We start from the raw sequence: 55,465 nt of genomic DNA on the forward strand, positions 1-55,465 counted from the left end.
AGAAAGTGTTTTCACAAGGCAAACGTTTTACGAATCTATCAATTACATAAAACTATAGCTACTACAGTGCAAGGAAATGATAGCATTCCTAGTTATTTTTCTAAGCTACAGAATCTATGAGATGAATTTGCTAGTATTGTGCCTCCGCCTTGTCATTGCCCTACCTCAAAGGAATTTACCCTGCATATGGAGAGATAAAAATTGATGAAATTTTTTATGGGCTTGAACGAGAATTATGATGAATCAAGGAGTCAAATTCTAATGGTTAAGCCCACTCCTACTATTAACAAGGCATGTGCTATGCTTGTTGAGAGGGAGAGCCAGAGATCTATGGGTTCTTCCTCAATGAATGGTGAAGGTACAGATTTGGCTGCTCTCATGGCAAGAAAGGGAATGAACTATAGATCCATGACTAGAGACAATAATACTGCAGATTATAGTGCAAATGTAGCAGGGAAAGGAGTGCCTTATCGTTACAATAACAAAGGCACATAACACTATCATAAAGGAAAGAAAAATTGGGATAAGAAGTGTGATTACTGCAAGTTACAGGGCAATATAGTAGATAATTGTTACAGACTCCATGGTTATCCAGCTGATTGAAAATTCAAGAAGAAGGGAGCTGATAACAGTGCCTATAATGTTCAAGCTGATAATGCATCTCTACCAATGCATCTAGATCCAAAGGACAAAAACATGAATCACTTAATTCCCAGAGATCTGCCAAGAGCACCTCAGGTGACTGGTGATCAACATGGCCAAATTCTATAAATGTTTGATGGAGGTATTATGGCCAATATGGCAAGTATAACTCACACTTCCATTTCCAAAATAGAGGATCTAAAGTGGATAATTGACAGTGGTGCAACTAACCACATGCCATTTAACTTAGATGTATTACATGATGTGAAAGATGTTAAGACTGATCAAAATAGGAAGGTACATTTACCAAATGGAGATGTGACATTTGTAACTCATACCGGTCGTTATAAAATCATAGACTCAGGAGTACTACATGATGTGCTATTTGTGACAGAGTTTCATTACAATCTTTTATCTGTATCAAAGGTAACTAGAGAACTTAACACTTTTGTATCCTTTTATCCTGAATTTTGTCTATTCCAAGACTTTTTCAATGGAAGACTGAAGGGGATTGGTAAGAAGGATGATGGTCTTTACCTGTTGGTTCAAAAGAGTTCCTCTAAATCTGAAATTAGAGATACTAGCAATGTTCAAAGCTTTACTGCGTATGATGACAAGAAGGACATCATGCTATGGCATAAAAGACTGGCACATGCCTCAGTAGGATCACTAAAGAACATGCGTGACTATTTTTTTGACGATTGTAGATCAATTTTAAACAATTGTGACATATGTCCCATAGCTAGACATACCAAATTTTCTTTCCCTAGCAGTGATAATAGAAGTAATGAAATGTTTACTTTGTTGCATTTGGATGTATGGGCCTTATCATACAAAAACATTTGATGAAAATAGATTTTTTTTTACAATTGTTGATGATTTTTTCAGAATTGTATGGACTTTCTTGTTGAAACTTAAGAGTTATGTGTTGTTAACTCTCCAACAGTTCTTTAGAATGGAGCTTACTGAGTTCAAAGCCGCAGTTAAAGGTGTCAGGACTGACAATGATGGAGAATTTATTAGTAGTCATATACATGATTTGTTTAAAGATTTGGGGATCATTCACTATAGAACTTGTGCTCATACCCTTCAGCAAAATGGAGTCGCCGAAAGGAAACACGGATAATTACTTGAAGTTGCTCGAGCTCTCAGATTTCAAGGCCATATTCTACTCAAGTTCTGGGGCATTATGTTCTCACAACTGCTTACATTATTAACAGGAATCCTTCTATTTCTCTAAAGGGTAAGTCACCTTATGAAGTCTTTTTTAAAAATAAACCATGTATTAATCATCTAAGGTCCATTGGTTGCTTGTGTTTTGCAAGTACATTGCCTAAAACTAATAAGTTTAACCCCAGCGCAGTCAGATCACTCTTTATGGGCTACACCAGTATTACCAAAGGCTACATTTATTTTGATCTTCAAAATCAAAAATGTTTTGTTAATCGAGATGTGGTCTTCCAAGAAGACGAGTTCCCTTTTCAAAATATCTCTACACCCGTTGATCCTCCTTCTCATATTTTTTATTTTCCACCTGGCTCATATGATAGTGATGCCATTTCTGTTAATAATCCTTAATCCATTCCCTCTTCACCTCTTCATCCTAATCCTATTCCACCACCAATTACTCTAGCTCATCTTGATCCTTCTTCTCGAATTCAATCTATTCTACCACTAATTTCTGATCTTCAACCTGCTCCTCCTCAGCCAATTAGGAGATTTACACAACTTATTAAACCACTCTTTTGGTTGTCAGAGTTTGTTTCTAATCCTTCTACTAGTAATGTCCTATATCCTCTAACAACTACACTTTCTTGTGATCATTTATCTCCTCGTTATCAGAAATACTTGCAGGCTTTCTCTATTGCTCATGAGACCACCTCTTAGCAAGAGGCTATCTTAGATTTTACATGGTTGGAGTCTATGCAATCTGAGTTACAAGCTCTCCAAGATAATCACATGTGGGATTTGGTACCTCTTTCCAAAAGAAAAGTCCCTATTGATTGTAAGTGGGTCTACAAAGTTAAGTTGAAGGCTAATGGTGAGGTTGAGATGTTCCAAAGGTTATACTCAGAGAGAGGGTCTTGATTTTCATGAAACTTTCTTTCTAGTTGTCAAAATTGCTACTATCACGACTGTTCTTTCTTTAGCTGCTCAATATAATTGGTCTATTCATCAGCTGAATGTTTACAATGCATTTTTACAAGGATGAAGTATATATGCAGTTACCTGAGGGCTTTACCAGTTAGGGGAGTTTGGACTAGTATGCAGATTGGTTAAATCCCTCTATGGTATTGGCATCTGGCTTTATCAAGAGTAGTTTAGATCATTCATTGTTCATTAAAAGGGTAGGGTCAGACATGGTGATGATCCTTGTTTATGTAGATGATATGTTAGTCACAAGAAGCAGCTTGACCTTCATAGAGCACACAAAAAACTCTCTTCTTAAAGCCTTCAAAATCAAAGATCTTGGTGACTTGATTTTTTTTTGGCATGGAGTTTAGTAGATCTGCAAGGGAATTCAAATGAACCAAAGAAAGTATTCTTTGAAAATTATTTCAGATTTAGGCTTAGGAAGTGCTAAATCAGCTTGGACACCATTTGAAACCAATGTAAATTTGACAACTCAGGAGTTGGATTGTCTTAGAGGAGATTCAGAAGAAGAACCATTTGAGAATAGAGAACAATATCAAAGATTAATAGGAAAAATATTGTATCTAACTTTGGCAAGACCAGATATTGCCTACTCAATTCAAACACTCAGTCAATTTCCAACAGCCTAAAAGGTCAAACTGAAAAGCAGCAATAAGGGTGATGAGATACATTAAAAAAAAGTCTAGGACTTGGAATAATATTGAGCAGCAAAAAATCAAACAAGCTAAGTGTGTACTCTGACACAGATTAGGCAGCATGTCCCAATATAAGAAGATCAGTCTCAGGTTTCTTGGTTAGACATGATGAGATATTACTGTCATAGAAATCCAAGAAACAAAATGTAGTCTCCAGAAGTTTAGCTGAAGTTGAGTATAAGAGCATGGCCAATGTAGTCTCAGAGTTAGTATGGAATACTGCATTGTTGAAGGAGTTGGAAAATGAAGTCGAACAACTAACTGTGGTTTATAGTGACAGCAGAGTAGCTTTACAAATAGCAGCCAATTTGGTATTTCATGAGAGAACAAAACATATAAAAATCGATTCCACTTTATTAGACAAAAGATACAAAAAGGGATGATGAGAACAGAACACGTAAACTCCAACGATCAACTTGCATATATATTGACAAAGGGACTGCCAAGATCACAACATGAGTTTTTAGTAGGCAAGCTTGGTGTGTTGAATGTATTTGCACCCACCAGCTTGAGGGGGAGTAATGAAATGGAAATTACCTGATTGTATATGAAAATTAGTTAAAGGCAGTTAGAGAATAAAATAAATTGATTAGACTAGTTGTTAGTTAGTTACTGAACTAACAATGCATATATAACACTGTTCCATTGTAATCAGTTAGAAAATTGAGATTCTCAGAAATAAGATCTTCTTCTACCTTCTCTCCATTTCATCTGTGATTAACCATTAATGGTGAGCCTGATCAATTACTCATAATTCAACAGTAACCTCTTTGTAAATTAATTAGTGTCAAAATTCGACTTCTTCTTTCATACAAGTATTATTAATACAAAATACTTGACAACTCTATTTCTATCAAAATTTGAACTAATAGGAAGAAGCCATCTATCTTAAATCTCATAATTTTCAATCCATTGCACCATGATTGCTTAGTTGCAACATTTGAATTCCACCACCTTGTTCAATTTTCTTCTTCTTTTCCCCCTATTAAATTAATTATTACATTGATAAACTCAAATTAAATTTTACAATCAAATAAAATATTTAGAGTTAAATTTTCAAAATTTAATTAAAAAATTATGACCAAACACACCAGCAAAATTCATTTTCCTTCTTTATTTCTTCAGATGAGATTATAAACCTATCGTCGAGAGCTGGGACAAGTCATTGATGATTGAAATAGGCCCAAGTCCAAATTTTTCGCCGAGTAACAATCATCTGGTCCCAACGTTACCATAGAACTATTACTAGCATTTATTAAATTAAACACCTTATCTTTTTTACATTAAATCAATTCACATATTGCACAAAAAAATGTCACATAAAGCATTGTGCATAGAAAAGATTCTAAACAAATTTATTTGTACTCACTCAATGGTATGAATTTTTCATCTTCTAACTGACATTGCCATTCCTTACATCCCCCATTTCTTTTTCTTTTCCTTTACAAAATTCATTTTTGTTGTTTTCTGAGCACTGAAAAAACCCTACATAGTCAAAACCTCATTCACATTTCTCATTTTTCTTTAATCACTATCACCTGCAACAGAAGCAGTAAGAAAAAGCCCTACATCAACCCCACTCCATTGTCCTCTTCCTCCTACCTATCACTCTGTGTTTCTTTTTTTTTTTGGGTATAACATTACTTGTATTCAACAGCTAAAGGGATTAGCAAATACTCACATGGATCTTTCACCTTCTTCTCATTCACATTTCATTCTCAGTTTCTCTTTTGCTTTCCTCATTCTATGCAGAGGTAAAAATTTTAAAAAAAACATTCTTATGCCATATTAATACCATTTTTTTGTAATTTAGACTATATAGAAATGTAACATTGCAATTATATTTTTCTTTTTTTCAGGTGTTTTAGGGGCTACGTTTACATTTGTGAACAAATGTGAGTACACAGTATGGCCAGGGATTCTAGCTAATGCAGGTAGTCCAACTCTACAAAGCACTGGATTTGAACTTCCCCAAGACTCTTCACGTATATTCACTGCACCTACTGGTTGGTCCGGTAGGTTTTGGGGTCGAACTGGTTGCTCGTTTGACGGATCCGGGTCAGGTTCTTGCGGAACAGGGGATTGCGGCTCCGGTGAGGTTGAATGCAACGGTGCCGGAGCTGCTCCGCCAGCTACTCTTGCGGAGTTCACGCTCGGAACTGGTGGGCAGGATTTCTATGACGTGAGTTTGGTGGATGGGTACAATTTACCCATGTTGGTAGAAGCGTCGGGTGGGTCGGGTATGTGTGCGACGACGGGTTGCGTGACGGATCTGAACCAAATCTGCCCGTCGGAGCTGAGGAGTGGCAGTGGTGAGGCGTGTAGAAGCGCGTGTGAGGCGTTCAACAAGGCGGAATATTGCTGCAGCGGCGCGTATAATACACCGGCAACTTGTAAACCGTCGATGTACTCTCAAATGTTCAAAACTGCTTGTCCAAGATCATACAGCTACGCTTATGATGATCCTACCAGCACTTTCACTTGCAGTGGTGCAGATTATACCATCACATTTTGCCCTTCTACCCCAAGGTAAAAAGAACTACTACCTCCGTCCTATTTTGTATGACACTGAGAAAGCTCAACTTAAAGTATAACGGTGGATTATTTTGAACCAAAGTCCAAATTTGGCTAACTATGAATGAATTCACACAGTTCAAGTTTGCAACATTTGGCTATATAAATGTCACTAAAGTATAATAGAAGTTAAAGTTTAGATATTTTGTTCAATAAACAGTTAATCTTGCGCGAGTGGTGTTAGTAGTTAAATTCCATGTTTGATACTCCATTAATGGTTAACACATGCAATGTTTTTGGTCACGGGGGTATCTGACAAAAATGTTGCAGTGAGTGAATGATTGTATTTGACTATTTTGTAGAAGTTGTAAACAATTACTTCATTGATTTTGACATTTAGCTAATGTGCAGTCAAAAATCTACAAAAGATACAACACCTACGACAGCAACACCCAATGGTGATGGGTCTTATGGTGGTACCGGTACAGGAGCTGTGGACCCTTCAACAGGAGGAACCGGGTCTAATTCGGGTCAAACAGTAGGTGGATCAGGCTCCGGGTTTGAGTATGGGGCAGGAATAGGATACGGGTCAGGGTCAGAATATGGGACAGGAACCGAAACTCAACCCGGATCCGGGTCACAAGCTATGCTAGCAGATGGGTCATATTTAGCTGGATTAGCAATGGGAGAATCCACAAAAGCTTTTTCACCAACAGCTTTGAATTTAGCAGGCAGTGCTTTGGCTGCAACTTTGGTTTCATTAATTTTCTTGTAGCTGTAATGGGGAGTGTTTTTTTTTTTTTGGCCTTTTGTCTAGTAAAGCTGGTAGATTCCTCCAGATTGTAAGCCACCACTTTCTATAAATTAATGTTATTTTTAGCTATGAATCTTTCTTTTTCTCTTGTTGTTGTTGTACCTGGCCATATCTTTTCTTTTATAACGTGTAAATTGTAATGCAATATTCTTTATCCCCTGGTTCCTTTTCATTATCCAAGATTTTGTTGGTGAGATTTGCAATTATTAAGTAGCGTAATATACCTTGGTATTGGGGTTGGAGTTCTACTTTTACCTTAGATTTGGAGCTCTAGAGAATATTATGCTGAAAGAGTGAGTATTATAATGTGAGTGTAGAAAATCAGAGAAAATGGCTGGGCCAACATTGGGCGATAAATTTGACTTTGCGGAAATCACAAGCATGGCTTTTGTTACTTTTGTCTGCCATCCATTGCTTATATACTCCCACTTCTCAAAATTAGTATTGCCTCTAGAAATTAAGAGTATCTTTGTATTAAAAATATATTTTTGTTTTAAACTTACATGAGTGAAAATATTTAGGGAGAACTAAGTTCATGCCCATAAAATCAAAATAATTATAAATAAATACCCCTTTATAATTCATACTCCCCAAGACATGAGATTCGCTAGCAAAATACCGTCACAGTATCAATATACTAACATGATATCATTGAGGCTAATTCAGTCATTAATGATAGCACCACAGTATATCTATATATTGTCATTGTATTATTAATGTCTACTTTAATCTTTCAGCTACATTTCCATGAAATCATTATATACTGGCATTGTATCATTAAGAATCGTTTCATATAATCATTAAGGATAGTTTCATACAAATGTTGAATAATACTACCACAATATATTTATATATTATCATGATATTGAATATTCTTAATGAGACACTTTTAAAATCCTCAATGGTATCATAACAATATATTGATACCTTATCGGTATCATAAAGAATTGATCTCTTTTTTTAAGAAATAAAAATAAAACAATTAAGAGAAAATCATTAAAATCATAATTTTATTTATTAAACTAATTAATAAATATATTCTTTGTGATACTCCATCGGTATGTTGATATCATATCGGTATCATATAGGACTGAGCTTAATCCTCTGTGATACTTCATCGATATATTGATATGGATGGACGCTGACGTCAGCGCGCGAATTTAAAAATAATTAAAAGGAGTACATGGATAATTAATTTGTGTTGAATGAACGCTAGAAGAAATTATTTTAGGATGAGGTATGACTTATGAGATGATAAATAATTTATTTAAAGAGTCACTCTTTTTTATGAGGGTAGGAAGTTTGGGTTGGTGTGAAGTGTACCGCACTTTGTGTAATTTTCCGAAATATTTATCCACATGAAGTACCGATTAACACACTTCTTAAACAAAAATAGTGTGTATATTACGGCACCATCAACTACTCAACAAGGTAGTCATCACTTTCTAACGAAGAGAGCATGGGATAAAATAACCTCTCAATTTATCCTTAAATTATCTCTATGTGGGATATGGGTGGGTGGATTGTACTGTTGTGAATTTGTAAGAGGAAAAAGAAAAAAGCAAATTGGATAGGCAGAACGGCTGGTACAAAAGTAAAGATTATTAATCTACACTTTGGCGGACAAGCTTTACCTCTTTTCATGCTCTTTTTTCACTTCTTCTATTTTCTTACATAGAGCTTTGTGCCCTGCAAAACAGTGTGTGTATAGTTGAATTTGTTGAAACTTCTTTTAGTTGCTCGGCTGTTTATTGAAAATAGGTTACAAGTTGTTTTCCAAATATGAAATACAACTTCAATAGATTTGAAAATTTTTCATAGCCAAATCCTGATTAAAGTGGAAAATATTTCGGAAAAATGAATAGTTTTTATTTGAGCTCCAATATATATCAATTGGTAAGCTAGGTTAGCTTACAAGATCCATATTTTAGCTCTTAGTGGGAGAATATCCGACAATAAGGTGTCGTTTGGCTCCAAATAGTTTTTGAAAAAAACTTGGGAACTAGTGTTTGGTCATATAATTTGTTGACAAATATATTTGGCAAATATCCAAGTTCCCAAGTTCTAGAAAAAACTAGAACTTCAGAACTTAGAAAATTTTAAAAATTTAAAAATTATCCTAAACTTTTATATTTTATAAAAACATCCACCATTTATTGTCGGGAAGAGATTGTCCGTAGAATGTGGGAAAATTTTATAAAAGAATTGTTTGTTATTACCTCCACCGTAAAAGAATAGTTTGAGTGACAAGATTGGAAAAAAAGAACAATTTATTTTTAATTCGATTAATGTATTTCTCTTACCCATATTATTATTTTATTGTTGTTGATTATTATCAATTATGTACGAAAAAGGGTCAAAATTATCCTTCAACGAGCACATATACGCTTAAACTATATTCTGGCTCAAAAATACCCTTTCCTTCATACTATTGACTCAAAAATATCCTTCACGTCATACTATTGGCTCACTTCTACCCCTCCGTTTGACGGAATGAAATGTGATATTCCATGTGTATTAATTTACGCCACGTAAGATCTCCACATAAGCACCCACCCCACCCCATCAATTAAAAGATCCAAATCCATCCATTAAAAGACCCAAATCCATCCTTGAGTCTCGTAGTTATGATTTTCTTGACTCCCGTAGTTATGGTTGCTACAATTAATTTGCAGCAGTTTTTAAGCAAACTATTAATTGACTATTTAATTTGCTAAACTATAGTTTTCATCCAGTAGACATATGTAACAAAGGGTAAGAGGTTTAATTTTTCAAAATGGCAATTAAGCAAATGTGCTACCTGATCAAGCAGGTGCTTTTCTAGGAAGAAGATGGGTGCGGTCGGGCCTGGAGTGAGCTGCAGAGTAACATAATCGTACGTTCAACATGATCAATATGCTTGAAAAGTAGCTGAAGTGTTCTTCCTAAAGTCAGGCCAACAAGCAAGGGTGTCTGACTGCCGCAAATTGTTACGGGAGTTGCTTAAAAACTGCTGCAAATTAATTGTGGCAGCTATAACTACGGGAGTCAAGGAAACCATAACTACGGTAGTCAAGGATGGGTTTGGGTCTTTTAGTTGATGGGGTGTGGTGGGGTGCTTATGTGGAGATCCAATGTGGTGTAAATTAATACAATGAGATGCCACATTTCATTCCGTCAAACAGAGGGGTGTAAGTGAGTCAATGGTATGACGTAAAGGGTAGTTTTGGCCCTTTTCCCATTATGTTATAATTTTTTTTTTTAACGGAACATGTTCATTATAAAATGATAACATAAGCTTATGTGTATTTTTAATAATTTTTAAAACTTACGGGTACAAAATAATATTTTTTGAAACAGTCAAATAATCTTGAAAAAAATTGTGACAAAACGCATGATGAAACTTCATCTAAAAATTACTATTTGAGAACTTGGGGCCAAACGCTATAGCTGAATAATGGATCTAGATCCAAAAAACAACACTAATGTTTATAAGCATGAGTAATCAGAGCGTTTCGATGAGACCCCATGCCTACGGCTAACATAATATAAACCCAATTGAGATATTGTAGTAGTTATAATTAACAATAAAGCCAATCAGTAATCTATAAGATTCTTTGAAAGCTGGATCTTCAGGTAATTGAAACTCCCATTTACCAGTAGTTTGCTGGGAGAAGCGCGGTCTTTCATTTACTCAGTGAATATTTACTGTTAGTTTTAACATTTTAATATCAATATTGAGTGATATTAATTTGCATAAATGGTATATGTTATATTAATTCTCTTTTTAGTGATAAAAATGTCTTTCATTATCATCTTTAGTTAGTGTAAGATTATTCATTCCATTATGTATTTTTAACCTAATTATCTCTAATAAGTAGTGCACTAAATCATAATGGTGCACTAAATGATAATGATTGCATTCCATTATTTTTTCATCTTTGAATGATTTCCTCTCTTATAAATAGAGAGGTCTTCTTTGTTTTGGAAAAAAAGATGAGAAAATTAAGTGCATTAAGTTTGTTAAAAACAAAAAAGAGTTCTTATAAGTTGAAGGAAGGTGTTCTTTTTGTGGAGTTTTAAACTCAACTCTTGTCCAGAGTTTGTTGAGTTACATTTTGTGACAAGGCTGTTGTATCTTGGAGGGGACAGGTCAAGAGGACTACTGCTGGACCGGTGAAAAGATTTGCTGCAGTGGAGTTGAATCTCGTTAAAGAGAGCGAGATATCCGGGCCTCAGCCAAAAAATGAATTTATTTTCTTCATTTTATTTTTTTAATTATAATTTGTAATCTTGTAATATCGTCAACATTTACATTTGTTCGTATTTAGCAAATTGCATGGGAAGTCGGCCATCAATTCAGTTCCTCTTCAAAGAGGTACAACAATTGTTGCATTTGGTCTTGGAGGATGTGGAGCTTGAATTATTCCGGCTATTTGCAGCGAACATCTTCGTGAAAATGTTTTTCATAGTACACGCACATAAGATCTGTGCTACGAGCTGCAGCCTTAAGCGCCCATGGGAAGTAATGCTGGTAGAACAAGCTCCTTTGCTTGTCACTAAACCTTGTTGTTACCCCCTAGGGCCCTAGCACAGACATTAAACACATAGGGAGCAGCATCTGTTCAAAATCGATCACCTTTAGTGCTGTTTCTCCAATCAGGTTTGTTGGAAGTCCAAAAAGAGTGTGCCAAAAGTCATGCACCTAGCGAGCACGCATAGCTACTTCAGTTTCCATGAACCACACCGGTGGACGATCATCAGGTGAAAAGTTCCTAGATCCCATAAACCTTGTGTATGCAGCCCCAAAAGTGTTATCAGGTAGGTCCCATGCACGTCCCACTTTTGTAGAGATAGGTCGCTCCAACAACATTTCCTGAGGTATAAGTGTAGATGCATCCAGAACTACAATCATTAAACCAAAGTATACTTCAAACTAATTATAGAAAACACTAAAACAGATGGAATGAAAAGAGCCAAAGAGTACTCTAATAAAATGGCAAATAATTGAAAACATATATCACAACCTTCACAAAGCTTTTAGTTAGATACATGGTGCAAGTAATAGAAAGATTCCAAAAGATGCTGAAACTTTAAGGTGGGTACTGATGCAGCAAAATAACTACATTGAAGCAGCAACTGATTACAGAAGGGCACTTGTGATTGCACCATTTTGTATTTACTGTTGGAATGTTAGCCATAACTTCCATGGATGTGTGGTCCGTAATTTCCACAAATCCCATAGAAGTTTACAACTATATCCACTATCTCCACAACTCTTCAACTTCTCCACTCCCACTAACATCCCACTATTGTTTTTGATGGTAGAACAATTATAAATAGGACATGTCTGGTTAAAGATCCTTAAGCACAAATTCTCCTTCTAAACTCCATACCATCTTGAGTGAGGTTTGAGTGCTTAGAAGACTTATTGGATTGGAAAACCAACGCCGACAACTTCTACTATTTGTAACAATGGCTGGAGGTATGTCGATCTACTATTTCCGCTATGCTATTGCTTTGTATATTCTAACATTTACTTGATGAAAAAAAGGGAGCGTTGGTGAGGCAAAGGACACACTTAGAAGGTCTCTTCGTTCTTAAAAAGGTGTTTAAATCCTTGTACTTGGCTCACATAAAAGAAAACGAGAAGCACGAACTGCACAAATCAGAGGTATCTTATCACAGTAAACTGCCAGGGGGATTGGATTTGTAATGTTGTATCATAGGGATGAGGTACTAGTCATGGTGAATATGAGACAATTGTAATTGAAAACGAGTGATACATGAGACAACCTAAATTTGCTACAAAATAATTTTCGAGATTGCAGCACATAGTAAGTACAACATACTGCTGCCATTTCTCAGTCAATTTAGGCAAGTAGACCTCTCTAAATTGGCACTAGGTGATCATTCTTCTGATAATATTGGTAGATTGATTGCAAAGGCTAGGAGTAAGAAGGAACAACCTTCATATATCAGAAATCAGTTGGTTTCATCGAATATCGAATTCGTTTCTTCATTAGCTATTAGTACAGAATAAGAAAGGTGTTGAAGATCCTCAAAACTGGTAGTTTTTCGCATGTTCACTATGACTTCAATCGTTAGCAAAGTTCAGCAAAGTGAGCATCGACACGTAGTAAAACAAATTTCATCAAGGCATACTATCATTGATACCAGAGTAGCTTGACTTAAGAACCAACTATCAATGTTTAATCAGTGGCTATACACATTGTCTTGATTTTCGCATCTTTTCCATTTTCTCTTCAAGGGTGAAAACAAATAATGTTTATATTATATGCAGGACGTTTGAACCAAACAGAGTAAAAATCCTTTTTGATCCAAGTAACAAATGGACTTAATAACTAACATGACCGAGAAGAAGTAGGGTAAACTTCAGACGGTTATATATTATTTTTTAGTTATTTTATTTTATATAATTAAAATTAGATTTTTTGAAGAAATCATCCCATTATTTATTATTTTGGGCATTGATATGACTTAATTAATTTTCGGTATTTTTTTTCAAAAAACAAAATTATAAAATTTAGAACACGCTGATATGTATACTTGTGTATGCTTTGGCAATTTTTTTTTAGGTATTTTTATTGTTTGAAAGGTGATGAATCAAGAAGCATAAAAGAAATCAAGAATAGAGATTCATCCAATTATATTATGATAGTGTAAAACAATATTAAATAGAGAAAAATATATAATATGCATCGCACTAGGAGGAAGAAAACAATCAAGATGAAACTTAAGAATTGAGTATACTTAATTTAAGTATCCAATAAGAAACATTTACATCAAAAAATTATCTAATAACTAATAGCTTGTTACCCAAATTCGTTGGAATACCTTATAGTTTACTAGTTACTGTTTGAGAGTCAGAACTTATTTAGTTTGGATCGGAGTAGTAGAAGAAGCTTCAACGTTAGAACTTGAGTATTAATTATGTTGTCGCTTGTAATCGCTCATCCTCAGTCTATAACAAAATTTTGATATTTATTTTTTAAAAATTTATTATATCAAATATATTTTACACACATTATTCGGTACAGTTCAATATTTTTTTTACTATTTTTTATAAAATAAAAAACTTACCTTTTGTTTACCTAATTATTCGGTACGATTATAAATTTATATTAAAAACCATCCATTATTAAAATAAACCTAAAAATCCATTCGGTACAATTGAATTCCATCGGTCGAAGTGAGTTATTTAGAAAACCATTGACACTCCTACAGAGAAGTAGCTGCAGTTTATAGTCCTTTATCATTTCTTGCAATTTCTTGAGGTATTTGTTGCATGTTTAGGTTGTCTCATGCACCACTCATTTTCAATAACATCCAATTCACCATTTTGAAAGAACCTCTAAATTTAGAATGCAATAATGAAATTCATTTGCAGCCATTAATCAAAACATGCAACCAAATATTGCAACACCAAACATAAACTACTACTCAAACCACTGTAAGTTGAGATCGGGTTTAAGAATGTCGCTTTATTTAAGCTCATCTCAGTGCAATATTATGTAAAACCAACCATATACCATAACTGTATGAAAAAACTATTTCTATTCTAGGCAGCTCAACAATCCTAATAGTATGTACTTTCAACTAGTTCCTAAATGCTTTGAATTGTCCACCACATTATCACTACCTCAAGAAAAGAGAAACATTGCCGCACCCCCTAACACCTAAAAAAAAAACATTGAAAGGGAGGCATAAATCTGTTTGTGAATCAACTAAAATACAGTTTAAAATTTCTTTTCTGATGAGGACTCTACACTATGGACCTTTCCAAGCACCAAAAGCGACGGAGAGCAAAATATAGACTGAAAATGAAAAAATAGCAATCTTATAAGAAGCTATAAACTCCTATACACAATTATTCTCATCTGTTATCGACGAGATCTGCACACGTGATTTTACATGAAAGATAGTCGGCATTGGGTTTTGTGATAGTCCAAAGCTTCAACTTCTGTTTGTAAATAAGCCTGAAAGGTGCCCATCAAGGTCAGTCACAATGTTCTCGGTGTACAGGCAAGTGCAATATTGCAGCAATTATAGGCATGGCTGACACCATAATGTGCAGTTAAGATGGTAGGATAGATGACTAACCGCTTCAATGATGCCTTCCAATGTACATCATGGTTTTATTAACCAGTGGCAACTCAGCTGAATCTTTCCGTGCTCCTAATACTTTCTGGCTGCACAGTTTTATTCGAACAACATTAAAATGTGAGCTTCATAGTTAGTTTTTCAATCTATTTTGAAATTGCGAAACAACAAATTTTGTGATTTATCATATTGGTTTTTCAGATCAGACATAAAATCAGCAGATAACTTTTCCATTTTCCTCAGAACTATATTTAAGTATAGTCCCCTTAGGTTCTGTGTGAATCTCATGATTCTCACACATATCTTGTAACAATGAAGTGGAAAACAACCTTATTGTCATTTTTCATAGGTATAGCTTTGACTATTCTTGCCAAATATTTTTCTAAATACTTTTATCCATGAGAAGTTGTGTTATCTTTTGTGTAGTTTCTAAAACAACAACAAGAAGAACAATAACATTGCCAGTGTAATCCCCACTAGTAGGGTTTGGAGAGGGTGGTGTATATACAGCCTTACCGCTGCCTTGTGAGGGTAGAGAGTGTAGTTTCTAAAACATAGATTTTTATTTCAAAAAGTTTGGGAACTGATTTAGAAGTTAGTGCCTTGATTTTCATACTTGTACTCCGCCATTCATTCTGAGACAGTGGAAGTAAGTTTTTTCTTATAATTGAACCAAATAGTGTGTAAGACATTCACTTCACTTCAGAGGGCAGAAGAAGCTAGATTAAGATGACCTTCTCAAGGAAATAATCATAGTTGTAGTAGGGAGAGTTAGATGAAACAGACTTACTATTGTTACTATGCTACAAAACTTTTTTCTTACTTTAGTGTAGAACGGTTAGTTATATCAACAACTAAAAATGACGAGGAGTTGGCAGCTTCAAAGTTTCAACAGGTAACAAGGAAATCCTCTCTTTTTTTTCCTGTTAAGGGCATCTCATTTAAAGATGATATATGTTAAGTGTCGAAAAGAAAATGTAAGCATTACATCATAAGTAAACTCCAACACCTAACACCTTGAGGAAGAGTGTTAAAACCACGAATAAGTGAGAGTAGAGATTTCAAGAGTAAGAACTGATTTGGACCCTTTGCCATTCGCTTTAAGTATCATCCTTTTTCTTCTGCTCAGAACTATCAAGCTTAAACCTATACAACCATGAAGTAGCTCAAAATTACAGCATGCGAGGAACTTATGCCAATTTAACTACAGAAAAATTCCCAACTTCAACCAATTTTTTTTATAAGTTCAAAGTCATGCTGGGAGTCATCTTTGGAGGGAAATGCACATGCTTTGTTTCTCTTTCTCATGGTGTTAATGTGTCCACTTACTCTCTCTGCATTCTGATAATGGTTGCAGAGTGAATAGTAGTGGCAGTTGCCAAAATTCTAGGAAATTCATTTAAATCAATGGCTAAATGGTTTTATCAGATATGTGGATGGGTCAAAGATTATGAGATTCAGAGACTAGTTAGGGGGATTCTATACAGTCATTAGATTCAACTGACTCTTGTTAAATTGGCACAATGCTCTAGCTGTGCCTGATTCTGGGCTATTTTCACGGTATTGCAAAATCTCACAAGGTCATATGGTAAATCGTAAAACAAAAGGATACATGCAAATTGCAAAGTAGCAAAATGATAAGGTGCAACACACTTTTCCTTCGTTCTAAAAAGGTCAATCGTGTGGAAACATATTTTACTATTATGAGATTGCAAAAGATAAACGGCTTGAGAGATTAAAAAAGATAGTCGCCGCCTTCACGTATGCTCTTCAACAACACTAAGTTCCATTTGCAACAATAAGCATAGATTGTTAACTTTAAGACTGCAAAGGAAGCTCAGGATAGGCTCGTAAGGCTTTAATTCATACCGGTGAAGTAGAATGTTTTACCTAATCCAGCTCAACTTACTTACTAGGATGTAGGATATATGCTGCCCAACTCCAACTAATACATTCATATTTATATTACTAACCTGGGGGCCTACAAGGCTACAACATGCATGAATGGTTTTAGCATATCTCCCCACATTTTTACACTATGATTAGTTGCTAAAGTGGGGGGTCACAAAGGAAAGAGAGATGAATAGTACTCCTACACTTTTTTGTTTGAGAATGACCAATACTCCTCCACTCCTCTAACCTCTTTTATCAAGTGTTTACTCCATAAGTGCATAGCCTCCAACTTTTGAAGGACAAGTTGGCAATTCTTTTTTTTGACACTCCCACCATTTCAATTTACGTGACATATATTAAAAAGGAAAACTTTTAAATCTTGTGGACTTAAATATGTCATCGGATTTGTGTGACTATAAAAGATTCTCGTTAAGGGTAAATGAGAAGTGTAAAAATTCAACCTTTCCCCTTGGTATGTCAAAGCAAACCAAGTTTATATTATGCTCCGAACTACTTTTTATCTGTAGTGAAGAATATCATTTATTTATTCTGATGAAGCAAAAATGTAGAATTTGCAACTAAGACTAAAGAGGATTGAACACATGTTTAGGTGAAATTTCATCCAAGACTTGTCTTCATATCTAACTACTAAAGACCAGAGTTAGAACATCTGCGGAAAGGAAATCAAGTTGATCTAGACTCTAGAGGGTAAATTTCCCTTATCTGAGAAAAAAGATACTTCAGGCCTACGTTGCTCGGACTCTTCATAAATGTCAATGGGTGCGTGTCGGATTCTCCAAAATTAGTGTATTTTTGGTGAATCCGACACGGGTGCGGCATCGAAAGTGAAGAGTCCGCAACTTAGCTTCAGGCAGCATAAGATTCATCAAAGTTCAGTTGAATAAGTCAAGTGGTTCAATCAGTTGATGCGTATCTTTTCATAATTCAAGCAAGAATTTTGGCTCCAAGGATTTCAGGTGTCTCTAAATCTCTTAAGCCACAAATTCTAATATCAAGTGCTCCTTTATTATGAATATGGACCTTCTTCCCTCCCTCCCCATAGAACTAGTCCCTAGTCGATAGAAACTCATTTGAATGTCCATTATAAAGATCATGTCAATCAATCAATTTCACTCACTATGCCTTGATCTTAAATTAGTTGAAGTCGACTATATAAATTCTCTACACCTATTCCATTTTATTGAGGTCCACAAATGGAACTCATTACTCATTTAAACACTACATTGAGGCCGATTTAGCTCGTGCTTAGGTTAGGCTTCACCCGTAAAAGTATCATAATTCAACTATTATTTCCTCAATCTCATTTTATATGGCAATGTTTGACCGAACATACTTGTTGACACATACTTAAATATGTCACGAGTCCATGACATGACTACCATGGGCGAATTTATAAGTAAAATATGGGGCACATAAACTTGTCTCTCCCTAAAACTAGGTAATGTATGTATATATTTGGTGAAATCCATCGGTGGCCCCCTAAAGTTGGCACCAACTTTCACTTAGACACCTCAACTAGGCTTTGTTTATTTTAGACACCTCAATTAAGGCTCCGATGTGTCATTTTGACACTTTGTGCTGACTTGGCACATTGCGTGTGCTGCACCCATTTTAAGCGCGTAAAAAACGTTTTTTTCTTTAAAAATATTTTATTATTATTTTTTTTGTTGTTCTTCTTCTTCTTCATTTCTTCTTCTTCTTCTTCATTGCGTGTTCTTCTTTTACAAATTCCTTTTATAAAACACAATCTTTCTCCATTTTCTTCAACACCCATTTGCCCAAAACCCATAAATTCCCCTCCCCAATCTCTTCAGACGATTCATGAATCGTTGATAGACTTGTTCACATATTCACTAAGCCTCTTGATTCATCAAAAAGCCAATAACTTAATGAGTTGGGTTTAAAGATTACTACTTGTATTGTTGAAGTTGTTCTTAGAAATCTGAGAAATTGGAGAATAACCCATTTGTTTTTTAATTGGACTTCAAATTTTGTTGTGGGTTCTTTAAGGTTTGAATTCTTTAACAATTTCAAAGAAAATAATTTTAGATTTGTATTAATCTTGCCGGAAAAAATGGAGGTTCTGTCGGATTTTTTGATCCAATTTGATTTATATTTTTGTTTTCCATTATAGCTCCATTTTTTCCTCTTTAGATGATATGGATAGTGTTGGGTGGGTGTTGGAGGAGAAGAAGATTTGGTGGGGTGGGGGAGGGGTTGGGGTTAGGGTGGGTAAGATTGGACAAGATGACGGCGTGGTGGGTGGGTGGGGTTAATAGTTGTTAATTTTTATTTTTTTAAAAAATTATTATTTGGATAAAAAAAAATGTCACGTGTCATCAAATTATTGGTCATTTTTTCTATTCAAAAGTCATTATTTGATAATTATTTTTGATATATATATATATGCCACGTGTCTTTATTTAATTTGTTGTTTTTGACACATTAGGCGAGTGCATTAGACACACTTAATATATTTTGGTGATTGTCAAAAAAGTGTCAAAATGACACATCGAAGCCTTAATTGAGGTATCTAAAATGAACAAAGCCTAGTTGAGGTGTCTAAGTGAAAGATGGTGCTAACTTTAGGGGCCACCAATGGGTTTCGCCTATATATTTTCTAACATTGATATAATATTATCTGCTAGTATTCATGCTACAAGAAGGCTAAAAAGTGGACTTGGTTTAATGTTCAACTAGTTACCTATAGAATTAGGGATTATTAATTTTTTTTAATTGTGCACCATGTTCTAGAATCCTAAATTCGCCTATGGTTACTATGATCACTTGAGTTGTCAAATATAGAAAAATGTCATTGTAGAGTATTATCATGCTGAATATCAAGTATTAACCATATATCATTAAATCATATAACTAGTAAACATCTTCAAATAAATAGGAAATAAAAACAAAATTCAGTATAGAAAGGGTATAAAAGTAAATTCACCTGGTGTAAGGAGGAGGGCAAAATATGATCAAGTAATCAGCAGAGGCACAAGTGAATGTACTAGTCTTATCATCATAAGCATAGCTATAAGAGCGTGGGCACGCGTGCTTGAAGAAGAGCGAGTAGCTCGAAGGGTGACACGTGTCAGGCGTATTATACGCTTCACTACAACAGTATATCGGATCATTAAACGCCAAACACGCGCTCTTACATCCAACACTCTCACTCCCACTCGCAACCCTCAAATCTCTCGGACACGCGCCGTTCAAATCCACTAAACATCCCGTAGCACTGCATCCCCCTCTTGTACCTCCTTTAGCAACTATAAGCATCGGAAGGTTGTACCCATCCACAAGGCTGACGTCATAGAAATCCAAACCTTGATCGCCGTTGAGGGTAAACTCCGCTAAACTCGCCGGCGGTATAGCCCCAGCTCCGGCGCATTCCACTTTACCGGAGCCGCAGTCTCCGGTGACGCAGGTGAATTTCCCTGTGGATGGGTCCTTTGAGCATAGGGTCCGACCCCAAACCCGACCCGACCAAGCTCTAGGCATTTTCAGAGTCTTGGATTTACCACTTTTAAGAACGAACCCGGTTGGATTAACAGGTGCTCTGTCAGCTCCGGTTAGTATTCCGGGCCATACTGTGTGGCGGCACTTGTTTACTATTTTGAAAGTTGTTGACTGCACCTCTGCAAGTAAAAAATAAAAGTTTTAATTTTTATCATCAAGATTACAAAAACAAAATTTAAACAAATCAAGATTTTAAGAGAAATTAAGTGAAGGGGTTAATGATTGATTACCTGAGAAGAGAGAGAAAGTGATGAGAAGAAGAGAGAGAAAGATGGGGTTGATGAGAAGACGATCCATTGGTGAAGATGAGTAGTGGAATGTTAGTGGTTAAGTGTGAGTGATTGATTTTCAGGTTTCAAAGTTGTTAACTTTTTCTTTTTCATTTTTGTTTTTGTGTGGGTATTTGAGGTCCAGAGGAATAAAGAAAGAAAAAAAAAAGTTGAAAGACATAAGAAACAGCGCGAAAAAAATTAGAAGAAATAGGTGAGGGAGGGAGAAATCAGAAAAGGTTAGTGACTGTGAAGAGAAGAGGCTGTAACTTTATCGAAGGTTTTGGCATATCTCTCTTTTTTCACTTTTTTTTTTTCTTAAAGGAAAAGGATCAAAAACGTTCTTAAACTATTAAAAATAAATAAAAATATTTTTTATTTGTATTTTGATTCAAAAATATTTTTCTCGTCAGTATTTTAGTTTAGAAATGTTCTTATTATTATTTAATGGGTCAAAATGCTTTTTTCAAATAAATATATTATTTATTTTCTTTTTGAACACATTTTTTTTAATAAGATTTCTTTTATTAGCAAATGTTTATTATACTTGAATTAGAAAAAAAATAAAAATATTTCTTACTTTATTATAATTATTTTTTATCGTTATTTGAATAAAAATTAATAATGAATTTATTATGATTTTATATATATGACATATATTATTCGTTAAAACATAAAGTATATGAAATTATTCATTTTTTCATTGATAAAATGAGATTACAAAAAATTAAATAATTTTCTATATTTTTATTACTTAAAGTAGTTTAAAAAGAAAGAAAACAAGAATTGAGTTTCATAAAAGTAATATTTTTATAAGCAACGAGATTTTTTTTTTCTTAAAAAAGTATATTATTCGGAAAATGACACTTTTGACCCATTTTGTAACAATAAGGTTATTTTTTGATCAAATTATTGACAGTGAGGACATTTTTGAACCAAACTATAAACGGAAGACATTTTTGTTCATTTCAAATAGTTTAAGGGCATTTTTGACTTTTTTTCCTTTTTAAAGATATTTGATTTTGTATTTTTTTATAAATTTAATTTTTCTTAATTGAAAATTGTTCCTGTCCTTCCAAGGTAATTATAAAGTCTGCGTATACTTTATCTTTTCCAAACCCCAGTTTTATGGGATTACAGTAGATATATATATATTGTTGTTTTTATTAGAATTTTTATTTTTCATATACAAAAAATCTAAAAAATTATTTCCTTTTATTAAATTTGTAAGGACCATTTCAACTAAAAAGAAGTTGCTCCCGTTAGAACATTGAAATTGTGATTTATTATTATGGGGTGCAATGGATAGTTACAATATTTACGTATAATTTCATCTATCAAGTTATTAATTCTCACGACATATGTATTCAGCATTTCGAAGATTCAATAATTTTGACTCAAATTATCTTTTCTCAAAAGAAAAATTAATTAAATAAATTTTTTAACCGCTAATCAAACTTTAACTAGTATTTGAAAACTAATTAAATTTTAAATAATTTTTAAAACAATCATAATTAGACTAAAATATGGAAATATTTAAAATTTTGGCCCTACTTATAATACAAGAGCTCCAATTGCATGATTTTTTCATGGAGTTCGAGTTCAGATTTGTAACTTCATGATTTATACTAAATTCTGTGACAGAGTCTTAGAGTTTCAATGGCATAAGTTTGTCCTTGATTTTAAAAGAGATACGTTCGGTGAAAAAATCATTTTCACTCATGATACGTATTTTAAAATTTACAACATACTTTATTATTGATTATATCTCACAAAAATAACAATAAGATCTATATATATCCTGTATTGAGATTACACTGGATACATTGTTGACGTTTTTTCACTTGTGATTCTTGTTTTAAAACTTTATCGGTATTTCACTCATGGGTAGGAGTGTACATGGACCGGGTTGATTCGGATTTTTTACAAACCAAATCAAATCATTTGTGTCGGGTTATTAAATCTACAAACCAAACCAAACCAATAAAAGTCGGGTTTTTCGATATCAATTTTTTTTGAGTTTTTTGGATTTTTCATAGTATCTAATAAAAAACACAGAGAAGTGCTTCTTAAAAAGAGTTCTAGTACAAAATATCAACATATAAGATGGAGGCAGAACATTGTTTGGAGTTTTAACTTTATAATATAACTTTATAAAATGTTTTTTTTTGTATATTATTTAGATGGGCTTCTCAAGTCCAAATCTAAATGTAAGAAAGAAAACAAAAATTATGAAAAATTTTAAAAAAATATTTATAAATTACATTTTAATAAATATTTTTATGTATAATATAATTTAAAAGTAGTATATCTATAATCGGGTCGGTTTGAGTTCGGTTTGACTATTTTTAGTTAAAACCAAACCAACCCTATAATGGTCGGGTTTTTTTCCAAACACCAAATCAAGTCAAACCAAACCACTAGTCGGTTTTTTTTTCCGATTTGGTTCGATTTGTCGATTTGATGCGGTTTATCGGTTTACCTTGTACAACCCTACTCATGGGTGCGTATTTTAAACTCCATAAAAAAAATATTATATTTCTGAAGTTTGAATCTTTATATATTGTCCAAACTCCATGAATCGCTCCAGAAGTTTCAAACTTTAACACTTCTTTTTGGATATATTTCGTATTTTAGTTATGGACATTTTATCTAGATATTGTTTTTGGATTTTAAAATAATTACTTTTCAATTACATTTGAAACAACTGTTAAACTTTGATTAGCCTAATTTTTTCTCGGAAATTACATAAATATACAATATTAAGAAAATATTTACCATTTATAGCAATAAAAAAATAATTTCATTGAACACTTATAATACATTTATAATACAGTTTTAATACATATTGCAGAGAACTATTTATAAAACATATATAATACAAGTTTTATAAATGGATAATACATTTATCACATATTTTAATAGACTTATAATACATTATGTTAGTTTCTTACTACACAAACATAATATATATTTTAAAACACTTATAATATATTTATATTGTATGCATAATTCACTTTTAATACAAGTGTAGATTTATCATAATATTGCTATAAATGATAATAAATAAAAAATATCGCTAAAATCAGTAATTAATTTTTAAAAAGCACTCAATCAAGTAATTTTTCCTTTTTTTCTTCCATCTCCCCCAGTCGGCCCAAAGTATTGGGCCTAGCCCAACTTAAAGGAGGGTCCTTTCCAGCACAGCCCTTAGCTTCTTCCAGAGGCTAAAGTTCTGCCTGCTTCCCACAGGAGCAATGCAAAATTATTTCGTTATGTGGTGGTTTATATATTATACTATATATTCCCGAGTACTCATAATTTCCTTGCCTTTATGGCTACATAGCATAGTGTTGTTCGCAAATCACGTAAGTGTAGGCACATCATAGCGTGATTAGTGGCGAAATTAGAAATTTTGTTAAGAGTGTTTAAAATTTAATATATATGTATGGAAAAAAAAAATGATTTATATACTTCATATAATTTTTTATATATATAATATAATTTTTCGACGAAAAGTGTGCTACTAATCACCCATTACTACATATGGCTATGAAACTGATAACGTCATGGTCGTAGTAGCTATGAGAGACTCATGACAGCACAGCTCTATAGGCATTAGAATTCACAATTAGTCTGATGATCATTAACAATTTTATAAAATGCTTTAATCATTAAGTAAGTACATAGACAAATAAGATGTGTAGTATTAGTCCTAATTTTATAGATGTAATGTGCTTTTTAATCATTAATGTAGTTCATTTGGCTATTGTTCATTAGTTGTTGGGCATACTAAAAAAGTGCATGTATTCATTATTCATCAGAGGCCCATACAGCTTGGTAATTCAACAAATAAGGATAAAGATTGACCTCATTAGAAAGATATAATCATTACCAAACACTAATTAACGACATTTTAATGCACTTTTGTGCCAAATCTAAGTCCCTAGAAGTATTAATGGACCTTTTGTTGTGTATCATTTTGCTTACTAACGGGTGCTTAAAAGGCATTATTTTGAAATAACTGTTGATCATCATATACATTGGCCCTAGCGTGCATAAATACCCATTTTCTCGTCAATCATAAGTCTAATCCATTAATTGAAAATGAACAATGATATTTTTTCCCCCAAAAAAAGAGCCCACGTAGATTGATACAACTGATTTTGTCTGTCCTTATTAAAGGTTTCATCATTTTTGTCTCTCAACTTGGATCCTCTCAAGCTTTTTCAAGATACCAAATTAGAACTTAAATGAAACAAATTTACGTAACAACCGTATGATATGTATATGTTAAGACGGCATAAAAAAAATACCATCTTGAGTTGGGATTAAAGAAACATCTACACCCGTTAATCCTGAGACCAACTTATATAATTAGAGGCAGATTCTGAATTTGATATAATACATACTTTTTTAGATAAAAAATATTAAATTCTCGTGAATCCAATGCTTTTATGCTATATTTGCCTCTATATATTACCGTTAGTTATCATGTTACCTTAATGTTATGCAGGGAGAACTATTGGTGATGTTGTAATGACCTTGAGGGTCATTTTTTTTAAATTTGTGTGAAATTATCATTTTACCCCTATTATTAGTGCCCCCGAGTATTATTTGATAGATTTGTGTAGTTGAAAGTGTCAAAATCTTAATGGTTTGTAAATTGGACAAATTCTTGAGTTTTATAGAGATAAACGGTGAAAAAGTGATTTTCAGTACCAACTGGAGCTATGGGTCTCAGAACAAAATTTCTTCAATTCTAGAAGCTCCGGAATGTGGAAATTGGTCTAGGAGAGTTTACGGAATTAGTTTTGGAGTTGTAACGAAGATTTGAGGTCTTGAGTTGGGAATTTAAGGAATTTTAGGCCAAGGTTTGACTTTGGTCAACTTTTGGAGTTTCGATACTCAGAATGAAATTTCGAAGACTTCTTTGGATTCAGGGGATGATTTTTGGTCTATAAGAAGTGTTGGATGAATTTTTAGAAGTCTCGAGCCCATTTTGGTATTTTGAAGGTCTAAGTTGGTTTAGTTGCGACTTTTTGAGTTTCGGGTCAAGGAGACCTTGAATTTGAATTTTGATGGTTCCATCAGCTATGTAATGGCCAAATTAGGCTAATAGCATTGTTGGCATGACTATCGAGGTAATCGATACGAGTTTGAGGCTATTTGACGCTTTTGACTTTGAAAGTTAACTTATGGTTGACTATGGTTCATTCTTGGAAAACATACTTAGATGAAAATTCTGACAGCGTGATTAGTTTCAGAATATCGATTTTGGTCTAGATCGATACTTCATTTGCTTTCAGAAGTTTCTGGTCTAATTTCGAGACCCATTTTGAAATTTGGCTTAATATAACACTTTGATGTGGGATCTACTTTATATTAAAATGATCTCGTATGATAATTTCAAATATGCCATTAAGTTCGGAATGTCGAATTTAGTGGGGTAACATATATGATTTTTTTATCGGGTTTCGAATGAATTCCGAAGGTCCGTTTGGAGACTTTAAAGAATGCAAAAATAAATAAAAAATCTGATGCAAAAGTACAGATTTTTCAGATTTTCTCTCAACTTTGAACCCTCATTTCTAGAACTTTTCAAGTCCAAATCTGGCGATTTAAGAGTCTATCTTCAAGAAAATTTCATGAGGAGTCCATTGGTGAGCTCAGAATCTTGATTAGATGTTTTGTTGGAGGTAAGATTTGATGTTTTAAATGCTGCCTCGACTATTTTCGGATTCAAATTTTTGTAAACTTTGGAAGATGATTTTTTGGCCATCTTAGATCCGATTCAGTGATTCAAAGCTCTAAATTGTGTAGTTCTTCTGTAGCAATCCAGTAGTGAGCTCATAAACTTGATTAGGAGCTTCGTGTGAGGTAAATTCGCTAATCTAAATGTTGCCTTTATCATTTTCGAGTTGAAATTTTAATGGATTTTGGAGGATTGTTTTTTGGTCATCTTAGCTCCATTTTTAATGATTCTTGGGTCTAAATTATGAGTTTTTTTGCAAGGAACATCATTGTAAAATTATCCTTTACCATTTTCTGCAATTATTATCTTCCATAACATCTTTAATTCAAGATTTCAAAGGTTATGGGGTTTTGTTCCAAGTTAGAAAATTGTATTTTTATGATTTGAAACTCGATTCATGCTCGATTTTAATAATTTTTTCAGCCAAGAACTTTACTTGGTGTGTAGAAGATGATTTTTAAATAAAATTCCAAATTTGACCTTTTTCGAAAATAATTAATTTTTGGACCATTTTACCCCGGTTCCAAAACCTATCAATATAATTGTCATTGGACTCCTTGTGATGTGTATGTTCCATTGTTGATAGTGGATTGTCATTTCGGGTGTTGAATTCGAGAGTTGCTTGATTGGTGGAGGTATTCGAGTCGGTTTCAGCAATTGAGGTAGGTTTAGCTATCCTTCTTTGAGAATGAGATGGGGTAATTAGTCATTCATATGTTATAGACTTTGGAATGGGGTTGTAGTATAATTTGAGAATGTTATATATATTGTGATGCTCGTGTGGGGGCTTATTTGTATTACATAGCTCGTGTAGGGGCCGTATTTGTTATCTTAATTGCTTTGAGAGCATGTGATTCATGATTTGCCTGTAAGAGAGGATTGATCATATTATTTGACTTGTGATGCCCGCCGAAAGGGTTGAGTTGGGGGTTTTGAGCATGCGTGAGTATTGAAATATTATTGAGAAAGTGGTGAATATTTAAATTGAATTATTTCCTTCTCATTTTTATTTATTGAGGGTGAGTATCGTGTGTAGGTTAACTTTTGAGAACTTTGAATCTTGTACTACATGTTGAGTTGAATATTGCTTCCATGCCATATGTGTTTTGATGTATTAATCCGCATTCATCATATCGTGAAACATGGGAAGTTGAAAAATATGAAAACTCTTTTTGAGAAAGAAAATGAAACACCTTTAAACATTTGTATCTTGAGTCCCTGACCGAGGCAGTTTTACGGTAGGGTAATGGATGCATTGTGATCCCTTGACCACGAGGAGGTGGCAAGGATAATGAGATATTGTGATTGAGGTATATGGTCTGCGAGACTCCCATGGGTCTTGCTTGGCAGCACAGCTCTGAAGGTGTATACGACAGGCTGTGCGACAGCTTTGATTCCACCGTACCACCACATCATTGCATCATCATATTGCATTGCATTGCATTGATATCTATGATGCTTCAATTATCTGGTTAATTGTGATTATGAGATGTTATTATGGGATTACTTTACTAGCGCCATTATATATATAAACTGGCGGCACCGATGCCGAAGTGAGACTTTTCTATATGCAGGTGGAAGCGTTCCTTAGTTTATTTCATTAGTTTGATTAATTCTTTATATACTCAGTCGGCTAAAATCTACTGATTACATGTGAATTGTCATCATCCTTACTTATGTGTCCTTTTTTGATGCAGATACTAGTCAGGGTACCTCACGTGGCAGCTAATATTTTAGCGGATTGTGTATTCTCAAATTAGTGGTGAGGTCCCGGAATTCGGATCATCACTAGTCTATCTTTATTTCTCAGTTTTTTGTATCATTCAGAGACTTGCATTGTATCTTCAGACTCGAACCTTGCATTAGATGCTCTTTATACTTATGACACCATGTTTTGGAATAATTTCTTCATTGTCATTCTTTTCATTTAAATTGTGGCATGACTTTTTCTTTGGGAGTCTCGTTTGAGTTTTATTTTTTGGCTTACATATCAAATTGAGTTTTGAAATGTGTGCCATTATAACCTCAATTTTTAAATCGTGACAGATATTGTCATAACTACTAACATAGCTAATTAAGGAAACATAATAGACTATGAGGCTGGCTACTTACAAATAGTGTGTATCATTACATGCAAATAGTTAATTTGTCTTACTTATCCCACACATACTCAAAATTAGAGTCAGATTTTATATTTTACTAATACTTGGCTTGTATCAAGCCAATATTCTTTTCAATTAACAATCCATTACCTTAAGTCGTTTAAATTTTATAGTGGATATAAAAAGAGATAGAAATATAACAAAAAAGTTCTGAAAAGATAATCAAATATGACATGATATTTATGTAGCTTATTGAAGGCATGATCTAGATAGATATAAATTCAATGATTAGGGTAAAATGCTAGTAAGTAGTTGATCCTGTTGTACTATTTTATTCTTCAATCTTAATATTACTTGTTGTTTTTATAAGTATTACTCTTATTTAGCTTGTACTATCTTATTTTTCGATCTTAATATACTTATTTTTTTTCAAGATAAGTTCAAAAATACACCTAAACTATCACATTTTTTTGAGTTTCATATCTAAACTATTGGAACTGTGAGTTTCATACCCAAACTATCACTTATTTTTTGAAGTGTGAGTTTCATTAGTGGTGTGTGTAATACACTCTCTCTATTTTTTGAAAAAAAACTTACCACATGGCATTCCACATGGATAAAATATTTACCTTAACAAAAATTAAATAAACTATTAATATTAATTAAAAGTTAAAGACTAAAGTATTTCTATCCCCCCCCCCCAAAAAAAAAAATAATCATATTTTTATAAAAAAAATTACTTTTTAAAAAGAGAATTTTTTTAATAAATAAAATTTAAAATATTTAGCTCACACACTCCACCCCCTCCCTCCCACAATCCCCATCTTTTTATTTTTGAATTTTTTAAAATTTCCTTTATAAAATATTTTTAAAAAATTCATACTTCACCCCCTCCCCCACTCCTTCCTAAAAAATGTTCTTATTTTTATTTTAAAAAAAATAAAATGATACCCACTCCATCTAACCATCCGCTCTTAATTTATATATACTTTATATACTTTTCTCTTTTTGTATTAGATATGTACATATATTTTTAGAGAATTTTTTTTTCTACTGTGTACCGAATATAATAGAAATAAAATTTTATTTTTAAGAAAAGTCTTGCGACAAGTAAAAAATATTTTTCAAAAAAAAAAAAATATATATATATATATATATATATATATATCTAACACAAAACAAGAGAAAAATTTGAAAGCGGAGGGTTAGGTGGGGCGGGGTAGATTCTTTAAAAAAAAATTGAAATTATTATTTGAAGGGGGGGGGGAGGAGAGATGGAGTAAGATTTTTTTAAAAAAAAATTATATAAAAATTTAATAAATAAAAATAAAATTAGGGGGGGAGAGGAGTATGGTGAGAGAAAGTGGTGGAGTGAAGTAAGAAAAATATTTTATATTTTTATTTTATAATTTTTTATGGCAGGAGATAGTAATAACTTAATCTTTAATTTTAACTAATTGTAATAATTTTTTAAATTTTTGTTAAGGTGAAATGTTTTGTTAATGTGGAGTGTAATGTTGTAATTTTTTAAAATAAAAAAGAGAGTGTAGTACACACACCATATTGAGAATGAAATAAAAGAGAGAGGTGTGTTTCTCAAACTAATAAGTGATAGTTTAGATATGAAACTCATACTCTTAATAGTTTAGGTATGGAACTCAAAAAAGGAGGATGGTTTATGTGTGTTTTTGACACTTATCTCTTGTTTTCATTTGTTTCAAGTAACCGGCCGGAGGTATTTTTTGTTAATGTTATTGTTCTCTAAATCTTCATTGCTTTTACTTGGATATGTTTTATTTGAGTCGAGTGTTTATCGAAAATAATCTTTTTACCTTTACATGAATAAGATTACGACTTGCGTACACAACATCCTCTTAAACCTCGCTTGCGGTATACAACAGTAAAGTAAAGTTTAAATTCTAATCTTAAAACACAGAAGGTGATGAATTGGGGATTTTAATCAAACAATGGATGCTCTTGAATTTACAAACCAGACAGTATGTAACTAGTATACATATATATATATAAATGGGATACTAATATATATGTTAGATGTGATGATAACTTTTACTAAATTATTACTGCAAGAGGATGACGTTTATTTTACTAATTTGTTTTCAATGTCACGCATTATAAATTCTCTGAAAATTTTTGGGACTACAAATCTGCAATGTTTAACTAGTACTGATGATAAAATTTTGTCAGCCAAAATTCCTAAAAATGAAATCAAGTTTTCATATATAACTAACAGTTGCAGTAAAATGAGAGCAACATGAAGAGAGTGCAAAATTGTTTGCTACAAATTAAGACAAAAGAGAGTGAACAATTTAGCAGTCAAAGGAAGGTAGAGGGGACAAAACTACTCAGAGAATGTTTCTGGTCCCATCAATATATATATGTCATGTCATGTCTGCAAAGCGTGACAAAAAACAAATTATCATGTGCCAATTTTGAACTTGTATTTACCCAACAACTAGCATCAATATGTTGCACTTGATCTTAAGTTTTATGGTTATTGACCTAAATTCACTAGACTAGTAGTCACTATAACAATAAAATCATAAAACTGTATTTTCTTTATGTCAAAATAATTAAACTCTAGACTCGCCATATATAGCAACGAAGTCATGACATTTTCCCACGATAACGATGAAATAAATACCCATAAAGGTGACTTTACTGTTATGCAATGAGTAAATTTTTTGTGATTTTCTAATTCTCGATCATGTTGTTAAGTTCAAATATTAGAAATGTGACAATTATAATGAGTAACTTTCAATTACTTTAATCAGTGTCAAGTTATCGTGAATAAAATTGTGAACTCTCAACAATTACTACAAATATGCTTCTTTGTCTTGAATTGTAGGAATATTGTTATATTGGGTTGGGTCTTCTCATGAAGGATGCTAATTAGAATTCATCAAGTCTTGTGAAAATTTAGACGATTAAACCTGCATAAATAAAGAAAAATCATAAATCTCGTAAACTAATATTTACAATTGAAATACTATCTGAACTTTTATTTAAAAGAATTCTGACCTCATTATGTTTAACCATCATAACATTACAAATAATCAATGATAACTCTAGGTGACACATTCAAATTCATAAATACCTCTGTAAAAAGCAGAAGACACGTATAATTAAAGGTTCTTGGGGACTGAATAGTACCAAAAAAAAAACATTTTGCCTTTTAAACCAAAAAAAAATGCAGGTTAAATAAATATGAATTTAGGCACTTTTTCTTTTGTGAATTTTCTTTTTGTCTTGCACTAGCAATCAGTATGCTCTATCTAGTCCCCTTAACTTTTCTGAGGGAATGGTGAAATTTGCCAACTTTTAACACTTTTTGCTGTTTTATTTTATGATAAAAGCATTTGTCCTTTTATTCTTTCTTGTCTTGGTTTTGGGGATTTTGTGTTGAGAGCATATCCGACCCTCTCTATTTTACTCCTCAAATATAGAGAATAGAAACTAAAATAGAGAATATCTTCTCCAATTATTCTCTAATTCACCTGTTTACTCTCCAATTATAGAGTGTTTAATAGTAGTTCTGCAAATTTGAAGAACTATTATTCACACACTCTATTTCACTTTTTAATTATTATATTTTATTTCTATTATACAACATTTGTAGTTAAGATATTATAAATCATATAAGACCATTAATTAAATATTTAATATTCGTGATTCTTTTTAATGTAATATAACATTCTAAAAAATATATTATTTAATATATACTACTTTCATCCCGAATTAATAATATTTCTAATATATATATTTTTAATTTTCCTCAAATATTTCAAATATATATTTTTTTATTTTTCGTCAAATATTTAAGTGATATGATTTAAAATTATTATTAATTTTCACTATGAAGAATGAACAAAATTTAAATTATATGAATATATATAATTTTAGATTAAATAAAAGAATTTGAAAAGAATAAAATTTTATATCACATGAAAATTATGTATGGTGATTATTTGGAATAGGGAAAGAAAAGATTTATATTATGAAAAAGAAAATAAAAATAATAATATAATATTGACGAGAGAGAGAAGATTATATTTCTCTATTAGAAGTTAATTTGTTGTCTCAAAAAATAGAGAACTCTATATTTAGAGTGTAAAATAAAGGGTAAAATTGGAGATGCCCAATTTGGGTCAAAAAAACCTCACATTGAGAAGAAAAGTTGCTGCCTAACAAAGATAATTTTATGTCCAGTAAACTTTACTGGACCTTAAAACTTCTGATTATATTGTGTTTCATTGGTAGCTATAAGGAAGCATGTTTAGCAAAATACTGTAACAAATTACTATAGCATGAGAAAAAATTGGTGGAAAAAGGAGATAAGAAGGAATTACAAGAGAAAGCGCAATTCCAAAGGCACATGATCTTACAATTCTCAAAGAATAGATTTGTCCTTATGTCTCTAAAATGTGTGAAGATTATAGTGTTAAAGAAAACATGATTTTTTATGGGTAATTGGGGCATAAAATATGTAACGTAATTGAAAAAATAGTGGAGAGTTTAAGTTTAAGCAAAAAAAATTAATCGACCTCAAAAATTAATTAAGGTGAAAATTGTTCAAAAACATATAGAGACAACCATTCATTCTCTCAACTAATTGAGACACTTAGCACCTTCCTGCATAAAATTGGACATCTAAAATATGAATAACACAACATGAAATTTCAATCAAAAAAAAATTTAATTGAATTTCAAAATGTGGTCATATAAATTAAGACGAATGGAGTAATAATTATGAAAAGATGAATTTATATACTATACTTCAAAATGTGTAATATTGAACATGGTAAATTGAAAGAAGCAATGGATTGGATGAAATTCTCGAGACAATAAAGTTTTTTCCTCCCAAAGCCATGTGATAAAAGCAGCTTCTTCTTCTTGCTATAAAGCGACCACGCCCCTTTGCCTCTAATCATACGGTCTATTTTCTTATAATTCTCTGGTTTTCAACTTTTTTTTATTCGATATTTGCTATTCATGTTGAATTGTTTGAATTTGCATCGCTTAAAAATTTATTTTCTAGAAAAAAATTAATTTATTACATTAAAAATTAAAAATCAAAACCTCTAATCGATCCGCTTGCAGCGTCACGTCCTTTGGTGGGCTCGTTTTAGGGGTGTTCAAAATCGAACCGTAATCAGTAAGTCAATCGTAAAATTGGCTTATTGGTATTGGGTTATCGACTAAATGGTTAGGAAACAAATGAAAAGTTCATAATTAACGACTTATTGGTGTGGGGGTGAATTATTCAATTTTCTTATTGGGTAAACCGTTAACTCATTAAGAATTACCATACTTACACTTTTATTTTAGGTATATTAGCTTTATTTAATATCTTATCAAATATATAAGAGTAATTATATATTTTTTTCCTTTGTTAGTCCTAACTCCTAAAGCCGTAAAGCCAAGAAAACTTATTTATTTTCCTATAATTATATATTTTGTCTTAAAGAATAGAGAGCAAGTCAGCAAACTCAAAAAAAACACTAAAATTTAAAAGAGGTAAAGGCATAAAGAAGTCTGTGGCTCACTGCATTTAAAATAGTGAAAAAAATCATCTTTTTGTAAGGTGCGTCATTGAAAAAAAGGTACCATAAAAATTAGAGGATAATCAATACACCACTCGATAACCATCCGATAATTGCTAATTTGTTACCGAACAAACAACTATCTTATAGGTTGGGTAGCAGATTAGTAAATTTAAAAATCGATATCCGATAGGTCAAATCGTTAAGTCAAATTATCCGTCCGATAAGCAGTCCTTTCCTTTATTACTATTTTCCTTATTATTATTCTTTGTTTTTCTGTCCTTTGTCTCCCTAGTCTAAACTAAACTTTGGTATTAAATTAGATCAGATTAATTTAAATATTTAAAAACTATACGTATAATATTATAAATTATAATTTTTTTTTATAATTATATCTTATAATACTAGTTAAAGTTCAAGCTATTTGACTTTTGAAAAACAAAACAAGAGGATGTAGAATAAAAACTCACAATGAGAAGAAAATTTTAAAATGATAATGTACTGTATCTATACCTAAACAATTGGCTTTTGCCAAACTTTTAATGCAAAAAGATGTTTTAAGAGGTTATTACTTATTAGTATTAATGACATTGAATTTGACGTCATTATCACACCAGATAAAGAAAGAATTAGAATACTTAATTAAAGTACAATGTGAATTAGGCAATGTTCATCTTTTCCTGTTTTAGACGGAAGTATTCAGTAGTACTTGATAGTTTTACTTTAAAAATACAATAACAAATCATAGGTTAGGCTAAATTAATCAAATGTTATATTGCTCCCCACATATTATATCATGGGAAGAAGAGAAACCCACTCGTGCAAATAAGCCAGTCACGCTCCCATAATTACATTAACATCTGCACTAAATGACAATACTTTTAATCATGTTTACATTTAATTAATAAATTAATTTGCTTAAATTAAAAGATTTAATCATAGGAACAATTGCGTTGGGCACGCAAACCATGGGTATTCGTCAAAGCTCGCAAAGTTGAACTGTTTCAACTTGGAAGCTACATAAACCAAGATTTTTCTACACTTCCCCAAAATCACACCCATTGTAAGTTTAAAGAGGTAATACTAAGGTTTAATAACCAACATGAATTGTAGTGCAATTTTTGGACTGCATCACCCTTAATTAAATATTTCGAGTTCGAACCCTGAACATAGAGAAAGTCCTATTGGGAGTGCCACTTCATGGGCCCTGCGGTGTGCGATCCAAATTAAATCGAGACTTTAGTGCGGACTCCGGATACTGGATGAGAAATAAAAAAAAAAGTTTATAAGTAAAGTGCATATAGATAAAAATCAGATAAACATTATAAGTTGATTATCCCAATTTATAATTTTATCGTACTCCTTTTGTTCATGTTTACTTATTGTTTATGTTTGACTTGATATACTTCTTTAAAAAGATAAATAATATAATAATTTTATTATATCCCTCCTTAATTACTGTAAGTACTCGTTTAAGTGTTGAAAAATGAAGAATAGTTCTTGATAATAAAAATGAAGTAAGTATAAAATAAGAAATTATCTTTTGAATTTCTAAACAGAGAAAAATGGACAAGTAAGTGGACGGAGGGAATAGCTCGTAAGCATTTTTTTTCTTTGACCAAGACTTATTTCATCAAAATAATATAATATACTTAACTCAATAAAATACAATACAATATATTATGAAACTACTTGCAAGTTTTATTCAATACCAAAAAAATTCAACAATGGACGTGTTTGTTGTTCAAGTTACAACTAGTGGACACATTCTAATCGTTTAACTCTTGTTATGAATTCCCACCCTTCAAAAACACCATAGACCCCATTTTCCTCGACCCTTTCTTCTCCTTTTTTTTTTGGAAAAAGAAAAGCTAAAAAGGACAAGCAAGGTGAGGAAAGGGGTGTAGAGACAGGCCCACCCAACAAAGTTGTTTTAACATTCATTTCTCTAATATAAATATAGCATAGACCAGTATACCTCCTTACTAGACAGCCAACTCTGTTTTAAGTCCATTACAGTAGTAAACTGTGCCTATACCACATATTTTAGCAAGGAGAGGGTATAAGGAGGGGAAAAAAAAAGATGGAAACTTCAGAAAAAGTAGTGGAAACCGTGATAGTAGGAAATTATGTTGAAATGGAGAGTGAAGGAAAGCCTAATAATAATGACATCAAATCCAAAATCTCTAATTTATTCTGGCATGGTGGCTCTGCTTATGATGCTTGGTTTAGCTGTGCTTCTAATCAGGTATTAATTTAGTAAATTTTCATTAATCCTTCTTTCTCAAACACATTAAATGTAAGTTTCATTTTAATTTCAGGTAGCTCAAGTGCTATTGACACTACCATACTCATTTTCTCAACTGGGAATGCTCTCTGGGGTTTCATTTCAACTCTTCTACGGTTTATTAGGCAGTTGGACTGCTTATCTCATTAGCATTCTCTACATTGAATACCGAACAAGAAAGGAAAGAGAAAAAGTCGATTTCCGCAATCACGTCATTCAGGTAGCGTACACAGAATTTTTCATAAGCAACATATGTAGATTTGTTCCAATAAAAAGCTTTTCAGGTTTCGAAGGGGTGTTTTTCTTTAATTTCGTATTTATCTTAAGGACACTCCGACAAGATATAAGTTAATACTACTAAATTAATTTAATAGTTAATCTGCGACAGAAAATCACTACTAAATTAACTCTATAAATCCATTTTTTCACATGGCATTCTAATCAAACTATAGTATTTTTTAATATGATTTTTTTTGTGTGTACAGTGGTTTGAAGTTCTTGATGGGTTACTTGGAAAGCATTGGAGGAACGTTGGTTTGGCATTTAATTGCACTTTTCTTCTGTTTGGATCTGTCATTCAACTTATAGCCTGTGCAAGGTTTGTTTCTTTAACTTTTCTAACCCCCCCTGTATATTCTGCTTTATTTTTTTCTACTGATATTAATTTATTTATTGAAATTTTGCAGCAATATATATTACATTAATGATAATTTGGACAAAAGAACTTGGACTTATATTTTTGGAGCTTGTTGTGCAACTACTGTATTCATTCCATCTTTTCACAACTACCGAATCTGGTCTTTTCTTGGCTTATTAATGACCACTTACACTGCTTGGTATCTTACTGTCGCATCACTCCTCCATGGACAGGTATTTAATTTCACGTATGATTATTTACGAATTTTTTTCTTAATCGAATTAAAGTAATTGAAACTTTACATAATATACCGCGTCCTTAGAGTTCTGAATTTTAGTTGTGATACATATGAATTCGAATCACAAACATCTAGTCCACTAGCTTATATTGCCGACTTACTACAAATATTATCAAATACACATGCTTTGACATTTTTTTTGAAGAGTTTGAATAACAAATTGATCTTAACTAGCTAAGTGAACAGCCAAGAAAACCTATTAACATATCTATACATATGTGGAGATTCATGAATAATTAATTGGTAATTTGAAATGTGAATCATGAATTAATGTTTTTTATTTCTTGTAATAAAATCAGGTGGAGGGGGTGAAGCATTCAGGTCCAACAAAAATGGTTCTATATTTCACAGGAGCAACAAACATTCTCTACACATTTGGAGGACATGCCGTTACAGTGTAAGACATCTTAATTAATTTATTTATTGCAAATTATGTCCTTTCTTAACAAAATTCACATAAGGCTGAAATTATAAAATTGAAGCGGAATTTAAATCAAAACTACTTAATTTTACCACATCTAGCTCCCGCCTCAACATTATTCTTGTGTGAAAATAACTTAACCTAGACTAGTTTCGACATATTCTGAAGAAGTGGACTATAGTATATAGAATCATTTTGTCTAATAGAGATTAAATATTCCCTCAAAACTTTAACATTTACTACGTGGTGACCAATCCTTGTCAAAACACTATTATTGTTATTCTCCATACAACTTGTACATATAACCTGTTAACTTTTACTTTTAGCTTTTTACATGCATTCTGCATTTTATTTTATTTTTCAATTTGGCAGAGTGCTTTTCTCAGGCATGGGAAGAAAAAAGTCATTACATCCTGTGAACCCTTTTTACCCTTTTTAAGTTAGAAAGCAAAATATCTTTTTCGAATCACTTTTTTTTTTCTTACTGAATCAATGAATGGTTAAATGCTCTGAACATCTCTATCTTTTATTTTTCTTTTTTCTGTTTTCTAACAAACTTAAAACTAACCATTAACCAAGGAAAAGAAGCAAGAAATAATTAAGTCCCATCATAAATATGAAAGGGACTGCAAATAAATCTTGATATTTACTCAACTAGATTTTTAGGTTCTGTGAACTGTAAAAGGCATTCAATTGTATTAGGTTGTGGCATGGATATAGGTCAGTAGCTTGTACGTACATTGAAAAGAAACAATTTTGAAACTTATAATTTACCTAAGTCATTAAATATTTGAGTGACTATAAATCATTTTATTAAAGGGTAAAAATTCAAAAATAAATTGTTTTTTTAAATATGAAACGTCACATTTTGTGGGGGACAAGACTAAAAATGAATTGATATAGAGGGAAAAAATCACTAATATATAATATGAATTTAACTTATATACACTTACAATAAAGTATTTTTATACTGATAAGTTACCTTTATTTTTCAGATTATTAATCTATGTCACTTTTCATTGACTGCTACATATAGTTATGTTTTATGTAATCTAAGAGTGTTAATAAAGATTTATCATATTACTATGTAGTGATAAAATAGGGTGAAGAGACTAATGTTTTGTGATTTTTGGGCAGAGAAATAATGCACGCGATGTGGAAACCCCAAAAGTTTAAGGCAATCTACTTATGGGCAACTCTTTATGTGTTAACACTGACCCTTCCATCCGCAGCATCAGTGTATTGGGCATTTGGAGATCTGTTACTTGATCACTCCAATGCATTTTCTCTCCTTCCTAAATCACTCTTTAGAGACATGGCTGTCATCCTCATGCTCATTCATCAGGCACTTCCCTTTTCTTTCCTTAATTAATTACTATGTTACTTGACACACTACTTAAAAAATAATGAATAGTATGACGATTTTATTGCTAACATTGAGTGGTTGTTTTTTACTTGTTGCAGTTCATAACATTTGGTTTTGCATGCACACCATTGTATTTTGTATGGGAGAAGGCCATAGGCATGCACGAATGCAAGAGCTTGTGTAAGAGGGCGGCGGCACGATTACCAGTGGTGATTCCAATATGGTTTCTGGCCATAGTCTTCCCATTCTTTGGACCTATAAACTCCTCCGTTGGTTCACTCCTCGTTAGTTTCACCGTCTACATTATCCCCGCTCTAGCTTACATGCTCACGTTTAAATCGGCAGCAGCACGAGAGGTACCAATATTAGGCCATGTAGCAAATTTTTATTACCCTATAGTACTAGTTAAGAAATAGAACAAAAATAATTAAAGAATCTTATATTATGATTCCCAAGAACCAATGGAGAATAAAAAGAAGGGAATTTATAAACTTAAGTCACATCTCACATAGTATTGTAGTACTTGGATGTATAGTGAAATGAAAAAGGACTATTTATTCTTGGAGCTAATATCTAGTAGGAATTGTCCAAACATAAAAACATAATATCAGTCTAACTCGCTTTCAACTTTGATTAAAAGTAGGAAAATAAAACATAAAAGCAAAATAAATTTTTAGAAACAGAATTTGAATTTAATTTATGTGCTATGCTCTAACTATGTAATATTGCCTTTAAGTTCTATACATAGTTTACCTAAGAAACTTTTAAACTATCAAATCACTTTTATTTCCCCTGGGGTATGAGGATAGGGGTCAAATTTAAATTTTTTAGTGTTAATTCCTAAATTGTTTGTTTATATCTTTAATATTTTTGGTGTCTTATGAATATGTACTGATTATAAACTTTGATATTATGCAGAATGCGGTAGAGCAACCCCCAAAATTCGTGGGACGTTGGGCTGGAACATTTACAATAAACATATTTGTGGTGGTTTGGGTACTGATTGTTGGATTTGGATTTGGTGGTTGGGCTAGCATGACCAATTTCATTCATCAAATTGACACATTTGGTCTTTTCACCAAGTGTTACCAATGTCCACCTCCACCGGGATCTCCGCCACCATTCCTCCCTCATGATGGTGCTCCACGCCCATCTCCGGCCAACATCACTCACCATCACAACCTATGAGGTCGTCACGGAAATTAAATAGGGTTAAAAGACCCATTCTACCCTCAATTGGCACGACATTATGAGTTGGGACGATAGATGAAGATGCATGGGTTGTATGTGTAAATTTGTTAAGCCATCACTACAATTCCCCCCCGCTTCCCCCACTTCCATGTCTTGATTTTTTTTTTTTTAATTTAGCTTGATTTGGTTAATTAATGTAGTATGCGACATGTTTCTAGAGAAGAGATTTGCAACTTTTTGTTCTATTTACTAATGTATGATATGACCGGGTGGCATTCCTTAACTATAAAGGTGTGGTGGAGTGTATGGAGTTTATTTTCCAATTAAATGTTTCAAGTTTGAATTCTGAAATTTGAAAAAACTTTCGTGAATATTGGAATTTCAGATGCTTATACTCCAAAGAAAAGGAAGAGGGAATTCAATTTCCTTGTTAAAAATGTTAAAGGATAAAAAAAAATTACTTCAAGCAAATTTTCAACAATTTGGAATTGAGAATTTCAAGATAATTATCTTTCCTTTGTTGAAAGGTACATCCCTGGAGTATACAACATTGATATGGATTGGAAAATGACAGGGAGCAATAATAAAGAATACAAATGACATTTTTTATGGGCAAATTTTACTATTCTCACCTACATGTTTTGACTACATTTTGACTTGTTCCTAACCCCTATTATTACACTTGTGGGACCTTGGAAATGGGTAATATCTGAGATTATTCGAAGAGGCAAATTAAATGAATTTTTTATTTAGTTTTTAATTTTTTTAAAAATGGGGATAGAGTGAAAAATTAAATCCTCATCAATAAAATGACAGTTCAGATTGTCAACCAATTGAGTTATTAAGATAAAATTAATTTATATTATGACTGCTTTTGTTTATAATTATTAATGAATATTTTGAACCAAGTTCTAAATGAGAAAATGTTAGATTAGAGACTAAAATGTTGTAGATATTATATAAAAATTTAATGTTTTGTCACCCTCAAAAAACTATATTTATACAATTTTCAAAATAGAGACAAACTTTAAATGACGACATAAAAAGAAAATACTTGCATAAATCAGCCATAATTTTATCTTCAACATTTTGCCTTTACCACTTAAAATTGAACAATCTAAGTGAAGACTATCTAATAAATAGACCATTAATATCTCAACATATAGCCATCACTCTATGACTAGTTAATGATCCATATTTTGATAAAACAATGAGTATAAGCGTAAATTAATATTATTACGCAACAGATTTCTTATATTAGAGTATGGAAATACATTACCAAATTATTAGTCTAATTATGATCCAAGTATTTGATTTTTGTAAAGATAGTACTGGTATTTGTAGTGAAGTCAATCAAACAATTCAATGGACCCAAACTGAGAACAATGTTACTAACATAACACAAATTTACGAAAATCAAATTGAAAGTTAATATTTAGCATTATCTAATAAACAAGATGAGTGAATTGGGTTTTGCTTGATTTTTTCCTAAGTGATTGATCATATTAATTTATATGTTTTTCAAGACTACTTTGTGAAATGTAGAGAAAAACAAAATTACAACACAATATTTTTACGTGAAAAACACTCAACTTACAAGGATGAAAAAATTACGACCAACACTTTTAGTAGAATTTGTCCCTAACTTTCGCCTAAAAAAATCCAGATTACAAAAGATGCAACCTAAAAAGTACGACCTAGCTATTTCTAATTACTCTTACACCAACCCACATAGATTGTTGGGTCCCTTCCAAATCACCCTTAACTTGGAGCAGGTTTTTTCTGAGATTTTTACCTTAACGTTTGTTTAAAAAAAAATCCAAATCGGTACAATTCGATTACGCTTCTAATACGAGATATCTAGACTTGAAGATTGTAAAACGTGTGAAATAGAATATTTAATTTGGTCATTTATATCAGGTCACACCTAAATAATTAGTTAGAACTCTCTCAAATATGCTCTTATCTATTTGCTTGAAATTTTGCATTTGAAAAAATTTGAAGTTTAAATTTTAAAATTTCACTTGCTGCAAGCATGAATCGTTCTAAGTGAAAATATATTAAAAGAACCAAAACATCGAGGGGACCTCAAAACTGAAATTTAATTCTGTTTAGAGGAGAGATATGAATTGGTCGAAATTGGAAAAAAATCAACTCATGAAGAAGATGAGTTGTTGCAATGTGTATATATATATATATATATATATATATATATATATATATATATATATATATATATGCAGCTATGCTTGTTAAAAATACCTTTTGTCACATGTATTAGAAAAAGATGGACTTTGTGCATTATTAGCCCATATATTAGCTCCAAAGGGATTAAATACTTTCATAGTTTCAAAATAAGTGATTGTTTAAGTAATGCATATTCAATTACTCAATAAGAAAAAAATTGAGGACATAAATTGAACACTAATTTCAATTTTTGTTCTTTTAGTTATTCTCAAACTATACTTGAAAAAATAAATAAAAATATAAACAATTAACTTTCGTGAAATTATCACCCAGTAAATGTAAATAAGGGCAAAAATGAAAGAAATTTTCAACAACTCTCTTGAACTTTGAACAATTCACTTATTTTGGAATATGAAAAAAGATCAAACAATTCATTTATTTTGAAATGGAAGTAGTACCTCTTAACATTGTGTATGCCTACCCGCACAAAACTACACATAAACAAAGCTCCGTAACATGATAAAAAAGATAATTTTTTGACTAACTCAATCTCAAAAAATAAAATAAAATTATTTGACTTGATATAAAATTTAAGATGGAGATCTAATATTGAATAAAACAATTAATTGAGTTTGTTTGATTCCCGTAACATGATCAAAAAGATGAATCATGTACTAACTCAATCTCAAAAAAATATATTTTTAAAAAGATTGTTTGATTTGACATGAAGTTTAAGAAATTGAATAGTAATTTTCTTAAAAGAAAGTAAACTAAAAGTAAAAATTGGACAAATATATTGAAACGATTGGAGTAATTACATAATTTGCCCGTATTACTTAGGGGTCGTTTGGTTACTGGATAAGGGTTTGGTTATTCATATATAAAATGTTGCATAAGCTTTACCATGTTTGGTAGTATTTTTGTGTAAGGTATAAAATTCAACACACATAATACTATGTTGGTTAGAAAATTAGAAAATCACATAACTAATACATGTATAAGTTATGAGTCAATCTATGTATTATTTTATGCGAGGTAGGAGATGGAACAAGTTATACATGAATAACTAATACCTAAATAAAAATACAAATGGACAATTTTACCCTCCACTCTCAATCAAATATACTCCACATATTTTTAGAAAATATTTACACATTTTTTAGAGGAGATTTCTATTATCTTGAATGTATAACAGAGAAGCTCACCATCAAGCTCAAAACAAATAATCCTAATTCCAGAAATCCTAAAAACCCCAAATTCATAGATTTCTTCCTTTCCTCTAGCGCATAAACAACATCCATAGCAGTAATCGTCTTTCTTCCAGACGCAAATAGATTGAAAAAACTTTCAATCTTGCGTTCTTTCTTTGAGGTCAGAAGTTCTGAAACTTTAAACTTGGCTTATCTTTTTTTATTTTATTTTTCTTCTTCTTCTCCTCCTCTTGTTAATCTGTTGAGGTACGAATGAAATTCTAGATCTTCTCAATATTTTCTAGTTAAGTTGAAGTTTGAGTACACCCAAATTTGATGTGGGTTTTGTTAGTTGAAAAATCATTCTTTTTGAAAAGGGGTTCAGTAATTTTAGTTTCTTTAACTTCTAAAATTACAAAAAAGAGCATATACAATAAAACCTCTATAAATGCATATGCTTGAAACCGAAAAAAATATTTATTTCTCGAGATTATTAGTTTATCGATAAACAAACATTTATTATTTTAGAGAGTATTTTGAAGTATGTGCCATAACAAAAAAATATATATTTGATTTAAGAATTTCAAAAGTTTAAATCTAGGAAAGCTAAGCGAATTTGGTAAAGTTTAATGTTTCTAATTGTATTCATGTATAGAATATGAAGAGATTTTATGTTAACTATAAAAAAAAGCTACATGTTTAAAAATCATAATGCAAGTATAATGTCTTCTCATCATTTGAAAGACGTACAAAAATTATTTTTAACCAATAAAATAAGAAACGCAATATGTGAGCATAAAAAGAGAATTCAATTATTAGCCAAAAAGATTTGCAAACATGGATGAAACAAAAGTTTGATTTGACTATTAGTCAATCAACTATATCGCATACTCTCAAAAGGTCGACAGAGTATTTTTCAAATGAGATGAAAAATAGTGATGCCAAGAGGCATAAACTGGCAAAATACCCTGATTTAGAGAAGGTTTTCTATGAGTGATTTCTTCAAATGCAAGAGAAAATGAACATGTCAGGGAAAATTATCCAACGAGTATTTGATGTATTCTAATAATTATTACTTTATATTTTTTTGGGCCTTTAATACTTTATTTTTAATTATTATTTAATGCATTTAACGAGAATATTACTTTAATATAATTGGCCAAAGTCGAGATCGGAGAAAAATATTCATTTAGCGAGATTACCACTTTATCGAGGATCTAATGTATTTTGAATTATGACAAAATAATTTTAGTATTCTAGTTATTGAAGCCAAACAAAAATAGAACATTTTACCCTTTTTTTCAATATTACTTTTTTTTAATAAAATTGAACATTCTTATTTGAAACCATCTATCACCTTCCTACTACACATACTTAAAATAAATAGTTAAGTAACATGATTGATACTTATTTTTTTGGGATACAATTTGATAACGATGTTCCAATTTTTAAATGTAAAATAAGTGTATATGGATCCTCAGCAATTGTGCGATGTTGAATGCTTTATCACCCTTGAGGAGATTGTGGTGCATTCGTGTATTGTCCCTATTTGCTTTTTTATGGCTATTTACAACATGTTATTAAGAAAATAATCTAGAAATAGACGGGTCATTCGATATTGTATGAGTGCTAGAATTCCTAAAATCACGTCTCATCTGAATATTCTCATTCGTGACAATGATATTGTATGTATTGACAAGCTTAGGATGGACAGAAATACCTTTCACATTTTAGCCTCCTTAGCCAAGAATATTGGAGGGTTGAATGACGGTAAAAATATGTCGAGTACTGAAAAGTTAGCAAAGTTCTTAAATATTTTGGCTCATCACGATAGGGGTGAAGTGTAAGTCGAGCCTTTAATGAATGTCTAAGAGTTATTCTTAAACTAACTCCAGTGTTACTTTTAAAACCTAATCCGGTGCTCGAAGATGATACTGATAATCGATGGAAATGGTTTAAGGTAGGTAAATTTTCATCTAACATTTGATTTACTGCAAAAAAGGCTTGAAATATTATGATGAAAGTATTTTTATTTTTGATTGCCCTTTAGTATTTAGAGTTGAATTTATCTTATAGGGTTGTCTTGGTGCATTGGATGGTACTTACATTCCCATTAGAGTCGAAACCATATATAAGCCAAGATACAAACATGAAAAGGAGATATAGCAAGTAATGTCTTAGAGGTTTGTGATAGAAATCTCAATTTTATTTATGTATTACCTGGTTGGGAGGGATCAACCGCTGATGGTCACGTATTGCGAGATGCTATTGTACGAAGAAATAGGATAAAAGTACCCAGGGTATGCTAAAAACACAAACACTTGTCTATTTCCAAAACTTTCAAAAATAGAATAATATTTTAAAGTAATTATATCATTGTTTAAATTTTTAGGAAATTACTATCTATACGATGGAGGATATACAAATGAAAATGATTTTATTTCCCTACAAAGAATATAGATACCGGCTAAAGGATTTCCAGGGTGACAATCCATCACCTCGATGTCAAGAAAAGCTCTTTAATATGAAGCATGCTAGGGCCGCATGTTATTGAAAAAGCAGTTCGTCTATTAAAAAGACGTTGGAAAATTTTTAGAATTTCTTCGTGGTACTCAGTTAAGGTTCATAATAGAATTATTAGTGCGTGTTGTTTGATACACAATTTCATTCGAAAAGAGATGAAAGTTGACCCCTTAGATGTGGAAATGGAATTTCACATGGAGAATCAACATGAATAAGAAAATATTAACACAGTTGAAGCATCTAATGAGTAGACCACTTGGAGGGATGAACTAACTCAGTCTATGTGGAATGAAAGATCTGAAAATCAATCTTTATAATTTTAAACTATGTGGTTAATTTTGTTGTGCTCATGCACTTTTGTTTTTAATTTTTTGTTCAATGTAAAATGTAATAACTTTAAGTATTTTGTGAAAACGAATGGTCTCTTTTTGTATGTCTCACATTGTTGTTGTAGAGACAAATAGTGAATCTCAATGTATATTTATATATTTTTGAATATATAAGTAGTGAATTTTTGTGTACGTGTGCCATTATCTTTTTCAGAACAATCTAGTTGTATTACAGTTTTCTTGGTTATAATTAAAATAATTTACTAGTAAGTTGCAATTTAGTATTAATTTTGATTTCATATATAATTTTACAGATTGAAATGGTTTATCCCACAGTTGATACGTTTAACATGTCCAAAAAGAGGGCAAGAAAATCAACATCTTCGTCTCCAAGGGTATAGACTCCAGAAGAGGAACTCACTCTTGTAGATGAAATAAAAGAATTGCGTGTTAATGATTAGAGAAGAGATAATAGAACCTTTAGACATGGATATTCAATGGAATTGGAACACTACATGAATGCTCGTCATCATAATTGTGGATTGAAATCTCTATCTCATGTTGATTCTAAAATTAGATCATGAAAAAAAATTATGCAACTATATCGTTACTAAAGAGTCGAAGTGGTTTAGGATTTCAATATATTGATGGAAGTATCTTAGTTGATGATCCAAAAGCTTGAGATGCCTTGATAAAAGGTGATTTATATTTATTTCAAATCATTAGTGAATTTCTACTTTCTTGTATTTTCTCATAGTGAATATGATCTTTGTCTTTGGAATATTGTAAATTACTTCGTACTTGTTTCTTAGGTTGATCTAAATGCCAAGTCAATGAACTTAAAAAAATGACCATTTTTTGCTGATTGGGAAAAGGTATTGGCAAGGATAAAGCTACTGGACAGTTTGTCGAGGGGCCAAAAGATGTTGTTGAAGAAATAGAAAAAACTGAAGCTAAAGAAATTGCTATAGACACGTCTTTAAAATTTTCGGTTATTGTTGTCGTCGTAGATGATGCTACAAGTACAAGAGAAGATCAAGCTGCCCAAGAGGAATCTAATGTATCAACTGGAGTAACACAAAGTCCATTTACAACTCAAGATGAACTAATGTATCAACTGGAGCAGCACAAAGTTCATTCACAACTCAAAATGATGGAATCCAACAATCTAAGAAATAAGGTAATAATTTTAAGGCATCGTCTTCTACAATCAACGAAAAAGGTAGAAGCAAAAAAAGAAAAACAACAACTGAGGATGAGGATGAGACTATTCTCAAAGGTTTAATGGAGGTGATGAAGCAATTTACTCAAAGTCATTGATAAGATGATAGTTGCTTTAATGACAAGCTAGGAGAGCGTGATCTATCTGATATTCGTGGTAAGATATTTTCTAATATTGAATCCCCTGTATTTGAAATATACAACTCGAATGAACGAGTCAAAGCAACAATGGAAATTATTTAAGATATAAAAAGAATGGAGTTCTTTTTAAGCATCAGTGAACTTGATCGTCATAGTATGATGTGGATGATTATTAATGATAAGCTTTAATGAGAATTCCGTTAATGTGGTTAACTCCAAAAGGTCCTTTTTTGTCTAGTAGAATGGAAAGTTCGAATTTTGAGGCTTTCATTTTGAGTTTGTGTCGCTAGGTGTTTTAACTTTGAAGTTTTGAATAAAATTTAACTTCGGCCAACATTCTTGGTAAATGTGCTGAGATGAGAATTTTGTCAGTGCAGTTAATTTCGGAAGGTCCTTTTTATTCTAGTAGGATGGTTGGTTTAAGTTTTTAGGCTTTTATTTTGAGCTTGTGTCGTTAGGCATTTTAACTTTGAAGATTTGGTCAAACTTTGATTTCAACCAATATTTTTGGTAAAAGTGCTCGGATGAGAATTCTGCCAATGTGGTTAACTCTGGAAGGTCCTTTTTGGTTTACTAGGATGGTTGGTTCGAATTTCGAGGCTTTCATTTTGAGTTTGTGTCGTTAGTCATTTTAACTTTGAAGTTTTTGCCAAATTTGACGCTTAATTAAATATCACTCCTTATTAAATACAAGTCTTTTCTAAAGATACAATCAGATTCATTATATGCTTTTTCGTAGATAAAAAATTTCTCCATCTTCTCATAGGCAAATCTTGAGGAACGTTCAATCCAAATTCTTTCTTTGAGGTTAGGAACTTTTGTAATCTTAAACTTTGCTTATCTCTTCTTCTTTGTTTTTTCTCTTGTTAATCTGGTGGGAGACAAATGAAATTCTAGATCTTCTCAATATGCTTTAGTTAAGTTAAAGTTTTATGTACACCCAAATTTAATGTGAATTTTTTCTTTGAACAGGTAACAAAATTTTGTGTGGGTTTGATTTGTTTGTAAAAATAAAATCTATTCAATAAAAAGAAAATTCTTTTAATTTAGTTCCTTTAGCTTCAAATACTGCAAGAAATAAGCATGTACTTGAAGAATCAATGTTAAATTAATTGATTGAAACTATGACTAGCAATATCATTATTAAGTTTATTGTTGTAGTGATAAAAATATTTTTTGGAGATTTAAACTAGCTGGATATCTTCTTATGATATCCCCTGCATCACATGTTAAATTTTTTGTGAGAAATACATGTGAAAATAAGTTAGAATAATTTTGAAGTGAATCATAAGTTGAGATAAATTGTGATTTTATTTATATTTTTGCAGATTAATGGTAGGAGTCCCACAATAAGAAGGTTGAACATGTCTCAAAAAAGACCAACAAGGATGTGGACTCCAGAAGAGGAACTCACTGTTGTTGATAGATTAAAAAAAATTGTGTGTTAATGGTTGGAAAGAGGATAATGGAACCTTTACAGATGGTTATTTAATGGAACTGGAACAACAAATGAATGCTTGTCATCCTAATTGCGGATTGTAATCTTTACCACATATTTGTTCTAAAATAAGAGAGTCGAAAAAGCGCTATATGACCATATCGTTGGTAAAGAGTCGAAGTGGTTTAGGATTTCGATATAACGATGGCTCTATCTTAGTTAATGATCTAAAATCTTAGAATGACTTGATAAAGGTGATTTTTAATTTATAAATTATTAGCAAACTAAAGCTAGTTACTTATATTTTCTTTTGGTGAATATGACCTCTGTCTTTGGAATATTGTCAGTTACTTCATGTACTTGTTTATTTTTTTTTAGGTTGATCTAAATGCCAAGTCAATGAACTTTAAGAAATGGCCATTATTTGCTGATTGAGAAGAAATATTTGACAATGTTAGAGCTACTGGATAGTTTGCCGAGTGGCCAGAAGATGTTGTTGAAGAAATAGAAAGAACTGAAGCTCAAGAAGTTGCTAATGACATGTCTTTGGAATTTCCTATTATTGTTGTCGATGAAGATGATGCTCCAGCTGAAGGAGAAAATCAAATTGCTTAAGAGGAACCTAGTGCATCAACTGAAGCAACACAAAATTCATGGATTGCTTTTTAAGCATCAATGAACTTGATCATTACACTATGGTATGAATGATTGTTAATGATAACTTTAAAGCTTTGAAAGGTTTTTGGTTAGCTACTTTGTAAGGTTTAACCATGACCCAGTTCACTTTTATTTTGTGTAATGTTCTATGTGCCAGTTTATGTAATTTAACAATGAATTATGTTAACCCTGAGGCCACAATACTAGAATTTCAAGTTTGTCTCAAAAGTGTGTTAGATTTGTTGTATTTTTTATCTTACGAAATCTATTTTTTCACTACTTTGTTGCTTGAACACTTGACTCTCAATTTTGTGTCAATGGTGTCTTTACAAGGATAAGACTGGTGTCTTTCCTATTGAGGCCACAATACAATAGGAATTTTTTTTCTTTATTGTATAGGGGGTGATGTTCCTGATATTTATTCCGTCTTAGTGCAAAGTTATTCCCTTTTTAATATATATCTTACCCTTTCAATATATATATATAAAGCATTCGACATGACCAGTGGTGTTCAGTCCCTTGGGGATAAGCTCTGGTAGATCCAAAATTTAAAGTTGTTCCTTGTTGTTGTCGCTATTTTGGAGGAGTAGAGGTAGGCCTAAGAAATATTGGGTGAGGTGATTAGGCATGATATGACGCAAATTCAGCTTATCGAGGACATGATCAAACATTTAGAAACCTTGTGAAACTTTGTGATCCAAACTTTTGATTCAAGGATATACTGTCAACAAATATTTTATTTTTAAGAAGTATATAATGTTTATTAATTTTTAACATAACAAATCAACATCCAAAGAAATTATTAAACCTGCATAACTAAATCCTACATAATTAAATTCTGTATTACTAATACCTGCATAACTCTAACCAGCAACCAAATGGCCCCTTAGTTGTACATTTCTAATTAAAATAAAGGAAGAAAATATCATAGAAAAGGTGAAAAACAAAATATCTAGCATTAGAAGAACAATTGTAGCTTACGTTTAGAAAGACAATAATTTCTACTACGGTTAAAAGACAAAATACTACAGCACATTATACAAGTGATATTGACTCCATTATATTAAATATAAAATATAAAAACATATGCTTGTACATTCATGATAATGGAAACCCAATTTCATAAATTAATTCATTGATAGAAACATTATAGTTTAGTATTAATTAATGGGGGGAGGGATAGGAAGACTTCGTTGGATAAGAATCAAAATGGATTTTGATCAGGTGATTGAAATATCTCTTGTTTCACAGATTTTGAGTTCGATCCAAATGAATGAAATTTATTTGATATAAAATTAAAATTTAATCAAATTTTAATATAAACATAAAATATAAAAATAGAATGAAAATTAGAAAAAGGACCAAAATGGAATTACACTCTTTGAGATCTCTTTTATTTGATTGATATTTGAATGACAACTCTTTGACTGCTACACAGAAGGAACCTGCATGAAAATATTCCAAATGACTATACTAACCCCAGTATCCCTGATGGTACTCCCTTTCTACTAATTCAAACAAGGAGGATAAATTGGTCCAATTATTTGAAATTTGACCATTGGTCTTATCCCTATTTCCAACGTTGAGACCCTGACCGTTTGTTCGTATGGTGAATTTCCAACCGTTTGATTTAATTCTCCAAAGCACAATAAAAGAAGAGAATCCTGGTCCACTCTATTCTGGGCCCAACAAAACGTGGCACTCAGACGCTCACTATATAGGTGACCCATCCCATTGTGAAATAAGCCACGGTGACAATTCCAAAGGGAACACACACACACAAAGAAAGGGGTTTTAGGGTTTCTGAAAAAATGGCTGATGAGGGAGGACAGAGGGCTAAGGGTACAGTGAAGTGGTTCAGTGACCAGAAAGGGTTTGGTTTCATCACTCCCGACGATGGTACTGAAGATCTGTTTGTTCATCAATCTGGCATCAGATCTGAAGGTTTCCGCAGCCTAGCTGAAGGGGAGACCGTCGAGTACGAGGTGGAGTCTGGCGGTGACGGCCGGACTAAGGCTGTTGATGTTACTGGACCTGATGGAGCTCCTGTCACAGGAGGTTCTCGTAGCGGCGGCGGCGGCGGACGAGATGGAGGTGGTTATGGTGGCGGCGGTGGCTACGGAGGTGGTCGAGGAGGAAGCCGTGGTTATGGTGGTGGTGACAGTGGCTACGGAGGTGGTAGCCGTGGTTATGGAGGAGGCGGTGGCTACGGAGGTGGTGGTGGTGGTTATGGCGGCGGTGGAGGAGGTGGCAGCGGCTGCTTCAAGTGTGGAGAGTCTGGTCACTTTGCTCGGGACTGCACTCAGGATGGAGGCAGCGGCGGCGGTGGTGGTAGATATTCCGGTGGCGGAGGTGGTAGATACTCCGGCGGTGGAGGCGGAGGAGGTGGTGGCGGCTGCTACAAATGTGGTGAAGACGGGCATTTCGCTCGTGAATGCACCAGCGGTGGTCGTTGATCTATATCTCTATGTTTGCTTTTTTTGTTTGAAGTTGTTATGTTTCCGGTGTTTAATGACACCGTTCATCTGGATTGTCTCTAGTGTTGTTTGGATATTTTTATTTTCTGCAGGTAGTAGTTAGTGTTGTCAGTCTAATGCTTTTGGTAATGGGGAGTCCTATTTTTGTTGGTGCGTCAATGAATACTCTCTGTACATGTCTGTCTACATACATGTTTTGGAAAGCAATATCAATTATTGAGCTGTTAAAAGTCTCTTAATTTCTGTGTTTTACATACTCATTATTTAATGCTTAGAGTAGTTTTGGTAAGCTCTTTGAGAGGAGGAGATGAACATAAAGGAGAATTCATTCAATGTACCGGAAAAAGATGGAAATGACCCTTTCTATGTCCATTCCTGATTGTGTTTTTGTACAGCATTTCAATTTAAAGTTGGTTTTTTGATTCGCGTGGTACATGAAATGGATTGTAATACGCTTTATTCGCTTGACATTAATGGAGTGGTTGAGTCTCTTTCTGTGATTAGTCAAGGAATAACTTTTGACTCTCTTCTTCCCAATTACTCTTCCACTGATAAAAATCATTAACTCATCAAATTTGTGATTCCTTTGGTTATCTTAACTTTGATTAAATATGTAAAAATCAATGTGTAAATGCTTTTATTCCAACACAAATTGATTTGTCTTTGATAACCACCTGAATTTACCGTCAGATACTTCTCAGGATCCCATTTATCTTCTGCTTCAACTTGCGTGGCGACATTTAATTTGAAAGTTTATTGTTTGTCATTCTCTTTGGGATTAAAGGGATTATTCAAACCAACGTTCAAGAGACATTTGGGATTTAACCAAGTGTTACTAAGCCCACTTCGTCCCCTCATGCTGGCCATCCGCGACCGGCTTCAGCTACCTATGAGCTCTTCATAATTCATGCCGAAAATTAAACAGGGTTAAAAGGGCTAGTTGGCCCTTAATTAGTGGCACGATAATATGTGTTGATCGATGAATGAATATCACAAGAGAGTTCGAAATAAGTGGTTTGTGCAATTTGTATGACAAATGTTTTTAATGAATTGTTGTGCAATTTTTTGTTCTATTTTGACACTCTTGATGCTTAAGTTTATTTCTCACTGCCCAACCCACCGGCCCGCAGACACTCACTATACATCCTAAATAGAAGAACCCTTATATAAGAATATTTGCGGAATTTAAAACAAAATTCTAAAGAGAAATTATATTAAGACAAGCTTACACAACTATACGAAATCCCCAAGAATACTAGTCTAAACAGGTAGAAGAGCTACTAAGAATAAAAAATAAAATAAATGACCAATAACCTACCTTCCACTAATATAAGGGAAAAATAGAAGATGTTGGAGGATTACCTTCATCTTCACCTACGAGACATAACTGACACCGCAACCAGACTATGCCAAGTGGCATAGCAAGAGCAGTATCAGTACAAACAACACATACTGGTAGGCATCAACGTTCAATTTGATACCTACCGCATAATATATGAACAGAAAAGTAAGAGATATTATAATACTTAGACTTTCGCAATTTAGCCACCCCAGCCTAATAAGTGCACTCCTTATTCTCACCCTTAGGGTATTCACCACCCTAGTTACAACTTAAAACTATGGGTTAGGGACCCACCTTACTATCATTCCATCACCCCAATAGTCCCCACCTAACAACCTTAACCATTCAATGATTTCGCCCAACCCTTACTAGTTGGTCTAATTATCTCACAACATAAAGCATATCCGTCTCACAACCACACTCTCCTCCTCACTTGAGTTCTAGATACTATCCCTACCTCAGTTATTCATGGAGATCACAATGGTAGCACTTTCTGACAACTAGAAACCTCAACTTCCAAGTGCATAATACAGAATACGATTATACCATATAAATAATATCTAGGCCTAACAGGGCCCATCCTCTTACCCACCAATAAGTGTATTTATGATCATAATCCTCTATATTTAGCACACCTCAACTCAAGAATTCATTTATTAGTTCTCAGTCCATGGCTTATCTACCACTAACCTTATTATCACATGAAAGTACATATATCATCATGTCCTCTCATGGAACCATCCACTCACATATACTTGGCCCTCTCAGGGGACCCAATCCAATCATATTTGTATCAGAACGTGACACCCGATCCAAGAATGCTTCAGAACGTGACATTCGATTTTAATATGTGTCGGAACGTGATACACGATCCAAATATACCATGTCAGAACATGATACCTGATCCAGACATATCACATTCACAATTATATTCAACACTCACAACATTTATACTACTAAGAACATGTTCATCACAAAAATAGGCCAACAATTGCTCATTTATATAATGACTAACCTATTATCCTTATATGTACACGTTTAGACACATCATAAGTAACTCAATTACATATTTAAGACAATTTTGGGAACAATCAACATCCACACTACCAAACCTTATAGGTCTAACCTCAAAATCTACTAGTTTTACTTTTCTGTACGAGATTTTATTCCCGATATAAATTAACCAGCTGCACACAAAAATATCACAATCAATAACTTCTCAATTCACTGCAGCATCTTTCTACCTAGGTCACATTCAAACTTGACCCTATCACAATCGGATTTCTGCCTGTAACCCATGACCCACAACTTAATATATGAATTCTCATTAATTTTTCTTTTACATTACACAGTAGGTATAGATTTACTACTCAGAAAAGAGAAATTTAGTCTTTCTGCGCGTCAAGAATTCGCGGAGAGATAATACTGCTAAAATCATTGGTTCTAGATGTTCCACGGGCAAGACTAAATTGAATTTCATGGGTTGAAGCCTTCCAAAAGCTGAGATTCTCTCCCCCCTCTTATTCGTTTAAGAGTAGCCTTTTTGAAGGGTTTTGCAGAAACCTTCGCCTTTAACCTCCACTAGGAAGAAATGGGGAAAGTAAGAAAATTCACGACTTAAATTCAGTCCCACAACTTCCCTCTATGGCGGCCTTGTTTTTGCTCTGGTGGCTCCACCCCGATGGGACCATCCCGCTCTGGCAAGGTGGTGGGACCTA

The 55,465-nt window shown here is 32.6% G+C and overlaps 4 protein-coding genes and 1 pseudogene across 6 annotated transcripts; 3 read left to right on the plus strand and 2 right to left on the minus strand.

Annotated features, from left to right (window-relative positions):
* The first annotated feature begins 4,882 nt into the window (after nt 1-4,882).
* On the plus strand, nt 4,883-6,892 carry LOC129885336 (thaumatin-like protein 1). Of its 2 annotated transcripts, XM_055959579.1 has the most exons (3): nt 4,885-5,245; nt 5,351-6,020; nt 6,417-6,892. In XM_055959579.1, the coding sequence occupies exons 1-3, from the start codon at nt 5,173-5,175 to the stop codon at nt 6,778-6,780; spliced, it is 1,107 nt and encodes a 368-aa protein (XP_055815554.1). In that variant the 5' UTR covers nt 4,885-5,172; the 3' UTR covers nt 6,781-6,892. The 2 variants fall into 2 exon arrangements, with proteins under 2 accessions (XP_055815555.1, XP_055815554.1); XM_055959580.1 differs by lacking the exon at nt 6,417-6,892 and having other exon boundaries at nt 4,883-5,245; nt 5,351-6,024.
* A 4,261-nt stretch (nt 6,893-11,153) lies between these two features.
* On the minus strand, nt 11,154-11,698 carry LOC129884448 (ubiquinone biosynthesis protein COQ4 homolog, mitochondrial-like; annotated as a pseudogene).
* Nucleotides 11,699-14,430: 2,732 nt separating this feature from the next.
* Nucleotides 14,431-20,832, minus strand: LOC129885337 (thaumatin-like protein 1b). 2 transcript variants are annotated; one of them, XM_055959582.1, is made up of 4 exons: nt 20,586-20,832; nt 19,784-20,474; nt 14,923-15,011; nt 14,431-14,798 (listed from the first exon to the last, which is right to left on the minus strand). In XM_055959582.1, exons 1-3 carry the CDS (start codon nt 20,650-20,652, stop codon nt 14,927-14,929), a joined length of 843 nt encoding a protein of 280 aa, XP_055815557.1. In that variant the 5' UTR covers nt 20,653-20,832; the 3' UTR covers nt 14,431-14,798; nt 14,923-14,926. The 2 variants fall into 2 exon arrangements, with proteins under 2 accessions (XP_055815557.1, XP_055815556.1); XM_055959581.1 differs by having other exon boundaries at nt 14,431-15,011.
* Nucleotides 20,833-35,884: 15,052 nt separating this feature from the next.
* LOC129885338 (auxin transporter-like protein 2) lies at nt 35,885-40,593 on the plus strand. Its single transcript, XM_055959583.1, has 8 exons — nt 35,885-36,290; nt 36,364-36,549; nt 36,815-36,927; nt 37,016-37,199; nt 37,564-37,661; nt 38,823-39,030; nt 39,150-39,407; nt 39,970-40,593. Exons 1-8 carry the CDS (start codon nt 36,126-36,128, stop codon nt 40,237-40,239), a joined length of 1,482 nt encoding a protein of 493 aa, XP_055815558.1. The 5' UTR covers nt 35,885-36,125; the 3' UTR covers nt 40,240-40,593.
* Nucleotides 40,594-51,666: 11,073 nt separating this feature from the next.
* On the plus strand, nt 51,667-52,635 carry LOC129885339 (glycine-rich protein 2-like). The gene has a single exon (XM_055959584.1). It carries the CDS (start codon nt 51,740-51,742, stop codon nt 52,382-52,384), a length of 645 nt encoding a protein of 214 aa, XP_055815559.1. The 5' UTR covers nt 51,667-51,739; the 3' UTR covers nt 52,385-52,635.
* The last annotated feature ends 2,830 nt before the right edge of the window (nt 52,636-55,465 follow it).

The sequence above is a fragment of the Solanum dulcamara genome, chromosome 4, assembly GCF_947179165.1.
Source record: "Solanum dulcamara chromosome 4, daSolDulc1.2, whole genome shotgun sequence".
Lineage (NCBI taxonomy): Eukaryota > Viridiplantae > Streptophyta > Magnoliopsida > Solanales > Solanaceae > Solanum > Solanum dulcamara.

Excerpts from the sequence above, each read along its gene's own strand:
- LOC129885336 (XM_055959579.1), top strand. The coding sequence starts at position 5,173 with ATGGATCTTTCACCTTCTTCTCATTCACATTTCATTCTCAGTTTCTCT. Across the intron at positions 5,246-5,350 it reads TTTCCTCATTCTATGCAGAG|GTGTTTTAGGGGCTACGTTT; the intron begins GTAAAAATTTTA and ends TCTTTTTTTCAG. Across the intron at positions 6,021-6,416 it reads TTTTGCCCTTCTACCCCAAG|TCAAAAATCTACAAAAGATA; the intron begins GTAAAAAGAACT and ends GCTAATGTGCAG.
- LOC129885337 (XM_055959582.1), bottom strand. The coding sequence starts at position 20,652 with ATGGATCGTCTTCTCATCAACCCCATCTTTCTCTCTCTTCTTCTCATC. Across the intron at positions 20,475-20,585 it reads CACTTTCTCTCTCTTCTCAG|AGGTGCAGTCAACAACTTTC; the intron begins GTAATCAATCAT and ends TTTTACTTGCAG. Across the intron at positions 15,012-19,783 it reads TGCCCTCCTCCTTACACCAG|CCAGAAAGTATTAGGAGCAC; the intron begins GTGAATTTACTT and ends AAAACTGTGCAG.
- LOC129885338 (XM_055959583.1), top strand. The coding sequence starts at position 36,126 with ATGGAAACTTCAGAAAAAGTAGTGGAAACCGTGATAGTAGGAAATTAT. Across the intron at positions 39,031-39,149 it reads TCCTCATGCTCATTCATCAG|TTCATAACATTTGGTTTTGC; the intron begins GCACTTCCCTTT and ends TACTTGTTGCAG. Across the intron at positions 39,408-39,969 it reads AATCGGCAGCAGCACGAGAG|AATGCGGTAGAGCAACCCCC; the intron begins GTACCAATATTA and ends GATATTATGCAG.
- LOC129885339 (XM_055959584.1), top strand. The coding sequence starts at position 51,740 with ATGGCTGATGAGGGAGGACAGAGGGCTAAGGGTACAGTGAAGTGGTTC.